We start from the raw sequence: 64,661 nt of genomic DNA on the forward strand, positions 1-64,661 counted from the left end.
CCCGGGCCACTTCCGGGACGCTCTAGGCAGCCCGGAGGACTGACTCGGCCTCTCGGTGGTGCGGGCAGCCGGGCGCCGCGGCGCCGGGGGGCGGGGCCCCTGCGCGCGCACCTGCCGACGGGGCGCACCTGCCCGCGGGGCGCACCGGCCCGGGAGTCGCAGGTCTTGTGCGAGTGGAGCCCCGAGCTGAAGGGCGCGGGCGGGACTCCTGCGGTCCCGGGCCAGGGCTGGCAGGAGCGCGGTGATGCGGCCCCTCGCATTAGTGAGATGCGGTGGCCCGAGCGGTTTCCTTCCCGCTGAGAGAAAACGCACACCCCGAGAGGGAAAAAGGAAAACCGTCGGGTCCCTGTCCGGCAGGGGCCGGGGCCTTGCTCGCTGCACATCTGATGTGCGGGCTTCGGATGCGGACGCGGGGCCCCTGCTCGGACCTGGGCCGTCCTGGGCTGAGCTCGTCGGGGACCTGGGGATGCGATGGATGTGGTCTGCGTGCGGGGCGGGCGGGAGTCTTTGGAGCCCGGAGTCCAGCCCCGGCGCGGAAGGTGCCCGCACGTCCACACCCCTATCCCCAGCAAGCTAGGAGGCGGGGGTGCGGAGCGGCTGTGTGATCACGGCGTCGGGTAGGAGGGAGGGAGGGAGGAGGGCCCGTCGGGGAAGGCGACGTGAGGGGCAGAGTGGGGAGAGGAGATGGGACAAGGGAGGCGGGTCGCAGTGCTGCTCGGCAGCGAGCCCAGGGACGCGCACCTGCCTGGAGCCTCTGCGCCCTGCGCGTTACGGCTCTGCTGCCGAGTGGCTCCTTGTTGCAGCCGGGGACAGGGACGAAGACGGTTCCACAGCCTCCTCCACTGCACTCCCTTTCTTCCCGGACTCCCCCAGAGGCTGCGGCCCCCGACCCTCCTTCCAGCGCTCCGCAGAGGGTTCCTGCGGCCTGGGCTCTCTCCTTGGCTCTCCCCTCTCCAGCACACCCACTCCCCGGGTGACCACCCCTCTCTGCGCAGAAGGAGCGCCGGGCGCCGCTCTGGGGAACCTTCCCAGCATGTCCTGGGCCAGCAGCTCACGCCCAGCCTTCCCAGACCTGAGCTCGGAACACGGCCCAGCCTCGCCCCGCCAGCGCACCCCGGCACTGTCCTCTTCGCCTTCACTCGGCCAAAAATTCAGTCATGCTTAACCCATGCTTAGCCCTGATTGACCAGGAGCTCTGCCCAACTCTGCCCTCCCCATCCGCGCCCCATCTGACCTCCTGGCACCCACAGCTGCTCTCTCCCTGGTCTTAGCCCCCACCCCACCCCACCCCGCCTCCTAGCTTCTGTCTCTGCCCCACAAGAGCCATCTGCTGCTGTGTGATGGAACACCCCAGACTCAGCGGCTTGAAATGAATCATCTTGCTGCACCTGGTTCTGTGGGTCAGGAATCTGGAGGTGCTAGGAGCAGCTGTGCTTGCCGGAGGAGAAAACTGGGGGCACTGAGCACCCTCTCTTGGGGCACTCGGTGGCCCCACAGGAAGGCTGGCTCTGTCCCCGTGAGAGACTCTCTGCTGCCACCTCATGGACACGGGATTACATGCACCTCCCAGAGCCTACATGCAGCCGCAGAGGCTGCCTGGGGTTTGACCTCCCCCGCCCCCAGCTGCACCGAGTTCCCCAGAGGCCCCCATCATGACTCTGGGATTCTTGGGCCGCATCTCCAGGTCCGAGCCCGCGCTGGCGGAGAAGAGAGGGTCAGAAAGAGGATGAGAAGGAAGAACTTGTGTCTCCTGGGAGTGGCCACTGATGAGTCCACCGCCTCACCCCCCATTGCACAGGACCCAGGCCACAGCCGCTCCCCACCACAGCTCCCCATCCCTGTTCACAACCAGAGTGGCCTTGAGGGTGTCAGTCTGAGCCTATCAATGCCCCACTCATCCCTGGAATCCCAGTGGGCTCCGCAGAACGGTCCCCAGCAGGCCACACCACATCTGGCTCGAGCTGTCCCCTCCAGGCCCCACACAGGAGCCCCTTCCGGATGTGCTGTCCCTCAGCCCGCAGGCCTCCACTTGAAGGCAAGACCAGAAGCAGCAGAACCACTCACCCAGATCCTGGAGGCCTCAGGTGGGGAGACGTCACCAGCCAGTCCCCAGAACAGGGGGGGTTTGGCTCCAGCCTGGGGATGCTTGTGAATTCCACAGCCTCTGGCAGAAGGGCCGCATTGCCCACGTGGACCAGGTGTCCTGGGCTCCCTGACCTCACTCCAGGACGGAGGGGAGGCGGCTGGAGATGGGGGACAGCTCTAAAAGGCACCAGCACCGGTAGGGGGCTGGAATGCAAGGCCAGAGACAGGAGGAGGGATGGGTTTGGGGCAGAGACACTGATGGCATGTAGGACACCTTTGTGAGAACCAGGACGAGGGCCCTTCTCTGGGGTGCAAGGCCCTTCCCAGAATTCGAGGTGGACAGGCACCCAGGCTGGCAGTAGGCCGAGGGAGCTCGGCCCTGGGGAACCGGGGGTGAGAAGCAGGCTCCCAGGCCCCGGCGTGGAACTCAGTGCCCGCAGGCCCCACACACGCGCACACACTCACAGAGCTCACAAGACGCCTGAATTTCAAGAGCCCAGAATGGGAGGCCGGGCCCTGAGCGTGCGCTCCCCAGGGGTCCGTGGTCTTGCAGCGTGCGGTTGACCCTCTCGATTTTACCAATGCATTTTTCTCAAGAAAAAGGTCTACAGAAGTAGAAGGTGAAATCAGCTGTGGTTTTGTAATTAACCCACCATCTTTATTTTTTAAATTAATTCTGCCCCAAATATGAGATTCATCCAGCACTGGTGTCCATTCATGTGGCAGCTCCGGGCGGTCGCGGTCTGCTGGCAAAGACCCCGCACAAGGTGGGGTCAGTGATCCCTCTTCCTTCCGGCTTTCTGTCCCGACAAGAAGGGGCATGTGAGCAGGCAGGAGCTCCAGGGGACCCAGCAGGCAGGGCAGGCAGGTGAAGAGGCAAGAGAACAGGAAAATCTGGAGCCCCGAGAGGTGACCGCAGAGCCAAGAAGAGGAAGAAAGCTCAGGGTGAGTCGCAGCGAAGGCCCACCCTGACCCCGTCCGCTGCAGGGAGGGACTCTTAGCGGCAGACCTTCCCAGAAAGTGGGACAGCCAGGGGGTCCAGGCTCAGCTGAGGCCGAGGGGCTTATTCAGTGTGTCCCCAAAGCATGGGTGATGGGACAGAATGCAATCAGTGACCAGAGGCAGGTCGTCCGCGTGAATGGGGTCAGCGTCAGTCTGTGACCCTAGTGAGGACTTAGTTGTAGACTAGGTCAGAGGTCAGCCCGTGCCGGGGCGGGGGCTGTTCATAACCGTGGCTACGGCAGCATAGCCATGGGCTTCAATATTGGAGCTGTGGCTCTTAGGCTGTCCACTCAGTCAACTCGGGCCCCGCCACACAACCCTGCGGGCTGGGCAGCCCACGCAGCCCACGGGTTTCTCGCAGCCCTGGAGGCTGGACGTCCGAGACCAGGGTGCCGGCAGGGCTGGGTTCTGCGAGGACCCACTTCCTGGCCTGCACACGGCCCCCTCCTCGCTGTGTTCTTGAACCTGGCAGTGCGGGGAGCTCTGCTGTCTGATCTTACCGGGGCCCGAACACCTTCATGGGGGCCCGCCCTCATGACCTCATCGGATCCGATCACCTGCCCATGGCCCCACCTTCAAGCACGCCACACCAGGGCTGGCGCTTCAACGTAGGAATCTGGGGGGACACAATTCAGACCATAGCATTTTGGCCCCTGGGTCCCCCAAATTCATGTCCTTCTCACATGCGAGGTACACTCATTCCTTCCCTGTTCGGTCTAACCCCCTGCCTTCTACCCTCAGTGGGACGGCAGCTTCGTCTCCGTGGCTCTGGGCGGGCCTTCTCTCCCGGCGGTTCTGCCCGTATCAGGATGGATGTGTCCCTGGGGTCGGGGGGTGCCCCGTCCAGGATGGTGAGCAGCTTTCTTGGCCCGCACCCCTGGAAGGCAGTAGCACTCGCCTGCTGGGCCAACCACAGCGTCCTCGGACACCGCCAAGCCTCCCCTGGGGCCCGGAAGCCCCCTGCTTGAGAGCCACAGCCCTAGAGTAGTCACGTCGTAGCGAGTCAGGTAGCGAGTCAGGTGAACAAACGCGCGTGCACCTGTCAATATTTGCGGAATGAATGTTCCAGGCTGTGCTAGGTGCTGGGTGCCCGGAGCACGAAGGCAGATAAGAAAGACTCCGGGCCAGGGCACCTCCAGTCCCGGGGGCTGGGCCGACAGGCAGACAGGGAGGTCACAAACATTTTACCGCACGAACCACCTGAGCTGACGGGGCTGTGGGCTGGAGTGGGGGTGTTCAGGGAGAAAGTTCTGAGCGGCCAGAGGAGACCAGGAAGGCAGCTGGTGGAGGGACCACACTCACGGCCACCTTTCCCACCACTGTGGGACCTTGGGCAGCGTCATGCCCCTCCCTGGCCCCAGGCTCCTCATCTGCTAAAGCAGAGATGCCATCTGCGGGAAAGGGCCCAAACTGGTGGGTGTCAGGGAGCCATGCAGGAAAGACCCCAATGCCAGGCAGTTCTGGGACTCAGCCCTGGCCCACGTCACTGTGTTGACTTGATCGAGGTCTCAGGGTGAGAGGGTGGAAGCTGCTCCCCCCAGGGGCGTCGTTCTGCTCCCCCCGCCCCCCGCCAGGAGAGCTGGGAGCTGGAGCTCACTGCCCCAGTGAGGGCCTTGCCGGCTGCACGCACTCGGCCCTGCCCTGTCCCAGGGGTGAGCCCAGGGGGGATGAGGTCAGATGCCAAAGCGAGGACAGACATGTCACCTCAGGGCCAGGCAAGCAGCAGGAAGCGAAACATGCTCTCTCCACCCCTGGGAGGGGCCTGTCACCTCCCCAGACACATGGAGTCAGCAGGCAGTGGGCGTGGCCTGTACCTGCCCACACCCACCTGGACACCCCAAGGGGTCATGGGGAGACTGTTTACAAATGGAGGGTCACGTTTAGAGTGACCACTAACAGGGACCACTAATGGGCCCCTAGGCCAAGAGCAGAAGGAAGCCACTGGGCCCTGAGCTGGAGGGGTGAGGGGATGGTCTGGGTCCCCCAGGCTGGCCAGGTTGGTGGGAAGGGAGGAGGCTGGTCCCCAGGGACACGGCCACCTCGCTGTCGGGGCACGGAGGAGGACATGGCCCGGCCTCTGCACCTCCACACTCAGGTCTCCAGCCATTGGAAGCCCTTTGGGGCCCTTCTGGTATCCTAGCACACAGACAGGGTGGAGAGCGGGTCTGGGGCGCAGCCTGCGTCCAGACCGGTGCCCCCTTCCATGGCCTCCTCAAGAGGCAGCTAATGCTCCATTTCCCAGACTCCCTTGCAGCTAGCGTTCCGTGTCCTGGGGGGATTCAGGAAGGTGGTGAGGGCTAAGCCTGCAGCCCAGCGTGCACACATTTCCATGCACCACGCCGGTGCCCTTGGGCTGTGCCAGCCCCCCTCCAGCCTCAGGGCCCTTCCCAGAACGGTCTCCCCCTTCCCTGTGCCCCTCTTGGGTGTGGCCATTCAAGGCCCCTAGTCCCGGGGGGACCAGGAGCCCTGGGAGCAGAGCAGGGCCTGAGGGAGGCTGGGCCTCAACCTTGGCCTTCCGCACTTACCCCACCCTGGCCTCACTGTGAGCTCCATGCCTCGCCCTGGGGGTGCTGAGAGATGGCAGAGAGTGGGGAGGGCAGCCCTGCCCCGGACAGGCCCCACCTTCCGGAAGCAGAGGGAGAGGACAAGGGGCGTGGTGGGGCGGCCAGAGATTGGGATCTACCTGCGCTGGGGTACTTGCTGGCTGGGGTCCGTGTTGACCGTGGGCGGTGGAGCCTCCCCCTTGCCAGGCGAAGCCTATAAAGCCACCCGGCGTCCAGCCCTGGGCCGCCCGTTGGTGACCATGAAGGCTGTCCTCCTAGCCCTGCTGGCTGTCGGCTTGGCCCTGCAGCCAGGTGAGACCTCTGCCCCCATGGGCCAGAGCGACGGAACGGCGCTGGGGGAAGGGGGACAATCAGGGGAGACCAGAGGGGCACTCAGCGAGGGGACCCACCCAGAAGGACAGAGAGAGGCAGAGGCGGGGAGAGGGGAGGGCGATCAGGTGGAAGATAGGGAGGCAGTGGCAGGAGGAGGGGGCTTTGGTCCTTGCCCGTGTCCCCCTCTGGGGCAGCTCTGAGTACAGCCAGGGGGCAGCAGGGACTCACCCAGAGGCGGGAGGGCATGGCGGGGCCTGGCTTTCAGAGGACCAGCAGCCAGAGGGATGCACGGGGAACATGCAGTGTTGGGGGAGGCACAGGGGCAGAAGAACCTCAAGGCAACAAGTGCCTCAGAGACAAGGAAGGGCCAAATGAACGGAGGGGGTGCTGGGGGGTGTCCCGACAGCATCTGGAGCCCCTCCCCCGGCCCTGCCCTGGGGTCCACCGTGGGCACCAAGGACCGCAGCCACCCAGGCCGAGGAGCGGGCCTCGGCTGCTCTGGTCTGCACTCCAGGCCCTGCGAGGTCCTGCCCATCGTGGGTCATCACGAAGTCTCTTAGGGCCCCAGCTTCCTCTTCGGGAAACTGGGGCTCATGACGATGGCCCCATGGCTGCTGGGGGGTCAGCTGGGATGTGGGGTGACTGAGCACGGGACCGGCAGCTCGGGGCCTCCTTGCCTTGGGTGACTCTACCCTCTCGCGCCATTGTTTCGACTGGAAGGGGCCTTACTGAGCCAGCTGGGGCCACTGCCCCCAGGGACTGAGCAGGACCGGGCCGGGGGCCCACGCAGGGTCTCCCGGCCCTGGCGAGACCTGGGCAGGGCTGGGAGGCTGGGTCGGACTGGCACAGGTTATTGAGACAGTGACGTCGGGTGGCAGGAGCAGTTCTGGGGTCCGGCCCGCCCTGGCCTCCCCTGCTCACCGTGGAGCGCGCCACTCCCCTCCTTCTCAGACCGGGGCATTGGGCAGAGGGGCGGGCTGGGGCGCTCACGGTGGGTTCCAGGTGCCAGGGCAGCCAGGAGGCAGAGCAGCATTCCTGGCGGACTCTGATGAGCGGGTTCCCTCCCTGGGGGCCCCCAGTCTGCAGTGGGCTCTTGCGCTCCCACACACTGCCAGCGGCCTGGAAGCTATGACATGACAGGAGGAGGCTCCTTCCCCTCTCTGAGCTGCCCCCGCCCCCCAGGCTCCGCTCTGCGCTGCTACTCCTGCAAGGCCCAGGCGAGCAACCACGACTGTCAGCAGGTGCGGAACTGCACCAGCTCCGAGACGTACTGCTGGACCGAGCGCATCCGTGAGTGGCCCTGTCGTTCCGCGCCTCCCCGGGACCCTGCCCCGGGGCCCTGCCCAGACTCCCTCAGGGCCGGGTGGGGCTTGGCCCTCCCTTTTGCCATTCCCGTGGACTCCCTGCACCTTCCCACCCCCTGGTAGGGACTCGAAGACCTTCTGCCCATCTGCCCACTTGTTCACCCACCCGCAGATACAGGTGCTCAGCTTCCCGCCCACTGATCCCTCCACCCATCCCTTGTCTGTCTGTCCATCCGTCCCCTCCGTTACTCCTCCACCCTCCCCCTCTGTCACCCACCCACCCACCATCCACCATCCACCCACCACCCACCACCCATCCCTGCGTTCACCCATCAGGCATTTTCAGTTGCAGCAGAAGGTCGGGTTGCCTTGGGCATGTGGATATGGATGAGCCCAGGCGCCTGCCCTGACGCTGCTGGCAGTCTTGAGGTAGTCACCCGGGTGACTCTAAAGTGTTAGAGTGGGGACAGGAAGAGGGCCATGGGATCGAGGACAGGGCCAGGTAGGTGAGCTGAGCAGCCCCTACCCCCAGGTGTTGTTGACATCGTGACCAGGATTAGCAAGGGCTGCATGTCGCACTGCGTGGACGACGCCCAGAACTACTACGTGGGCAAGAAGAACATCACGTGCTGCTCCACTGACCTGTGCAACGCCAGCGGGGCCCATGCCCTGCGGCCAGCGGCTGTCGCCCTGGCGCTGCTCACCACTCTCGGCGGCCTGCTGCTGTGGGGTCCCAGCCGGCTATAGGATCCGGGAGGGCCCCCCTGTGTCCCACACTGGCTATCAGTGCCCAGGGGTCCTGGAGCGCTCTTCACACCCACTGGCCCAGTCGAGACCCCTCCGAGACCCCAGCTCATGTTGGGCCATGCCCCTCTGCCCCCTCCAGCCTTCTGTGGCTCCCTCCAGAAGCCCTGCCCAGCTCCCCCTGCTCAGCAGGCTGGGTCCTGTTGATGTGGCACCGTTCCAAATCCCTAGAACCCAGCCTGCACGTGGTCTGCCCAACGCCCATGTCGCAGCCCCCTCCTCAACCCCTGCTTGGGCATTTCTTCCTCCGGCAAGACTTCTCTGCCCCACCCCCCATCGGCGGAGCCATTCCCACCCATGATGTCCCCCGCAACCAGCAAGGAGCAGGCACTTGGGAGGCCCCATAAAGGCTGAATAGAATTAGGGGCAGGGAGTGAGAGGTCCCATGGGCCCCAAGAGATGAGGTGTGGAGGGGGTCCAGCTCCCCATGGCCATGGGAGTCCTGAGGCAATAAGCCCAACCCACAGGAGGCCCTTAATAAAATCCCCCGACCTAGTGTCAGAGAGCTGTGTCCTTATGTGCCCTGGGTTGGGGTCCAGCGCTTGTGGGACGGCCACCCGGCCCCGTGTCCATGGGCTGTGGCCACAGCACTGACCAGCCACATGGGGTGGAGATCCAGCCTGGGCAGGAGCAAATGACCTGGGCATTGCTGCAGAAGGTGGTGGCCTCCCTAGGGGCTCCCGGCTCTTGCGGTGAGACTCACTTGTGTCTTTCGACCTCTCTGAGCCTCGGATACTTATCTGTGACCCCTGTGCCATGAGGACTGAGCATTCACAGGACACAGAAGCTTCTGTGGGGAGGGGCTGCTACTGTGTGAGGTCCCCACAGTGTCCCTTCCTTGGCCTTCCCTTTTGCTCGAGGAGAGCCCTTCTGTCTCTTTCTTGAATTTTTTGTCTGTTAAAAGGGAAGGCAGCCTATGTGGGTGGGGCGGGCCGTTGGGGATGTGAGCAGGGTGGGGGCCGTGAGCAGGGGGTGTCCTCGGAGCGGGAGCCAGGACAGGGACCTGCACGGGATGGTGCTTCCAAGACACATACCAAGCCTTGGGTGAGGCAGCATTAGAACCCCGGGGTCTGGAGAGCTGGGCTGGGGGTGGGGCAGGATTACACTGACCAACAAGGTTGACCCAGAAGCTCAGAGTCTCCCTGTGTGTGTCCTCAGGCAGGCCACTGGGTCCCAGGGTCGCCACCTCCAGAGGATGGAAATCCCTCCCCATGTTGAGTGGTGATTCTCTCGGCACCCTTCCCAGCCCTGGTGCCCGGCCCCTGGGGAGCAGCTGTGGGCTCCGGCCTCTCCCACAATGCTCCTCTAGGGCCCAGCACACAGACCTGGCTTGGCTCCAGTCCAGGCCCCTGGATTCAAGGCTGGGCCTTTGCTTCCTGGGAGGACACCCCAGAACTGGGGGGACCCTGGGCAGAGCATTAGGCCCATCAGGGTCTGAGCTGTGCTGGAGCTTGGAGACTTAGGACTGGTGGGCACTCAGGACTAGGCTTCTTTGTGCCCTGAAATTGTGGGGCCCAGGCTCATTGACCCTGCCCAGGACACAGCGGACACCTCTGTAGTTACAGAGCACCTGCTAGTTCTAGGCGCTGTTCCAGACACACCAAAAACAGCAGTCGCCTGGGTTTGGCTGGATTCTCCCGGACTCTCTTGATGCCCTGGGACCACCCCAGGTCATGGAGCTTACAGGACAACGGGCTTAGGCGAACAGGATCAATACAGAAATATGTAACATGTCAGCAGGAGAAGCTAGGAAAGGAGTAAAACACAGAGAGAAAATCACAAATACCGGTGGGGCCTGGAAGTCCAGAGGGATGGGCCACAGTCCACTGAACAAGGTGGGGACCCCTTGGGCAGGGGTCCTCCTCCCTGGGGCTGAGGCTCAGGGTGGTGAGGCGGTGCCTGGACCACCATATCCTGTCCCAGGCTCCTGGGTTTGAAACATCTGGGCCAGGGGCAGGGGAAAGGGCAGGTAGTCCCCTGCGACGTGGGAGACCTGGCAGGGTTCTTCATGTCCCAGAACCAGGGGCTCTCCTCCGGCCTCCTGAGCGGTCTCCAAGTTCATGCAACCTCACAGCACAACAGAAGGTGCGGCAGGAGCCCCTCCCGACACACAGCGCGCTGGGGCTCCTCCTCTCGGGGTGGGGACAGCAGGGGGCCACCTGCAGGGGCAGTCCACTGGCCCAGGGCCCCTCAGCAGTGGGCCCTCATCCCCCCGTCCCCTCACCATCTAGTCCTCATGGACTACAGAAAAGCAAGGACTAAGAGAGCACGGGGCTCAGATCCCCACACGCTGGGCTGGCGTGCGTCTCCGTCTGCACTGGCTCCGGGCGCTTCCTGTGTGAGAACACGCAGGTGCACGCCGCGAGTGCACACACCTGGCTCACCAGACACACGCTCCCCAGCAAACTGCTTTCTGAACCTAGATCTTTCCATAGCGAGGAATACAGACCCTCTCGGTTCCGTCCGGAGGCGGAGGCGTTCCCCTGGACAGATGGACTTGGGTTTGTCTTTACGATGCCGTTCCCGAGCACTTTCCGTGCTGGAGACATTGTCTGAGCCTTTCACCTCTGTCCTGATAGGTGACAACCGGGGCTCAGGGGCTCGCCCATGGGTCTCCGTGCAATCCGTCATCAACTCCCCGCCACCCAGCGAAGCCGGCCATACAGGGAAAGAGCCAGGGCACAGAGAGGTGAAGGAACTGCCCCGAGGTCACACAGCTGGCTCGTCACCCTCCTCCCCTGCGTGCTTGTTCACCTTGAGCCAGACCTCCAGTGGCATCCCTAAGTGGGCACCTCTGGCCCTGGCACCGCGCCCAGTCTCAGGCTGGAGGCAGTCTGGTGCTGTCCTCCCCGCTGGGGACTCTGGCTCAGCCCGACCATCAATCCCAGGGCCTGTCTGCCTGGCCCCTCCAGGGCTGGGATCGCTGTGCCCCCGCCCCCGCCCCCGCCAACCCCGCCCATGTTGGTGAGTTCTCCATGTGCGGCCACTTGGGTGTTTGCCCACGTGACCCAGGACTGGACGAGCAAATCCCCGTGTCAGTCAGCAGCCTGGGCCCCGCTCTGTGAAGGGCTGCTCCTGCCTGGCTGGACTCGGGGTGCAGTAGGGAGGGAGCTGGAGTGGGGGCAGGGCGGTTGCCTGAGGGGAGCCAGGTCAGACCCTCTGGAGGCAGCAAAGTCGGGGGGCGGGCGATGTCCATCTTCCTCTGTTTCTCGAAGCTCCATCTTTGTCACGTGCCCCCCAGCCCCTTCTCCCTCTTTGCCTGTCTCTCTGTCTCCCTCATCTCTCCCTGCCCCCAGACTGCGCCCTGCAGCGGGGGTCCACCCACCTCCTCGGGGCTTCTCTCCTTCTTCTCCTGAGCCCATGAACAGGGACTCAGCTGCTTGCCTCACCGGGGCAAGCGAGACAGGAAGGAGTTCTGTCTTGAGGGCAGGGGTGGGGCGGGGCAGGCCCTATGGGAGCCTTAGGGCCTGGAGTGGCTTAGCGCCCCTGCCCAAGTGCCCACAGCTGCAGGGCACAGAGCGGGGACCCCATCTGCCCACTCCACAAAGGTTATGGGTGCAAGGGCTGTCCCTGGGGAGTGGCCCTTCTGGGCCAGGCCCTGCTCTGCGCTGCACACGAACGTCACCCAAACGTCACCATGTGCCCACGGACACACGGCCTGCCTCACTGTGGAGCACTCGTGCCCACGGTCTAGATGAGGGCACACAGCAGGCCGGCGACCCCTCTGGGAGCAAGAGTGCATCTGGGGAAACTGAGGCACGGCATTGCAGCAGAGCCGCCACCAGCTACAGCACACGCTCTTTTATGGACCCGAGGTTCCAGAGGGCTACGGGCTGGCTGCCCCACAGACAGATGGGTCTGGGCCCTCTCAACCCTCCCTCTGCCACGCCCGCAGGCTACTCCTTCACTGTGACAATCGCCACCTCGAGGCTCTGACCCTGGGCAAGACCAGTGGGCCTGGGACAGAGCAGAGGAAGGGGCCCGGGGTGGGGTGGGGGTCCTCCAGTTGCTGGCTCCGAGGCTCCTGTTCCGCGCAGTCCTCTCCCCCGGAGCCCTGTACCAGGCGGCGGCCACTAGAACTTAGGCCGTGGGGCCGCCCATGTTGGTGACGCCAGGCACTACCCAGACAGGACAACTCTTGTGCAATGACGGGGACCCAGGAGTAGCCCTTCCGAAACTCGCCCACCCTGCCCAGCTCCTGGGGCACAGACACTTCAGGCCAGGGCAAGGGAGGGGGTTCCAGGTCCAAGAGTCCCTGTCCTGACTGGGACCCTTCACTGTCTGCCGATGACCCCCCCCCATGCCCCGCGCCTGCTGTGGAAGAGGGTCGCAGGAGTATGGCGGGCAGCTAAGGAGTTTGTTCCTGCAGTGGTGTGGGGCTCCGCATGGATGGCTGGGCAGGGGGAGCCTCCTGGGGTCCCCGACCCCCCATTTTATCATTAACCAACCTTCACTGACGCCTCCAGAGCAGCCTCTAGAGGCGGCCCCTCCCCTGTGGGGATGCGACAGTGTGTTCCCAGACCAGCTGCCCGGGGGGCTCAAGGGACATTGTCATCCTGAGAAGCTGCCCCACCCCAGGGACAGGCGAGCACGACAGGGACAACGGTGAGCAGCGGGGAGAAGGCTTCTTACCTCCAGGGGCTCCTAGGGCAGCGGGGTCAGCCCTGATAGAGAGCGAACTGCCTGTCCCTGGGAGCATCCAAGCAGATCCCCCGACCCAGGAAAACCCGGACCCCGTTCTGTCCAACTACGGGCCCCAGAAGAGCAGCCAGAAAGAGCGAAGACGGAGTCCAGAGAAGGGCCGGGACGCCGGACAGCGGGCTCCAGGCTGCGGGGGCCACAGCCCGTGCTGGCGACGCCTGCGGGGCCTTCGCGCTCCCCCCCGCCCGGCGACCTGCCCCTGTCCGAAAGGCGGAGGCCGGGAGCTGGGGATGGAGGCTGAGACGCCCGGACCTGGCGGTGGGGTAACGAGGTCACTGGCTGGGACTGAGAAAGCCCCCGAAGGGCCCGACGGGGACGCGCCCCGAGTGGCCGCAGCGGCCCCGGGGGCGGTCGCCCTGCCGAGGGGGGTGCCCTGGGCGTTCCGGAGCCTCCAGGGTCGCTTTCCGGCGGAGTCCTGAAGCAGCGCCGCCGGGGCCGGGAAGGGCTGGAGCCCCTGCCCCTGCTCCGCTCCGTGTCCTCCTCTCCGGGGCCCGGCGGAGTGGCTTCAAGGGCCGGGGAGAGAGGCCGGAGAGGCGAGCTCGAGCCCCCAGCCAGGCCGGAGGAGACGCCGCGGAGCAGCACGGCGGCCTCTGCGCCTGCAGCGCGGGGCGCTCCCGCCAGATGGCGCTGTGGCGCGGCGCCCGGCGCGAGCGCAAGCGGGAGGGGCCGCGGGCGGAGGGTGGGGGGGGCGGGGCGGACCACTGAGGGCGCGGGGGGGGCCTCCGGCGCGGGGGGGCGGAGCGGACCACTGAGGGCGCGGTGGGGCGGGGCGGACCAGTAGGGCGCGGGGGGGCCTCCGGCGCGGGGGGGCGGGGCGGACCACTGAGGACGCGGGGGGGGGCGCCGGCGCGCGGGGCCGGGGCCCGGGCCTGCGGCACCTGCGGCCTCCGGCGCGTCCCCCCCGGCCGGCCGCGCGAGGTGGTTCGCTCCGGCAGCGCGGCGCTCCCGGCAGGCGGGGCGCGGGCACCGTTGCCGCCGACACCAGGGCCGTGGCCTCCGCCGCCGCCGCCTCCCCCCGCGCCCCGCGCCCGCCGCCACGATGCTGGGGCTGCTCGTGGCGGCGCTGCTCGTGGCGCTCGCCTACTTCGCGCTGCTGGACGGGTGGTACCTGGTGCGCGTGCCGTGCGCCGTGCTGCGCGCGCGCCTGCTGCAGCCGCGCGTCCGGGACCTGCTGGCCGAGCAGCGCTACGCGGGCCGCGTGCTGCCCTCGGACCTGGACCTGCTGCTGCACATGAACAACGCGCGCTACTTGCGGGAGGCCGACGTGGCGCGCGCCGCGCACCTGGCCCGCTGCGGGGTCTTGGAGGCGCTGCGCGCGCTCGGGGCCCGTGCGGTGCTGGCCGCCTCGTGCACGCGCTATCGCCGCTCGCTGCGCCTCTTCGAGCCCTTCGAGGTGCGCACCCGCCTGCTGGGCTGGGACGACCGCGCCTTTTACCTGGAGGCGCGCTTCATCAGCCTGCGCGACGGCTTCGTGTGCGCGCTGCTGCGCTCCCGCCAGCACGTGCTGGGCACCTCGCCGGAGTGCGTCGTGCAGCGCCTGTGCAAGCGCCGGGTGAGCACCCTCTACCCCGCCCCGGGTGCACGCCCCCCGCAGGGACCAAAGGGCTCCTGGTCTCTGAGCCCGCTCTGGCTGCCAGTGCCTCCTTAGGGGTGCTCCTGTCCCTCCGAGTATCACCCCAGCCCTTGCGGTTGGATGCAGGACCTCGTGCTGGTTCTTAGCAGGGTCCCCCCCCACCCTGCCACGGCTCCGCCTTGCGCCTCCGGACTCCATGCCATAACCTCCACCTTTCTCAGGGCAAGGAACCCTGAACCAGGCCTCTCCCAGGCGTCTGAGTCCTGGTGGTGCTGGGTGCTTGGAGTGTGCAGCCGCCGTCTCGGGTCCTTGGTTCTGAACGTGAGGGATGGTGTCGGTGAGGGGAGGTGACTGGGAATTCCCGAGGACCTGAGGACACCCCACCCCTCCCCGTGCCCTTTTCACACGGCTTGGACAGAGCCCCTGGGTTTGGGGTGGGGGGATTGAGCCCCCGAGAGCCCCAGGTTGTTCTGCCTTTACCGGTTGGAGTGAGTACCCGAGTGCGTGCGTGGGGCTGAAGGGCTCTCCCCAGGGCCTGCTCCTTCCAGCACGGCCGCTACTGCAGCGTGGCGACAGGGGCCCTGGGGACAAGCTAGGGCACCACTACGGTGATGGTTTCCAGGGCACGCTCCTGCCTGAGGCGGGTTCCCAAAAGCTTCTCTGCAGCCTCCATGCCAAAGCCAGGGCCCACCCCAACCCCTAGGTGCCCTAAACCAGGGCGCTGCCCTCTCTGGCTTTGGGCAGGGGCCTCCTGAGCCAGGAGGGACACAAGTGCACCTTAATTGTGAAAGGCCAGCCTTTCCCCGGTATCAGAGGTGGGGAAACTGAGGCTGAGAGGCAGCGGGAACCACCCAAGGCTATACTGTGGGCCATAGGCACAGCTCCCCAGTTTTCTATCTCTGTCTCTGAACACCCCTAAAGGTCCTGGATGTCCCCCACGCCATAGGGACAGAGATGCTCCATGTGTCCTTTTATGTGTAGGGACTGAGCTGGAACTGAAAGGCAGAGGGGAGCCTTTCCTGCAAGAGAGCGTGCCAGGCGGCCGGCGGGGGCTGGAAGGGGCTTCGCGGAGAGCTGGTGGCAAAGCTTAGCGGACATACCCCGAGGATGCCCAGCCAGGGACAGGAGGGCCAGTGTGGGGCCTGCAGGGGCCCGGGAGCCTGGCCTCGCCCATGGGTCAGGGAGTGCCCCAGACAGTCTCGGGTTTAGTGTAGGACAGTCTGAGTCTGGTGCCCAGAGATCCTGCGTGCTGCAACTAGGGGGGCTGTGGGCCGATAGCTGGCCTACAGCCCAGCCACCGCAGCTGGACCCCACAGCTGGCTGGGCAGGCAGTTCTCCTGGAAGCCTGGCCTGGATGCTGAACAGAGCACCCCTGTCTGCAGGGGAGGCTGGGGCTGCACATCTCTGAGCCCTTCTGCCCCGGCTTCTCCTCTTGCCCCTGGGAACGCCCACAGCCCATCTGCAACCTGTGACCTCTCAGGCCTGAGCCTGCACCTTGCCTGCCTCCCCAGCACAGAATGCAGAATGGTGGCCGGGTGTGCCGCAAGGCCGCGGTGTGGCCGGGTGTGCAGGCTGGGGACGCATTAGCCAGGCCCAGAGCTGCAGGTTCAGCTTCTCCTGGTGCACTCGGGAAGGACAGGGGCTTCAGGCAAGCCCCTGTCTGGCACTTTCCCAGCAGAGGGGCTCTGACAGTGGCCCCTCCGCCCCTCCCCCTTCTGCTACCCGCCCCTGCTCTTCCCTCCCTCCCCTGCTTCCACCCCTCCATCCTCCACCCCCAGCTTTAGACTCCTGACGCCCTCTGAGCCCCTCTGTCCTCCGCTTTCCAGCCAGCTGGCCTCAGAGGTTCTTGCCTGGGTTCTGGGGACACACAGAAGGCTCAGATATGGCCCCGTTGGGGAGCCAGGCCTGGTGACTTGGATAGGGTCGTGAGCGCCGGCCAGGGGGAAATGCAGACATTGAGGGCCTCGGGGAGGGGCACCTGGAAGAGGGAACAGCATGAGCAGAGGCGCAGAGGTGTGAAGGCAGCACCCCAGCGGGGGCCCCTCCTGGCAGCCCGGCCGCCGCTGCTGCTGCTGCTGCTGCTGCTGCTGCTGCTGCTGCTGCTGGTAGGAACCTCACCGTCTCCCCCTGCAGGTGGAGCCCCCTGAGCTACCCGAAGACCTGCGGCACTGGGTCGCCTACAACGAGGCCAGCAGCCAGCTGCTCAGGGCAGAGAGTGGACTCAGTGACATCACCAAGGACCAGTGACCGCTGCGCCCTGCCGACCGGCCTCACTCTGGGGGCGGTTGCCCTCCCGTCCGTGCCTGCCAGGGGTGGAGAGTGCAGGATGGACCGGCTGGCCGGGCTGTCCCCGCCGCTGAAGTCTGTCTCAGCCCCGCCCCCTCCCCACGCTCAGGCCCTCCCTCCCCCAGCCAGTAATCGCCGCCCCCTCCCCTACGCCATGCCGGGCACTGGACCCGGGGACAGAGACCCTGACCCAGCTCTGCCCTTGGGGTGGAGGTGATGAGGAAAGTGGGAGGCCCAGGGCCCTCAACGCCCTCATCCCAGGGGATGGAGGTTGGGCCCCACCTGGCAGGTGAAGCCAGTTTCTGTGGGCTCCAGTCGGGAGAGGGCTTGGACCAGAGGGACCAGCTAAAGCCACCCTGAGCACTGGAGCCTGGATTTTGAGCAGGCTGCAGGGGTGAGGCCTGATTCTGGCCTGGTGAGGATCTGCAAAGGGTCAGAACGGCATTTGAGGCAGAGCCCTGTGGCTGCGGGTGGGGGAGGGGCGGGCCCAGGGTGGAGTCTGGGCAATCAGGGCCCAGGCCGGCTGACCAGAGGGCAGAGGGGCTCCCCCAGAGTGCGGGTGGGGCCTGCGGCTGGACGCTGTGCCAGAGCCGGTCAGGTCAGATGGCACAGGGGTGCTGGTGGTGAGCTTCCTGTCCTGGCTGGGGCCTGCTGGAGGAGGGAGCGGTCTCCTGCCTAGGTGCCCTCTGCACCTTGCCCTTGTTCGTCCGCACCCCTGGGTCCTCACAGGGCTGCTCTGGGACTGTGGGTCGGACCCCACCCTCTTCAGGCCTACAGCACCTCACGCGTCTGCTCTCCTCCTGGGGTCGTCCTCAACAGGCATCTTGCTGGCGACTTTTGCCTCCCTTTGCCGAGGGGCTGCCTCGCTTGGTGGGCTGGGGCTGAGGAAGGGTCTTCTAGGGTTTGCCTGTGTGGCTCCCTGGTAGGTCCCGGGGCTGTGGGACACCAGCACAGCTACCTCCTCCTGCCTAATCACTTGCCCTCCAGTCCGGAAGGCCTGGAGAGAAGCAGACGGTGGCCCAGAGCACTGACAGCAAGGCAGGGGTGCGCAGAGCTGGCTGGGGAGTCGGGTCAGGGCCCCGGGGGAGGATGGGCGCGGGCTCATGGGTGTGCTCAGGACGAGGGGCCACCTCGCTGTGGTCCCCTGTGGCGTAAGCCGGAGCCATGGAGCCCCTGGACCGCTTCTCTCGCCCTGTCCGGGCAGCCCGCTGCCCGCTGGAGCGGAGACCACAGCAGTGCCCCAGCCCCTGCCTGCCCCCCCCACGCTGACCTCTGCCTTACAGCTGCAATGGGAAAGCTGCAATGTTTCCGATTTATTTAAAGAAAACCCAAGATTAAAGGGTTTTGATGTCCATGTGCTGGGGAAAGTCGTCGTCCGGTCCTGCCCCCGCCCCCCCCCCGGAAGCAGGGGGCCGCTCGCGGCGGTGTCTTTCTGTGGGGGGTTTGTCTAGGCTTCTTGGGCCCCCCGTCTTGGGCTGAGCGAGATGTGCTCCCGTCTCACAGAACACGGGACCGAGGCCACGAAGGATGGCCCCAAACCCTTGTAGGCCGTGCTGCTTCCCTCGTCCCCAGCCCCTGGACCTGGCTGTCCCAGTCTGTGGGTGGCAGTGCTCCTTTCTCATTTGGTCCCAGATCCCCCGAGGTGTCTGGGAGGTCCGGCCTCGGCGCCTGGGGTTACCGAGGTGAGGCTGTGGGGTGGCAGGTGGGCAGAGGTCAGCGGACCGTGGTGGGTAGAGGGTGCGGCCGGCATAGGGCTCATTCTGCCAGCCCCTCAACGAGGGTAAGAAGTGGGGCTGCTGGAACACAAGGTGGCCGGGGGAGGGGGAGACGGCAGGGGCCACGTCACGCTCTGACCACCTGCTCAGGAGGGCCCGGCTGTGCGGGCCTGGGAGATAATGGGTGATTGGGAAAGTTGGATTAGCAGCCAGCGTTCGGTGATGGGGGAAGCGATGCGGGCTGGCAGGCCAGTGGTCTGTGGCCGAGGAGGTCGCCTGATGCCTCACTCTTCCCACCTCCCAGGCAGGCCAGGGCGCCCTGGGCTGGCCACGCTGGGCCTCGCCCGCGCCCTGAGCAGCAGCCTCCAGCCCACGGGGACCCTTGGGCATCCCCGTGGATATCCGCGTCTCCTTGTCTAACAGGTGTTTGGGCAGGTCCTGTGGGACACATTCCCCAGTGCGAGTGGGGACAGGGGAGGGTGTGCGCACAGTGGGTCTGGGTCCCTGCGGGTCCACATGGTGCGGGCGGCCAGCCGGCACCCTGGAGGGGGCAGGGGCTGGGGGGCAGGATGGGTCTGTGCATCTGCAGGAGGCATTTGGGATGGTCAGGGGCATCTGGGCTGAACGTCACCGAGTCCCACAGGCCACTGCAGTTTCTCTGTCCTCTCAAGGGAGAACCGCCCCAGCGGGTGGGGGCAGGGGGAGGAGAGGCTCGCTCTCGCCCTTGCTGTGTGGAGGAGGTCCAGCCACGGAGCTGGGGAGGGGCTTGCTGACCAGGGCACAGGCCTGGCCCCAGTGGGGTTTAAGCGTCCCGCGTGTGGATGACCTCCCGTCCTGCATTCTCTGTGACCGCATGTGCCCCCTCCTCCAAGGCCCCAAGTTTCCCCTGCTAGTGTGAGCAGCTCCGGGCAGCACCGCGGCCACCCCAGGGCCGGTCCGCCCAGGGCCCCGTGTGCGGCTTCCCCAGCTCCTGAGGCACACCGGGCTGTGCAGGGCTGGGAGCTGTTCTCAGGCCTACAGACCTCAGGGGCTCTCCTCAGGTCAACTTGGCTGAGTTGGCTGGGTGGGGGGGGCGGGGCGGGGAAGTGCGCAGCTCTGGCGGGGGAGGGCCCTGCAGCCTGGCGCTCAGGCGGTGATGGGCAGGGGCGCCCTCTGCTGGTCGTGCCGCTGCAGTGCGGAGGCCCCGCAGGTCCCTGGGGCCACCTGCCTGCTTCCCCCAGGACTGGGGTGGCTGCCGAGCCTCCCACCGGCCCACCCTCCTCATCCTGAAGAAGGATCCTTGTCGACCCCTGGAAGCTGAAGCCAAGAGCTGCGGTGTCCCCATGGGGAGGCCGTGGCCTTGGCCCCTCGCCTCCAAACCCGGGGCCGCTAGAGGCTCTCAGGAACACTGGCCATAATGCAGAACCTGGAAAGGGCCCCGCCCAGAGCGCTGGTGGGCATTTGGGCCTGGAGAGGGGAAGCCGCAGGCTCTGAGGCTGCTGTGTGCGAGGCGTGGCTCCCCCACCTCCCTCCTGGGCTGCCGAGCCTGGTCATGACCAGGGCCAGCTGGGGGTCATCGTGAGGGGAAGGCAGGAGTCTGAGGCCAGCCTGGGGGGCCACGGCTGCCCGTCTCCTGGCTGGGAGGGCTGCTGCCGGACCCACAGGGCGCAGAGCCCAGCGCTGGCCCTTGGGGTCTGGGGCGAGCGGGCAGGCTCCATGCACACTGTTCCTTCCCATTGCAGCTGTGCCCGCGGCAAGGACATGGTGGGTCCCTTGTCAGGGGAGGTGACCGAAGCCCGTGGAGATGTGTGGGTGTCCGCTGGCCCAGAGGCACCCCACCCCACACGCTCCTGGGACGCCCAGGCTGGGCGGGCAGGCACCCCGCTCTCTTCCCAGCTTCCCTGTGCTGGCCCCGTAGAGCTGGGCATGCCCACCCTTGACTCCAGCTTCCTTCCCACCCCGGGAACGGGGGGCGGGGTGGGGGGCGGCTTGATGCCTCCGGGGCTGAGGGGAGACTCTGGGAGTAGGGGCAGACTCCCCTTGGGTTAAGGCACTGGTCCTGCTCTGAGGTGCCGTGGGACTGGTTTGCAGGAAGGCCAGCCCGGGATGCCTGTCTCCCCCGGAGCCTCCGGTTCCCGTTCTGTGAAATGAGTCCAAATGGCCCTGGGTGAGAAGGAAGGCCCGGGGCCCGGAATGTGCCTGACTCAGCCCGTCTCTCCTGAAAGCTGACTCCGTGCGCTGTCGGCGCCCAGGAAGGAGAAGTGGCCTCTGCCTCGTCTTTATTTATCCTCTGCAAGGGTGGGCGACAGAGGGCCCCTGGCAAAACTCGTAGCCCTTGGGGTCCGCGATTCACCTGAGGCTCGGGGAGCTCAAGGAAGCACGTGGGTAGAGACGATCTCCGGTGGCGCTGGGCCCTTCAGGGAAGGAGGCGGCCGAGGACCGGGGCCCCCGGCGGCTGGCCCCCAGCCTGGTGCCCTGCATGGAGTTGCACAAGTCATAGAAGCAGCAGTAGACGGGGTGGGCGATTCCTATGCTGTCGGGGTCGGTGGCTATGCAGGAGTTGGCGCAGGAACGGGTCACCTTGGGGCTCTGGTTGAAGGGATACTCTGCCGGGGGTGGACAGGCATCAGAGCCCGCTCCTCTGCTGCCTAGTGCCCTCCCCACCTGCCCCAAATTTCAGGCACCTGCTCCAGCCCTTTTCAACTCTGCCAGGGACACCCCGTGACACCCCCCGCCCAGGCTGGGCCATGCTGCTCCCTCCAGGTGTCTGTTGGGGCATGCCATGCAGCCTTGGGGGGGCCTGGAGCCCCGAGGCTGATGCAGCCCTTGTGCACCCCAGAGCCAATCCGTGGGACCTCCACCGCTGTCCCCCAACCCTGAGGACCGTTTGGGGAAGGTGACCACTGTGGGCCGGACTCACCCGACTCCACCTGCACCAGCACCGTCTGGCAGGCCGTGGCCTCCGGCTTGCAGCGAGTGACGTTCTTACACAGCGAAATGGTTGTGGGCTGCTCGCATGTGAAGCATTTGAAGGCCTCACCTGGGCGGGGGAGGGGGCAGACCTCATCACCCGGCCTCGGGGGCCATCTGGGAGGCTGGAGCAGAGGCCAAGTGCGGTCTAGCCCCTGGGCATACCCCTCGGATCCACCCCTGCTTGACTGAGACCCTTCCAGGCCCAGGGCTCCGGCCAGCGGACCGAACGCCGCATTCCTCCACTGAGCCTTGGTTTTCCTGCCTAGAAAATGGGGACTTGAAGCCTGACCCGAGCAGAGGCTCTCGGGCCCAGGAGGCTGATGTAGGGCCAGGGAGGTGAGCCTCGGGGGTGCCTATGAAGGCCTGCCCCAGGGCCTGAAGGGCCTCCTGCCCACTGAGGAGGTGGGCTGAGTGAGGCCAATGACAGGTCCCTCCCAGCCGTCCCGCTCACCGCCACGCGCGCTGGACGCTGCAATAAGCAGCAGTGGGAGGGCAGCCCTGCACCAGGCCATCTGCCACGCTTGGAAGCCAGGACAGGCAGCACCAGGGCCGCCTCCGTGGACACTTATACCCTGCCCGCCCTGCAGGGCCTGCCAGGGTGGTGGCGAAAGAGGCATGTGAGTCAGCCGGGCGGCACGGGGTAGCAGTGGGAGGGAGCGGGCGGGACGGTGGGCAGGCGGGCAGCGTCACGCCCAGGCCCTCAAGGCGGGGGACCCCCATGGCTGGAGCCTGTCTGGTGCCGGCCCACGAGGACGCTGCCCAGGCACCAAACGGGGGCCTGGCTCCTTCACACCCAGATGTCCTCCTCCTGAGACAGGAGCCCCCCAGAGCACAGGCCCAGGGGCGGGGAATCGGGCCAGGTGCAGAGGAGGGTGGGCGCCTGGTGGGGTGGGGATGGTGTCACAGGGGCTGGGATGGGCCCCCCAGGCTCCTCTCGGGCTGACGGGTGTGGGCTCCAGGCAGACCCCACAGTCACTGCCAGCCCCTTCCCTACAAATGATCAAGCCTGAGCTTCCCGATTTTAGGCCCCAGACAACAGGGCTCTGCCCAACCCCTGCCTCCTGACCTAACGGCCTTCTCCGGCTGTTCACGGCCCACCTCTCACCGAGGCTTCCCCGCGCCCGCACCTTTGTTCTCTGCCTCTTGGTGGGCGCCCTCCCGGGCCTCCCGTCCTGGCCTCAACTCTTCCCCGTGCTGGAAGGTCCAGGCCAGGCGCCCCTCATCCAGGTATCTTCCTGGTGTTCCAGACCCTCTCGTTTCTCTGTCCCCGGACGGCCTAATGGGGGGTGGACGGGTGAGTGGGTGGGGGCGGGGGGCGGGGGGGCGATGTTTGAGGAAGTGGCTGGGTAGAAGGTGGAGGGTGTGGCTGGGGCCAGCGTGCAGGGGGGAGGGAAGGAGGGGGCGGCGGTAGACGGAGACGAGCCGCTGGCCGGGCAGGTGGCTGAGGACAGATTGTGAGTGTGCTGCAGGCTGGGTGTGTGGACGGCGCCCGCTGTCGGGTGTGGAGTCGCCCCCCAGCCTCCTGGTGGGATGAGTGCGGGGAGGAGCGGGGACCGGCGCTCAGGAGGTCCTGGTTTGGGTCCTGGTTTCGGTCTTGGCTTTGCTGCTGGCTGCACGTGTGGCCTTGAGGTGACTCCTTTGCCCCTCTAGACCGCACTCCTGGGGGAGGATGAGACTAGGGACCCAGGGCGGTTTTGAGGGCAGGTGTGATGGGGCCTTGTGACTGAGGAAACAAAGGGAGGCCCTGCTTGCAAAGGGAGAGACTGTGGTTGCTGCCAAGCCAACAGCCTCACATGGCAGGTGCGGGCGCGGACAGCAGCCGGGCGGCCCTTCCCCAGGGCCTGGTCCCGCGACTGCGCCCCGGATGTTGCAAGAGCAACTGGGGAGTGTCTAGTGTGGAGTCTGACAGATTGAGTGGGCCCTGGCCCCACCTGACCTCCTGTGTGACCAGTCTGCTCACGAACCCTCCTGACCCCCTTTCTTTCACCTGCGAACCAGCCAGAACGTCCTGTGCCTCCAAGGGCAGCTGGGAAGGCAAGGGGCGGACGAGAACCGGGAGCAGTGGTGGGCGAGTGTGCCGAGAAGGCGGCTGGGGTGGGCAGGAAGGGGAGAGGCCCCGTGTGCTGTCAGGGGCTGCCTGGAAGGGCCCTGGCTCTGGCTTCGGAGGGGAGGAAGGCCAGGCAGGAGCAGCGACCAGGAGGGAGGGGGGCACACAGTGTTCCCATGCTTCCCTGGAGGGCTGTGTGTGTGTGTGTGTGTGTGTGTGTGTGTGTGTGTGTGTGTACTGGGTCCCAAACCAGGCTCTAGAGCTCTAGTGACCCTGCCATTCCCTTCACTTTTGTGAGACACACAGGAACCAGGAGAGAGGTGTGCTGAATTACTGGACGGGGCCTCTTCCGTGGTCAAGTCAGAGTTCAGAGCTACAACCCCAAACGAAGGCATCTTGCCAGCACTTGGCCGTGCCTGGCTTCCCAGTTTCCCTGCCATTCCCAGAGTCAGGGGTCTCTGGCAGGTGGTGGCCAGGCTGTGCGACCAGTCTGTGTTAGACACACGGTACAGGGCTCGCTGGGCTGCGGGGGTGTTCTGTCCCCCAGGATCTGGCTCAGGACCACAGAGTCCCTGAGATGGACAGGAGGCAGAGATGTCGGGTTTCTGGGGTCCCAGGGATAGCGGGCCTTCTGGCCATGGGTCTCCTCTCTCAGAGGCATGGGGTGTCCCTTGCCCCAGGAGAGACCTGCTTCAGGTCCTGGCTGCTGCTCTCTACCATCCAAGGGAAGGAAACCCCAGAAGGGGGGCGAGGGCTGACTGTGAGGGCTCTGGACTCAGAGGCCAGTGGGGATGAGCCAGAAAGAGGGCTTCCCAGCCCCAACTCAGGCTGGACCCCAGTGCTGTGCCCCCTTCCCAGGACCGGGCCAACTCACCCAGGGGTCCAGGAGGAGCTGCTGGAGCAGGAGGAGAGGGAGGAGGCGCAGGTCCCAGGGTGACTGGAGGCTCTCTCCTCCCCTCCCCCTCTTGCCTCCCTCAGGTGGTCCTGGGGAGGGGCCAGCACTGGGTGGGAGAGCCGGGGCCTGTCTTCCTCAAGTCCATGGCCCGCACTGTGTGTTTCCAGTACCACGTGTGTACGCGCATACGTGTATATGCATGTGTGTGAGCATCGAGTCTCAACCCAGATGCAGAGCTGGGAGCCCTCCGGGCAAGAGGCCTCCGGGGTAGGTGACTCCTGGGAGGGTGATCTGGAGGATTTGGTGCTGGCCAAGGTGAAGATGGAGCTCTGCATTGGAGCTTGGGCTGCCCTAGGCCCCCAGGGAGTGGGGCTCAGTGAGCCTGGAGAGGGCAGGTGGTGGGTATGCCCAGCAGCAAGCCCCGCCAACCAACAGAAGGGGACCATGTCACCAGGGCCAGGTGAGCAGGCAGTAGGCGCTTCACGGGTCTATGCTGGATCCCGGGCCACTCTGAGCCCGCCTGATCTTCCTTCCACCTGACTTGGCCTGCCCTCCTCTACCCAAACGATCTCCCAGTCATTCAAAGCCTGGCCTTAATGGCCCCCTCCTCTGAGAAGCCACCTGTGATCCGACCCTGGCAGGTGCAGTGCTGCCCTTGCCTGTGGGGTCCCGCTTTCTGTCCCACCACAATCCGCGGGGCCCAGAGAGCAGAGCCCTGCCTGGTTTCCTGCCCTAGTGCCCATCCCTGCTTAGCACATCTTGGGAGTGCAGAGGAGACAGGTGGGGGCAGCCGTGTGGCTGAGGAGAGCCCCAGAGAGAACCCAGAGGCCAGGAGGGGCAGGAAAGGACCAGGAGAGGAGGGGCTGAGAAGGGGTGGGGGGGGGACACAGGGTCGGGTGGAGGGAGCTGGACTCGAGGCTCAAAGCCCTCCCCGCCCTGGTGGGACAGGGCTGCCAAAAAGGAGATTCAGGAGGCCTGGTGCAGGAACAATGCTTCTTCCGGGACACTCAGGACTGGCTCGCAGGGGGTGGGGGTAGGGGTGGGGACAGAGGTGGCGGGGGCTCTAGAGGCTGAGGCTGCCCAGCAGGAGGAGCGCCAGCGCCAAGGCCAGGCCGCAGCCGCAGGCCAGTGCAGGGGCCCCGTCTATGTTGCAGAGGTCCGTGTTGCAGCAGGACACGGGCCGGGTCTGGCCGATGCCGTCCACGTCTGAGGGCACACACTTGACGGCGCAGGACTTGGTCACCGTGGAGTCCCCCACGAAGGGGTACACTGTGGGCCATGTTGGGTGTCCGGTCAGCTCGCGAGCTTCAGGGCCCCCACGTCCAGCCCATGACCCCAGGGTGGCGTGACCCGCTCCCCGCTCCTCTTTCCTTCCGCCTCTGTGGGCCGAGTGCGGGCTCCCAGCTGGCTGCGGGAGGCCATCCCTTTCCAGCGAATCCCCGGGCAAGGGGAGGCTTCCTCTCCGTTTCAGGAAAGAAAGGAGGAGGGAGGGAGGCCTAACTGCTGGGAACCAAAATCCCTTTTGCAAACAAATGGCTAAGGTGGTGGAGGCGCACTGTGCAGGGCCAGGTGAGGGTCCTGGAGGCTCTCTGACCCTGGGACCCCGGCCCCGCCACCGCAGCTCCCGCGGACCTATCGCCCCGCCCACCAGCTCCCGCGGACCTATCGCCCCGCCCACCAGCTCCCGCGGACCTATCGCCCCGCCCACCAGCTCCCACGGACCTATCGCCCCGCCCCCCAGCTCCCGCGGACCTATCTCCAGGGAGTAGAGGGTGGTCTTGCACATGGTCTCGTTGGCATTGCAGGTGGCGACGGTAACGCAGCTGGACACACCAGTAGGCTCATGACAGGTGTAGCATTGCAGGGCCTCCGCTGGGTAAGAAGGGACAAAGGACACATCAGGCTTGCCCTGCCCCTCCCTGAGCCCCCGTCCTGGAGGCCCAGGTTTGAGGGGGCCGCACGGTCCAGGCTGCTGGTGCCCAACGGCCCAGATTCTGGGAGGTGTCAGGAGGTTTGAGCTGTGGTCCTTAGAGACAGAGCGTGCCCCTGATAGGCTCAGCCTGCAGGGCCAAGGGGTGGAGGGGACAGCTCTGGAAGCATCGAGGTGGGGCCTGCAGGGAGCCAGGTGTCCTTGCAGGGTCAGGGAGGGCCTCAGTGTGGCCGGACACCCCCTCAGAATCCTGACCAGCAAAGAGCAGCATGCAATGAGTAACAGTGGGCACCGGGAACAGATAAGGAGGTGTGTGGGGTGCAGGGTGGGTCGGGCTGGGCCTGGGGCACCCACTGGTGCCAGATTAACAAAGGAGGGAAGAGCCACAGCTCGGGGACAGGGGCAGGTTGGGGTGCGGGCCGGCAAGGGCGGGGCCCCAGGGTGTGCTGCTCTGCGTCCCACCCACCGCAGGAGCCTGGCTGGCCTGACCGGGGCCAGCTGGTCCAGCACAGCCAAGGCCACAGGCTCCTCTACCCCCACTGCGTGTCACTGTGCCTCTGGTTGATCTGTTTCCCTTCTGGCTGGGGCCCCCACTGCCCAGCTCCTTTTCTGGCTGAATGTGGGGGCCCTGAGGGGCTGGGGCATCTCTCAGGTGTTCTCTCAGACCCCCGTGTCAGCCCCAGTTCCCAGAGCCTTCCTGGTCTCCCCAAGATGCCCCTGAGCCCTGCCTTCACATGGCCCCAGAATTGGGGAACATGGTTCTGCCCACGACCTCTCCAGCTGCAGCCTTTCCGGGGCGCCCAGGGCCCCTAGTGACATGCAGCTCCCCAGCTGGCTCCCAGAGCCTCTGCAGCCGCCCCAGCCCTGGGGGGGCAGCCCTTGGGGCTATGCCCTCCTCCCCCTCAAACACCTGCACCCTTCCCTGCGGCTCATCCTTGCTCCCCACCCCGCCTCTCCTAGGTCTCCCCGCCTTCCTCCACTCCCTGGGCCCCCTGCCCCGTGCCTCTCACCGAGCTCGCGGCCGCAGGTCACCAGCCCCAGCATCAGTAGCGCCAGCCGTGTCCCCCTCATGGTCTAGTCCTCACCCTGCTCTGCAGCACGCTCGCCTTCGGCCTGCCCGCAGGGACAGTGGACACCCAGTGCAGCCACCCGACCGGTCAGCCAAGCAGATTAGTGGGATTGGGTTTCTTGTGGGCGGCAGAGGTGCAGAGACCCGCCCCCCTCCACCCACTGGGGCCCCTCCCGCCTGCACTGGAAGCCCAATTCCTCTGTGGGGACTCCTCCTGCCTCCCTGTCCTCTTCCTCTTTCCTCTACCTCCTCACAGCCTGGGGTCCCTTCCTGGCCCTGACGGCCCCTCTCTGTGATTCGGGGCCCCCACCTCCCTCTAGGACTCCCTTCCCCAGGCTCCACGCCGTCTCCTTCCCCCTCCACCCCTACCCCCACCCTGGTTTCTGCCTCTGCCAGGCACCCTTCCCACAGGGGTCCCCAGGCCTGCCTCCAGGGCAGAGTCTGAGTCTAGTAATTCTGGGTTTGAATGCTACCAAGGGGGCCTGCAACCCCCCCACCCCCACCCCAGCTCCCTTGAGGGAATCTCACGGGGCACGGAGATACGGGAACAGACGGCTGCCGGGACAACCAGCCGAAGTGTACGGAGAGGCTCATGGGCACAAAGACAGGAAAAGAGCTGGGTCAACAGGAAGGTCCTGGGTGGAGGGTGGAGCTGGGGAGGGGCCAGGGTCACTTTGGGGACACTAGCCCCAGTGCCCACTGGAGGGGCAGGTACACCTTGGTCTCTAAAGAAACCACAGGGGCTGCCCCTTGGGCAGGGCTCTCCTGGACCGTTGTAGGTCAGGCCATCGACAGCAAGGCCCTTGCCCAAGGCCCAGACAGCACCGAAGTGTGGCTTCAGCCGCGGCTGCCCCCCAACACACAGGCGCACACACATCCCCCCCAGAGTGCTTGCACTTCAGCCGCCCCAGGATGTTCTCTACCCGTGACCCAGTCACACCCCTCTAGCAAGCCCACAGCTGCCAGGGTGAACCCCAGGGTAGGGTGGGGAGGGCTGTTGGCAGGTCCCAGGGCCTCTTGCTGGGAAGTCAAGGCCATGGAGTCCAGACTCACTTGGGGCCATGTGGCAACCCCACCCAACTCCTCTGTCTTCTCCCAGAGGGTCCAAATCTTACTCCCCTCCAAGACTCGGCTCCTGCTTTTCCTGTCACCAGGGATGCCCGTTCCTCCCACACCCTCCCGTGGCTGACATTCTGTCTGGGGACTCCCCCCTCCCCACCCCACAGCGTTCATGCGGTCCTTGGCTTTCCTTTGAGATCAGCTCCATGTGGGAGCTGACAGGTCCTGTGCCCGTCTAGACACTGGGTGGGGGCTGTGGGCTGGGTGCGTGGCTTCCCGGAGCGCCCAGCCTGGGGGAGCCACCTGCCCTGCTGGATCATGCTTTCCTCACCACGGCTCTGGAGACACGACACTAGCACACAACACTAACAACTGACTCTGCTTCGGGCATAGGATCGGACGCTCCTGGCAGCTGCTGACTTGAGCAGGTCACCTTGCGCGGGCTGGGGAAACGCAAGCAGCAGCCGGGCTTGTCTGATTTCACACTTGAGCAAGCCGCCACGCTGCTGTTGGCGCTGACGCGGATGCCGTTAACGGGATTAGACACCCACCACACACACCCTAGCTTCCTCCTTCCGTCCAGTCCAGCCCAATTCCATTGCTGCAGCCCGGACCAAGCCCAGCTCCTTGTGCTCAGACCCAAGGGCCCCACCTGTGCTTTCCATGCAGAGCACACCCCTGGCCCCTGGGCGTTCACCCCTCCTATAGTTTCTGTCTGATCCCTGGGCAGCCAGGCTGAAACTTAACTGCAAATTTGCACCTGTCTACTCAGGTCGGGGAGGGATGCGGCTCAGTCAGAGTTTGGGTGGGCTCTGTCTAGGATGCCTCCATGCTGAGAAGCCAGCCATCCCCCCAGTCCTACTAGGAGCCTCGAGAGTGCGACAAAATCAGGGCCCATCATGTGACCAGAGTCAGGGCTCAGAGTGTGAGTAGGTCAAGGGTCAGAGTATGAGTAGGATCATGGCTCAGAGTGTGACCAGGGTGGGGGTCTTGAGGGTGATCAGGGTTAGGACTCAGAGTATGACCAGAGTAAGGGCTCAGAGAGTGACCAGGGTCAGGGTTCAGTGTGTGACCAGGGTCAGGGTTCATCATGTGAACAGGGTCAGGGCTCAGCATGTGACCAGGGTCAGGGCTCAGAGTGTGACAAAGATCAGGACTTGCAGTGTGACCAGGGTTGAGATATAGCATGTGACCAGGGTCAGGACTTAGAATGCCAGGATCAGGGTTCAGGATGTGACCAGGGTTAAGGTGAGAATGTGACCAGGGTCAGGACTCAGAGTATGACCAAGATCAGGGTTCAGTATGTGACCAGGAATCAGGGCTCAGAGTGTGACCAGGATCAGGGATCAGTATGTGACCAGGAATCAGGGCTCAGAGTGTGACCAGGGTCAGGGCTCAGTATATGACCAGGAATCAGGGCTGAGAGTGTGACCAGGATCAGGGCTCAGTATGCGACCAGGAATCAGGGCTCAGAGTGTAACCAGGGTCAGGGCTCATGACCAGGATCAGGGCTCAGAGTATGACCAGGATCAGGGTTCATGACCAGGGTCAGGGCTCAGGTTGTGACCAGGATCAGGGCTCAGAGTGTGACCAGGATCAGGGCTCAGTATGTGACCAGGAATCAGGGCTCAGAGTGTGACCAGGGTCAGGGCTCATGACCAGGATCAGGGCTCAGAGTATGACCAGGATCAGGGTTCATGACCAGGGTCAGGGCTCAGGTTGTGACCAGGATCAGGGCTCAGAGTGTGACCAGGATCAGGGATCAGTATGTGACCAGGAATCAGGGCTCAGAGTGTGACCAGGGTCAGGGTTCATGACCAGGTTCAGGGCTCAGAGTGTGACCAGGGTCAGGGCTCAGAGTGTGACCAGGATCAGGGATCAGTATGTGACCAGGAATCAGGGCTCCGAGTGTGACCAGGGTCAGGGTTCATGACCAGGTTCAGGGCTCAGAGTGTGACCAGGGTCAGGGCTCAGAGTGTGACCAGGATCAGAGCTCAGAGTGTGACCAGGATCAGGGATCAGTATGTGACCAGGAATCAGGGCTCCGAGTGTGACCAGGGTCAGGGTTCATGACCACGGTCAGGGCTCAGAGTGTGACCAGGATCAGGGATCAGTATGTGACCAGGAATCAGGGCTCCGAGTGTGACCAGGGTCAGGGTTCATGACCACGGTCAGGGCTCAGAGTGTGACCAGGATCAGGGATCAGTATGTGACCAGGGTTAAGGTGAGAATGTGACCAGGGTCAGGACTCAGAGTATGACCAAGATCAGGGTTCAGTATGTGACCAGGAATCAGGGCTCCGAGTGTGACCAGGATCAGGGATCAGTATGTGACCAGGAATCAGGGCTCAGAGTGTGACCAGGGTCAGGGCTCAGTATATGACCAGGAATCAGGGCTGAGTGTGACCAGGATCAGGGCTTAGTATGCGACCAGGAATCAGGGCTCAGAGTGTGACCAGGGTCAGGGCTCATGACCAGGATCAGGGCTCAGAGTATGACCAGGATCAGGGTTCATGACCAGGGTCAGGGCTCAGAGTGTGACCAGGATCAGGGCTCAGTATGTGACCAGGAATCAGGGCTCAGAGTGTGACCAGGATCAGGGTTCATGACCAGGGTCAGGGCTCAGGTTGTGACCAGGATCAGGGTTCAGTATGTGACCAGGAATCAGGGCTCAGAGTGTGACCAGGGTCAGGGCTCAGTATATGACCAGGAATCAGGGCTGAGAGTGTGACCAGGATCAGGGCTCAGTATGCGACCAGGAATCAGGGCTCAGAGTGTGACCAGGATCAGGGCTCATGACCAGGATCAGGGCTCAGAGTATGACCAGGATCAGGGTTCATGACCAGGGTCAGGGCTCAGGTTGTGACCAGGATCAGGGCTCAGAGTGTGACCAGGATCAGGGCTCAGTATGTGACCAGGAATCAGGGCTCAGAGTGTGACCAGGGTCAGGGCTCATGACCAGGATCAGGGCTCAGAGTATGACCAGGATCAGGGATCAGTATGTGACCAGGAATCAGGGCTCAGAGTGTGACCAGGATCAGGGATCAGTATGTGACCAGGAATCAGGGCTCTGAGTGTGACCAGGGTCAGGGTTCATGACCAGGTTCAGGGCTCAGAGTGTGACCAGGGTCAGGGCTCAGGTTGTGACCAGGATCAGAGCTCAGAGTGTGACCAGGATCAGGGATCAGTATGTGACCAGGAATCAGGGCTCCGAGTGTGACCAGGGTCAGGGTTCATGACCACGGTCAGGGCTCAGAGTGTGACCAGGATCAGGGATCAGTATGTGACCAGGAATCAGGGCTCCGAGTGTGACCAGGGTCAGGGTTCATGACCAGGTTCAGGGCTCAGAGTGTGACCAGGGTCAGGGCTCAGGTTGTGACCAGGATCAGAGCTCAGAGTGTGACCAGGATCAGGGATCAGTATGTGACCAGGAATCAGGGCTCCGAGTGTGACCAGGGTCAGGGTTCATGACCACGGTCAGGGCTCAGAGTGTGACCAGGATCAGGGATCAGTATGTGACCAGGGTTAAGGTGAGAATGTGACCAGGGTCAGGACTCAGAGTATGACTAAGATCAGGGTTCAGTATGTGACCAGGAATCAGGGCTCAGAGTGTGACCAGGATCAGGGATCAGTATGTGACCAGGAATCAGGGCTCAGAGTGTGACCAGGGTCAGGGCTCAGTATATGACCAGGAATCAGGGCTGAGAGTGTGACCAGGATCAGGGCTCAGTATGCGACCAGGAATCAGGGCTCAGAGTGTGACCAGGATCAGGGCTCATGACCAGGATCAGGGCTCAGAGTATGACCAGGATCAGGGTTCATGACCAGGGTCAGGGCTCAGGTTGTGACCAGGATCAGGGCTCAGAGTGTGACCAGGATCAGGGCTCAGTATGTGACCAGGAATCAGGGCTCAGAGTGTGACCAGGGTCAGGGCTCATGACCAGGATCAGGGCTCAGAGTATGACCAGGATCAGGGATCAGTATGTGACCAGGAATCAGGGCTCAGAGTGTGACCAGGATCAGGGATCAGTATGTGACCAGGAATCAGGGCTCCGAGTGTGACCAGGGTCAGGGTTCATGACCAGGTTCAGGGCTCAGAGTGTGACCAGGGTCAGGGCTCAGGTTGTGACCAGGATCAGAGCTCAGAGTGTGACCAGGATCAGGGATCAGTATGTGACCAGGAATCAGGGCTCCGAGTGTGACCAGGGTCAGGGTTCATGACCACGGTCAGGGCTCAGAGTGTGACCAGGATCAGGGATCAGAGTGTGGCGAGGGTTAGGGTTTAGAGTGTGACCGGGTTAGGGCTCTCTGCTGCTACTCCATCTCCGGACTAGGCTTCCTCCCCAGCCGTCTGTGAGTGGCCTCCTCTGGGCAGTGTCTGCAGGCCCCCAGGAAGGTAGTGGGGTGTCTGGCTCCTGCTCACCCGTTCCCCTGTGCGGGGCATCCCACAGAGTAGCCTGAATGCTCCATGTTTCTACACAGTGAAGAAAATGCGGGGAGTGACATTATCCCCGAGGCAGCCCTTCCGGCGGCACCCTTCTTGAGGGACCCCGATGTGGACGTGCCCTAATACACAGTCACCTGTGTGCCGGCAGACCTGAGGCTGCTCCCATCTGTGCTGGGACACCTGGGAACCCTCGCTGCCCCCCACCCCAACACTGCGCACTCCTTGTCACGTGATAGCGCTTCTGGTCCCTGCGCGCCACGGCCTGACCCTCCCAGGGGGTTTGCAGGAACCCTGTGAAAGACCCATCCGCTCTTGATGGGTCTCACGCCTCAAGACTCAGCACCCCTGCCTCGGGGCCTAAGTTGCTTCACCCGGTGCTTACCCAGGCCTCACCAGGCCTTCACATCGGGAGCCCTGCCTTTCACCAGATTCTCAAGCCTGGAGCAGGGGGGTTGCGGCCGTGTGGGTAGGCACTCCCTGCCGCAGGTGTCTGGTGACGTTTGGGGGCAGGCGTCGGACCTGCCGGTGAGGGCTGCAGCGCCCCACCCTGGGGCACAGAGGGGTGGCTTCCTGCCTGCCCTGAACCCCTCTTCTCTGTGTGCTCGCTCCTAGATGTGAAGGCTACTTTTTGGCTCTGCGTGGGGCTGACGTTCTTCTCGGGGGGAACCTGCTGGTGGGACCGGGCAGCACTCTTCACTGCGCCCAGGAGTGGCACGGCCGTGGGGGCTGCCTGCGTCACCTGCGCAGTCGCCTGCGCTCTGGTTTTGCGCAGCGCATCCTTTCCTGCGTTAGTGTGGTCGCGAACCTTTCTCAGTCTGGATGTGCAGTCCTGTTTTTCTTGCAAACAACGTTTTCTGTTTTTCTCTTTGAAATTTGTATCAGCTTTATTGGACGCGCGTCCCCTTCCGTACAGTTCACGCACGGAGAGCTGGTGTACTCACAGGTCCTGAAGCCCTCCCCAGTCAGGCTCAGGAAGGAGCCCTCCCCGCGCCCCAGTGCCTCCGCGACCCGGCCCCCCCGCGGGCTGCCAGCCCCACACCAGGGCTCTCCCAGCCTGCCCTGGCCGCCTGCCCGCCCCCCACCCCCGGATTGGCCTGTGCTGGGCGCTTCGCAGAAACGGGAGCGGAGCGCAGTTTGCGGTTCTCCGCATGTGGCCTCTCGCTCTCGACGTCTCACTCAGGTCTCAGCTTCGTGCCGCCGCCGTTAGCAGCGCGGGGTGCGCGGGTGGTGGGGACGCACCCCGCGGTCTGGACAGACCGGGCCGTCTATCCACGCTGTCGCTGTTACGAGGGAGGCTGGTGTGAGCGGTCACCGAGAGGCTTCCGTGTGAACTTGGGTTCGTCCGGCGCAGGTATGGGATTGCTGGGGGTCTCAGTTTTCTACGCCAAACACTTTAACACACTGTCTCTCTCTTTTTAACACTTAAATCTGTGATTCAGTTGCAATGCCTTTCGAGTGAGTGGGAGTGAAGGCCCAGAGCCGCTTTGGTTTTCTTCTTGGGGTGGTCAGCTACCCACCGCCTGTGCCGGGTCGCCCCCCGCCCCTGCACCTGCCACACGCCACATTAGCGCCTGCGCAGTCCTGTCCTTCCCGCGTGCCGTCCTCACCCCGCTAGCCCGAAGCCCTGCTTGTGCCTCTCTGTGGGGTCACTCTCTGCTGGGACACTGCCCCCCACACTGGGTGGCTGCACCATCGCACTGGCTTGTCCACGTTTTCTTTCATGGGACCGTGGTCAGGGTAAGGACGAGGCAAGGGCTGGGCGCTGTGCTGGGGGTCATGTGGTGGGGAGGAGCCACGTCCCCTGGCCGGTAGGGTCTTGGACCACTCCGCAGCTGGAGGCCGGCTGGAACCCTGATTAAAAGTTTCTCAGCATGTGGGGGCGGTGTGTGGGGACGTGCGTGGTTGTGGGTGTGGGTGCGGGGATGCGACTGCACCCGTGCGTGGGTGGGGGCCAGCTGCCTCCAGCCTCCCCCCTCACCTGTCTGCTCTGTTCCCTCCAGCTTCCCCTTTCCAGTTCCCCCAAAGGTCCCTTCCTCTGCCGGGGGCCCTCCCCCTTCCTCTGGACCACCCAGTGCCACCTCTAGTTCTTAGGACCTCCCGCTCTGAGCCCTGGGATGCTCGAGCAGCCCCCCCAGCCAGTGCCCCCTCTCAGCTGCCTGAGCAGCCTCAGCCTGAGGCTCCGGGCGTCTCTTAGCCCTGGGCCGGGGCGGGGTGGGGGGTGCTGAGGGTGGGAGGGCGGTCAGTCCGTGTTGCAGAGGCTGAACTGGCAGCAGACGATGGACACGTGGGGGCCAAGGCCAAGGGTAGAGATGTCCGGGCAGCCACTGTAGCACGATTTGGTCACCAGAGGCAGGTCAGCGACACTGAAGGGGACTCCTGGGGTGGACAGAAGGTAAACAGTGCAAGCTCCCTGAGGCCCTGAGCTGCCTGTGCCCCCGCCCTACCTGCCACCAAGCCAAGAGTCAGTGCCCAAACTGGGTGTAACCGGCCCCCTCCCTGGAGTCGTCTCCTGCACTGAGGTCAGTGGGTGCCCCTCCCACCCTGTTCCAGCCTCGTTGGGAGCCTGGACCAGCTCTGCCCCCTCTGAGCCTGGGTCTCCTCTCCTGGGCAGGGAGGGCACAGCTGGGCTTCCCCATGCATCCCTTACTCACGGGTGGCGATGCTGACGCAGTAGTTGGAGCCCCATGGGCATCTGGACGCATGGGTGCACCCTCCAAAGCCCTTGCACTGGTGACAGTTCAAGCCTTGAGCTGCAGCCGTGAGCAGAGGAGGGACAGGCCGGTCAGCCGTGGGCGGAGGGACAGGCGGATGGACGCACAGATCGAGAGGGACACAGGTGTGGGCAATGCCGGCCTGACAGCGCCCTCTCTTCCCACCCAGGACCCCCCCTCATTCTCAGGACCCTAGGCTCTCATCCTGGCGTGCGCAGCCCCTTAAGACCTTCTAGATAAGGGGGTGGGGAGGCCACCCTGTCCCAAGCCTCAGCCCAGGGCTGGCGCTCTGCCCTTCCATCCTGCGGGACCACTCTTCCCAGGGTGCAGGTGGCCAGGCCCGGGGCCACAGCGGGGTCGGCTGCAGCTGGAGGTGGCTCTGCTGAGTCCCCTGGCCCAGGACAGCATTGGGCTGGGGGGCAGGATGGAGTCTTTGCGGACTCTCTGTACGACACCCCCCACCCCAGTGGATGGCGTGAGCAGTGGCTTCACACAGAACGAGCTGGGGGCTGGGAGGTGTTGGAGATGGGGGAAGGTGGTGAGGGCTCCCCACGATGTGGCCGTGCCCATTTCCACGTCAGCAGAACCCTGAGACCCACAGGCTCCTTCGTTCTGGTGGCTGTGGTGGGGGGGGGCTCACTGGCCTCCGTGGGGAGTGGGAAGCCGTGGGGACAGGAGCGCCGGACGACGAAAGGGACCGGAGGGTGGCCGGCGCAGTTTTGTTCAGTGTTTCTTCTCTGAGGACAACCCGGAGGCTTTTGAAATACTAAGTTCATTCCGTAAATGTCTGGCCGATCTGCCCATCAGCACTGTCCTCGCACCGGGGCACGGCAGGGGCCTCTCTGTCCTTCGGCACCCCCTCCCCACCATGCCCCTTGCCTTGAATTTCCTCCCTCCCTGGCTGCCCCTCCTTCTCTGGTTCCTGCGCTCAGTGCCTCTGTCCGGGGTGAGCGCAGTGCACACCCGCAGGGGTCCCTCCCGCTGAGGGCAGGCTCTGAGCCTCAGGGCATCACAGTTCGGGGCGGGATCCTCCCGCCCCATCCATGCCCCAGTCCATCCTTTGGGCCTCTGCTGGCTGCCCCAGCCCCGCCATCACCGTCGCCCTGGATCTGCCCCGGATCAGCACACTTTCCGACCTGGGCCAGGGGGCACCGTGAGGCGCTGCACACTTTCACCAAACCCCAGTGTGCACGGGCACACACACGCACACCTGGCCAAGGCACATACACCTCCTGGCCAGCCCTGAGCCCTCTGCTCAGCCCCCGGGGTTGTGGGCAGCCTCCTCCCAGAGCCCCAGAGCAGTGATGGAGACGCGAAGTCCCCACCATGGGAGTGTGCCCAGTTGGCCCTGACGCATCGGCCAGCCCTGCAGAGCGATCTGAGACCGCGTGACCAGGGAAGGTGACAGCTCCTGTCACAAAGCTCATCACGGCTGCCTGAAGCCACCGGCACATCATGCCCGAGGATGGTGTGGTAAGCTACGTGTGCCACCTAATGGACAGACAGGGGACTGTCACCTGGGAAACGGGTGTCTCTGCCCCAAGGGAGCCCCTTGAGAAGTGCAGTTCCCGCCGCCCGCTCGCCTCTGCTTTCCTCTCTCATTCGCCCAGACGCCTCCCTGCCTCGCCCAGGCTCTTCCCTCTGCCTTCCTGGCAAGACAGGCCCCCCTCAAATGCCACCTCCTCTAAGAAGGCCTTCTGGATTTCCAGGCAGAGTTGATGGCTCCTCCTTTGACATGCCCCCCATGTGGCTGGTACCTCTGCCCCAGCCTGGTGGCAGCGTCCCTGCCCCCATGTGACCTTGCTCAGGGCTCCCTCCCCACCCCACCCCCTCCGACCTGAAGGACATGGGAGGGGTGTTTCACCCACTCTTCTGCGGCCCCAGAGCATCCCCGGCTGTACCTAGTGGAGGCCAGGAGAGCTTCGTGGAAGGGAGGGGGGAGGGGGGAGGGGGGAGGGGGGAGGGGGGAGTGGGAGGGGGAAGTAGGAGGGGGGAGGGGGGAGGGGAAGGAAGGGCCATCTGGGGGCAGGGCTGTGGCAGCAGCCGGCCAGGCTTGCGCCCTGGCCTCTCCCACTCTCCCACTCTGCACCCCGTGCGTTCCCTCTGACAGGGCAGGCGTGGGGACTGGGCGGGAGCAGGGAGAGGGCACCAGCAATGCTGTGGCATGTGCAGCGTCCCTGATCCGCTGGACCCCGGCGGAGCCAGAGGGAGGAGGGGCCTGTGACTTAGCGCTGGGGGTGACGAAGGCTTTCCCCACCCCTGTCCATCCACACTGACGACCCTGGGGCAGTTCTTAGGGTTCGCTGGTGAGACCCTCCCCACCGAACAGAGAGCCCGCAAGTGCCTGGGCCTGGGGTGGGGGGGGTTCCTTAAGGGGGACAGCAGCGGATCCCAGACGGCCCTGGGTGGAGCCGAGGCCCAGGGGCAGTCCAGACACTCCCCGTGCCCATCTCGTTTAGGGCCACGAGCCGTGAGGAAGATGCCTTCCCAGGCATGGAGGCAGGGGCCTTGTCAGGTGAGGGCTGGGCAAGTGGGGCCGGCTGTGGTTGGATCGGGCGTCTGGCTGGTTTCTTTTGGGGCTGTGGGTGGGTGGGCGGAGACGCCGTCCCCCATCTGGTGCGCTAGGAAGATGAGGCCAGGTGGGGCAGCCCCATTTGAGGCAGAGTTCCCCGAGAAGCCCTTAGACAGGCATTTGGTCCGCTGGGCCTGGAGCTGGACCAGACCTGGCCAGCAAGGGCAGACGTGGGCGCAGCCAAACACGGAAATAAATGGCCGGAGTGGGGAACTGGTGCCAGAAGGAAGCCCGAGCAAAAGGAGGAGAGGCCCGTGTCCCAGTCAGAAGAGAACCACTAGGGTCCAGAAGAGGGTGTCCTAGGAAACGGGCAGACCACGGAGAGCTGGAAGAGGCCCTCACTCAGTGTGGGGGTCACTGTTGCGTGGAGAAGCCTGTGGGGGAGCGGGCTGTCAAGCTCGGGGCAGGGCGCTGGGAGGCTGACGGCACTGTGGGCTCCGCTGACGGGTCTGCGGGTCCAGGAGGGGGTGGGGGAGAGCACTGAGTGCTATCCACACGCGGAAGGTAGGAGATGGCAGGTGGGGAGGGTCTAGAGCCCAGAAAAGGGGGTGGGGGGCAGGAATCGGGCTTCCCTGAGGTGACAAGCCCCAGCCCAGGGCTCGGTAGTGGCTGGGGTTGGGGGACTGGCTTAGAGCAGTGGGGACGGAGGTGGCCCTTGGACTCACCCAGCTCCAGGCTCAAGGCAGCGGCCAGCAAGAGCCCAGGGAGCAGCCGCATGGTTTCCTGGGTCAAGGCTGGCTCGCAGGTACCAGGCCACCGTCTTATATCGGCGGCTCCCGCCAGCTCTGACTCACCTGGCCGCTGACTCAGCGGAGGAGCCAGGCTGGGACCTGCCCAGCCCTCGGGCCCCAGACCCAGCCCTGTTTATCTCACAGACCTCTTTGTCCATCAGATGGCAGCGTGGGGACCAGGTAAGACCCCCTGGCACGGGGTGGACCCTCAGCTCAGTGTCTGGGTTTCCTGTGAGGACCTGGACCGAGGGTCCAGCACGGGCCTGAGCTTGCCCGTCCCGCTCAACGCGTCTGCGAAGCTTAGGGGTAGCCACAAGTGCCCCCCAGGGTGTCCGATGACCAGCTCCCCTCCTCAGAGCAGAACAGGTGCGTCCTCCGCGGTCCCGGCGGGGGAGAGCTGCCGGCCTTGCTAGGAGCGAGGAGGGCTAGTGGCCATCGCCGAGCTCACACGGCAGGGCCCAAGACCTGCGGCAGTGTGCCCGTGTGCCCTGTGGCTGGGAGGCGGGGGGAGGTGCGGGGAGCAGAGAGATATTTCAAGGGGTCCCGTGATGGGTGAGAGCCCAAAAGGGTGCATGTGAGAGCAGAAGCCGGACGTGCAGAGCGACCCGCCAGCCCCACCATTCTGCCAAAAGCCGTGGGGGCGGCGCAGAAGCTTATCCCCGCACAGATCCTTGTGTCTGCTCTGGACGCCGAGTGGCTTCGGTCCACCGCTCTATCGGGTGGGCTCCTTCCGGCTGGGAGCTGGGTGGATTCAGACCCTGCTCCCAGGGGAAGAGCTTTAAAAGCAGGGGTGGTAGGTGGGTTCCTGGGGTGCCGCCTGCCTCTCCCAGGCCCCCCTAGGGACTCCTCTCAGAGGGAGGCCGGGCGAGTCGGTGGGCCTGTCACTTTTCCCTGGAGCCCGGGGTCCTCGGCTTCTCGTGCCCGCCCCCCTCCCCTGGGTCACCCCCTTGTCCCATGCCAGCCCTGGCTCCAAGGACGACAGGACGAGCCAGGGCGAACTGGAGCCTGGGACCCACAGAGCCGGCACGACCAGCTGTGCGAGGCCAGGGAGGGAGCTGGCGCAGGCCGCGGCGGCTGCTGAGAACAGAGAGAAGGGTGGACAAGCGTATTCGCCCATTTATTCACACTCGAGACACCATGCGCCTCCCCGAGGTGCATGGTGTGAGCAAAGGAGGGCGCCCTGGCCGGAAGGCGGGTTCTCATGCCGATCAAGGTCGGGGCCAGGGCTACGGGGCTTAGTATGAGCTGCCAGGGTGCGGCACAGCCCTGGAAGGGCCCAGCCCTCGCACGTGGCACCAAGGGAAGAGGGGCCACCCGTCCATCCGTCCACCCATCTGTCCGTCCGTCTGAGGCCTCCTGTGTGCTGGGCCCGAGGCTGGGCACGTTCACCCACAGCCTCGGCCATGCTCCCGAGGCTCGGCTTGTGGGGACCGACCATTCCCATCTTACCAATGAGACAGCTGAGGCTCAGAGACGTGGGTGAGGACCTGCAGGCACCCCGAGTTGTGGGACCCAACAAAACTCATGGGAGGGGGTAGAAGACAGAAGGAGGCGTCCCCATTTCTTTGTACCCTTTCCAGCGGTAAGATGGGTGTTTAACAAATCAGCTGCTGCAGAGGGAGGTGGGGTGGTGGATGCCCCCCTCCCCTCCCAGCAGTGGGGCGGACACTTTGGAGGGTGCCCCTAAGGTCAGCGCCCGCAGTTCCGGCTGCTCAGCTGTGCCCCGAGGGGACCCATGGCAGGCGGCACCGAGACTGGGCTGCTTCCAGACTTGAGACGCCCCAGGGAGCTTCGAGGAGCACCTCTATTCCCGTCCGGGGGGTACTCGCTTCTGTTGGAGGGACCCGTCCCCACAGAGGACATGTCCACTGCCTGCGGGCAGCCTGGCAACCCCAGCCAGACCGGGACACAGACACAGGGCTGGACACCTGCCTGGGGGCCTCGTGGCTTCTCAAGTCTCTGGTTGCACTCTTCTCCTTCTAGAGCTCTCCTGACCCTAAGCTCTTGTATTTCCGAGGCACAGTTTGTTTTCAGTTTATAAAACCCCTCCTTGGTTTCCCCACCCCAGGCTCGGGGGTGCAGCCTCCTAGCCGGCGGGAGAAGACTGCTCAGTGGGGCAGGGGTATGGTGGCCAGGCACCCCGTCCCGATTTGTGCCTCACCTGTGAAGGGGCCGTGAGAATGGCTCACTCCTCGCAGGGTGGTCATGGTGTGCCAGTGGCCGGGGCACAGGGAAGCCAGACAGAGGTCAGCTCCTGTCCTCGTCAGTGTGGTCCCCACCGGCACTGCCCTTCGAGTTCAGTGTCACAGGTTTCCCACTATGGTCTGGGTCCCGTATCAGCTGAGGGCCTGCCAAGGGCTCTGTGCTGGGGTCTGGGGACAGCCCAGCCAGCCAGGGGGCTGTGGGAGCATGGGGGAGGGGTGTGGCATGGTCCTGCAGGCCGGGTGCAATGTTCTGGGTCTTGGCCTTGGGTCGGGTCACAGCGGAGGATGGGCAGATGGGGACAGAAGGCAGGTATAAGCACCCCCATACTGCGGCAAGCCCGGCTCCCTGCTCTCGGGGACCCCAGAACCCCAACGTGGCCAGGCAGGTCTCTAAGATCATCACCCACCGGGGCAAGGGGGGACTGACCCTGTGCTCCTCCCAGCTGTGGCCTAGGACGCCGCTGACCCGGGACAAGTCTTACACAAGCTAACAACTGCTTCCAAGCCTCTCCCACTGAGTCAGGAGGCCAAGGGCGGCTGGTGCTGCAGGCTCACGTCCACCCTTCCTCCTAGCAGGCTTCTGCAGCCAGAGGCCTGGGCCCGCCTTCCAGCCAGCTCTGTGGGCGAGCTGGGTCACTTCCCCGAGGCTGATCACTCCTGGGGGCTCCTGCTGGACCTTTGGGAACCGCGGCTGGGGTCCGGCTTGCTCCCAGCCTCCCCCAGGGAGCGCTCACACCGGACTGGGCTGCGGAGGACAGAGACGCCCAGGTCTCCGTGGGGACTGAGCTGGTGACCAGGTGGTCCTCGAGTGCAGCGCCTTCCGGCCCAGGATGAGGCCCATCTTCCAGGACGTTCTGGGAGGTCCAGGCAGCCAGTCAAGCCTGAGGACCCCGCCCGAGGGTCTCCCAGTCCCTTGAGTTCCAGAAGGGCCTGGGTGAAACTCTCCGGGCACACTGTCCAGCTCCACCCCCCCCCCCCCACCATGAGAGCCACGCTCTCGGGCCATGGGCTCCTGAGTCCCAGGGACAATCCCACCATAGAAGCATTTGCCACTGTCCTGCCAACTTAGGCCTAGAGAGCTTGAAGGGGCTCCTAGGCTCCTCTACGGACGCCGGAGCTGGGGACACTGGTCAGGTAAGGCCTCAAGCCCTGTGTGCCCTGGGGCATGAGGACATGTGCGCAGCCCGGCCCCACTGGCAGGAAGACGTGTTTCCCAGGCCACCCTTACCCAGCACGGTCCATGCTGGGCAGACTCTTGTTACCCAAACCAGGACAGGGATGGGGTTCACCTAGGCTGGGCACCCTTTAAATAATGCCAATTCTTGGGCTCTTGGGGGTCCCAATGCCCCGCCGGCTTGGGGGCACCAGCACGCCGCTCTTCACATCAAGGAGGGAGCTCTTCAGCCCCGGGGGGACCTCTCTCTCCCGGCTCAGGCAGAGTCAGAGGCCCCCCCGCACCCCCCCCCCCCCCCAGCTTGCTTCCCTCCCTGCCGAAAATAGTCCTGGTGTCAGCTCTGGGCTTCACCAAATATAGCTGCCCGCCCCCCCCCCCACAAGTGCCTGCCAGCCTCAGGCCAGGGTGGGGAAGGGGAGAGTCAAAAACGGAAGACTCCCTTACCAGGTTTCTGGGGGCGGGGGAGGCGCTCAGGGTGCTCTTTAGGTTGAGTCCACCCCCAAACCCCAGCCAAGGGGGGTTCCTGGCACTTCTACCTGGGACAGCAGATGGGGACAAAGGCCGGCTTCCCTCAGGCCTCTAAGCCACAGCTCCCCCGGGGCAGCTCCCTCAGTCAGAGGCACAAAGACAGCCCTCCTGGTGCCCCAGAAAGCCCTGCTTCCCAGGATGGCCCCTCACCCATCCTGGGTCCCCACTTGTCCCCCCGCGGCTCCCCACACTTCCTGGGTGGACTGGGGCGGAGCCTGGCTCCCAGAGCTGCCAGGAAGGTGGGCCAAGTCTCTCTTCAAATCAGTGTTCCTCAGCCAGCAGAGGACCCCAGCTAAGCAGCACACTTCACCAGGCTCCTCTGGGAGGGCTGGGCCCACATCGACCTTTCAAGAACAGAAGGTCGTGGTCTGGGAGCGAGGCCCAGCGAGGCCCAGGGTGGCAGGCAGGCGAGGGAGTCCCTCTAGCAGGCAGTGCTGGGGGTAGCTGGGTGGGGGTGAGGGGGGTGCAGCTGGTGGGGGGCGTGTGCGGGGTGAAAGGGAAAGGCTGAACCTCTCAGGACTTTGTCCTGGAGTGGCTCCTGGGGGGCGGGGTTTAGAGCAGACCCCAGAGGGTAGCCAGGAGAACGGGCGCCAGGGCCAGGGTCCCGGGCACGGCGAGGCCAGCGCTGTTACAGAGGTCGTACTGGCAGCAGGCGGTGGTGGAGGCGTGTTTGGAGTAACCGTCATACACGGTCTCAAAGCAGCTGGTCACGCAGGACTTGCTGACCTTCATCCTGGTCGGGGTGTAGTCTGCAGAGGGGAGGCAGGCGAGGGGCCAGGGTTGGTCCACCCTGGCCGGGTCTCCCCCAGCCGGGTGCTCCCACAATCCGAGGGCAGCAGGGAGCCTCCCTCCTCCCGGTCCCACACTGTCCGGGGCAGGGGAGGACAGCCCTCACACCCCCTCCCCAGGAAGGGCAGCAGGGGGCGCCCGCGGACTCACACGTGCGCGTGGTCATGCAGTAGGAGACCATGGCTGGGCAACGCATGGGGTTGAAGCAGTTCTCTCCATTGTAGGCGCAAACATGGCAGTCCAGAGCCTGGGCTGGGGGTCAGGGCATGGGGTGGGAGCTGGATTGGAGAGGCCCCTCCTCCAGCCCGTCAGACCCCAGGCCCTGTCACCTTCCTCAGGGCAGAACAGCTGGACGGAGGTGGTCAGGCCTTCTGGTCTCCCTCCCCATTTCTGGCCCACGTGTTCTCTCCCCCACCCCCCAAACAGGGGTCTGTGCATCGCTCTGTTCTCCAACTGTCTTACCTAGAGGGAGGCCCACCAGGGCTGCCAGGAACAGGGTGAGGAGGGCCGCCATGGCTGGAGGTAAGAGGACAGAGTGGAGTGGTGGGCTGGGCAGGGCACAGGGGGTCAGACGACCCCTGCCATCCGGGAGCTCCTGGTTGCCTCAAAGCACTGCAGCGCTGCACAGAGGCAGACAAAGACAGGTGGTCACCAGGAGGACTGAGGGACCCCAGGGGACCTGCGCAGAAGGGCCACCCTACCCAGAGTGTCAGGCTTCCTGAAGAAAGGAACATGAAAAGAGATGAGAAGGGACCAGGGTGGGGACATTCCAAGGGGAGAGGCATCCGCGAGACAGGAGACCTGTGGCGCAGACTCTCGGGGGTGGTCCATGCAGGGCCCCCGTGGGAGCCTGACACGCTGCCACCCCCATCACCTAGGGCCCTGAGTGCAGGACTGGGCCCCAGGGCTGGGTCTCTCCTCTCGGCTCCCCCCCCACCTTGCTCCCGGTGATGAGGGAGCAGAAGGCTAGCTGAAGAAGCAGAAGGTGACACCCTACAATCCCCCAACCCACTGCCGCCCACTCCTGGGGGGACATGTGATGTTCTTCCCAGAAGCTCCCAACTGTCTTAATGTTACTGTGCTTTGCTACGGGGAAATAACCTGGACAATGGCGAGGCCTCCAGTACCCTGCAGGTCCTCTTGAGCATATAAAAGTTCTTTTGAAAAACTCCCTTTCTCCATACCTCCCCCAACCCCATGGTACATAGTCATTTGCTCCTCAGGACCCCAGTGCAGCTCTTTCTGCCCGCAGCAGGTCCCATCCCTGGGCTTTAATAAAACCAACAATTTGCACCAAAGACCTCTCAAGAATTCTCTCTTGGGCACCGGCTCCAGACCCCACTCCACCAAACCTCATCTATATTACAAAGTCATGTCACTGGGGTATCCCTGAGTGGGTCCCCACTTCTGCTCCTTTCAGGGCCCAGGCGGGGGCCGCGCGTCCATGAAGACCTCCAGAGCCCCGCCCTACTTGGGCCTTCCAGGTCTGCGTCCCTGGCCGCAGCCGCAGCTCCGCGCAGTGCTGAGCTCGGGCCAGGCGGAGGGGCACTGGGCGAACAGCAGGAGAATAACTTCCCAGTTCCCCTACGGTGTCTGGGATGGAGACATCCAGTCTGCGGGGAGAGGCGGGGTGGGGGTGGGGTGCGGAATTTGGACTAGGACTCCCCTCCGCCCTGCGGGGACATTCGGGGCTGGTCGGGGTGCGCGTCCCCACCCCAGCGGACTAAATTAGACTCCGCCCTCCCCAGCACGTCAAACCCGCACTTCTTCAGGCCCCGTTTCCCAACAGCCGACTTCAGGGCGCCCGAGGCCTGAGCGAGGCCGAGCTGCGGCTCCAGCGCTTCCCGCCCCTCCCGGAGAGCTCCGCCCCGAAGATTGCGGTCCCCAGCCGAGGGGGAAGGTTTCGGGTGACCTCAACCGTCACCTTCAGCACACCGTACCTCCGCTGAGCCCGGGACTCCCCCGCGGCCGCTCGCCGAGCCCCCGGTCTGACAGCAGGATGGTCCGAGCGCCCCGCGATGACCACGCGGCAGTGCCCCTCGGCGGCCTGTGCGGCTGGAAGCCACCCGCCGCGCGTGGGCTCTCCGCCGGGGGCCCCGCCCCGGCCCGCCCCCGGCCGGCTTTGGGCCCGCCCCTGCCCGGCCCCGGCCCGCCCCGGCCCGCCCCGGGCCCGCCCCTCCCCAGCTCTTCCCAGTCTCCGCCCCGGGCTCCAGTCAGTCTCAGCCCCGCCCCTGCCCCGCCCCCTCTCCAGCTCCGTCCCTGGCACTATTTAGCCTCGGCCCCGCCCCCCCGCCCAGTCTCGGTCCTGCTCCGGCTCCACCCCCTTCCCAGCTCGGCCCAATCCTCGCCCCGGCTCCGCCCCCGACGCGCGTTCATTTTGGCCACTCCCCCAGCTCCGCCCACTCCCCGCCTCGTCCCAGGTCCGCCCCCGGCTCCGTTTCTTCTCGGTCACGCCCCAGCTCCGCCCAGTCTCAGCCCCGCGCCGGCTCCGCTGTCTCCGCCCCCGCCCCAGGTCGGCCCAGGCTCCACCCCAACGCCCCTCCCATCTCGCTTCAGCCGGCCCGCCGCCCACGGGGATTCAAGCCTCAGCCCCGGCGTCCGCGGCGTCCGCACCGGAGTGCGGCCAGACAGGGATCCCCACGCGATCCTCAGATGCGCGCGCGCCGTTCAGGAGCTGCCTCCACGGGGTCTGGCCGCAGCGACTCCGCTGGAGCTTCGGGCTCTCCCAGTCTCCTCCTGCTGCTGCCAGGTGCACTTGGACCCCTCCTCCAGGCCACCACGCAGGCCCTAGTCCTCGAGCCCAGTTCAGCGGAGGTGCTGCATGGAGCTGTCCCAGGGCGCAGTGACCCCTGGACCCGGCTCCCTGTTCAGCCTGCCTGGGTCCCTGCCTGGCCCTGCCTTAGCTGCTGAGTGACTTCTGTATTTTACCGAGCATTTCCGGCCTTCAGTCCCCGCAACGGTCCCTGGTCCCGTCTAGCAAAACGTAACGGCAAGACTTGACCTTGAATCCCATAACTTCAGGGCCCCTCCAACCATAGTATCAATATTAAATACCTGGTTTTTACTTACATAACTTCACCTCAACATTTAGCTTTTGTTCTGATTTAGGTGAAATTTAAGATTTTCATGGGCCCTAAGTTTTTCATTTTTTTTTTCTGATGCAAAAACACAACATTCCATTTGACTACATATAAGGGTTTTTTTTTCTGTGTGTGTGTGTGTGTGTGTGTGTGTGTGTGTGTGTTTTGGTTTTTTTTGTTTTGTTTTGTCTTGAAAGGAGATGAATTTGGGGGGGGGGGGCCCTAAGCACTGAGCCTCCAGACCCATGGAGGCGATCTCTGTGGGCAGACTGGAATGGTTGGTCACCCTGTTTGCCAGTGGTCACTGAGATGTCCGTCCCACGTACCCCAAATATCTCATCCTCATGAAGCTCACACTCTAACAGGGCAGAGAATAAACACATGGGTCAAAACCAGAGCACACCACTGGCTTCAGCATCAGGCTATGCGCATTAATGAGAACTGGGTTTACCGCCTTGCCTTAAGCAACCAAAAAAGGGAGAATAAATGAAGCAGCGTTTTTTGGACATTGCATGACAGGCCAGCAGAGTCCGGGACTCTGGAGGAAGGACTTCGCAGAAGGGACTGCAGGCTTTACCTCGGGGGGACCGAACAGAGCCTGCGTGCTCTCCCTGAGGGAGGAGACGAGTGCCAGGGCAGCTGGGATTCACAGGGCAGAGCTCAGGGAGGAGGGCTGCTCAAGAGAGAGGAGGTGAGCAGAGGGGGCTGTTGACAAGGGGCAGCAAAACAGTCCCCAGAGTCACACGGGGCTGGGGGTTCACCTATGTGAGCTGGGACCAGAAACCTTAAAATATGGGGTCACCAGGCGGAGTGCTCAGAAGGAAATCGTCTTAATCGTGGGCACTACTCGCCTGGATCACAGATCACATCTAGTCCCACCTAACAAAGCCTTGAAAGGGTCCATTTGTCTCCAAGTAACTTCATTGCATCCTAAGACAAAGCTCGAAAGAGAAAATAAGCCAGCATTCCACAATGTAACATCTAATTAAGTGCCTGGCATCCGAGGGAAAACACCATCAGGCATGGGAAGAAGCAGGAAAAATGAGACCCATGGTGGGGAGAAAAAAATCATTAGAAACAGACCCACAAATGACACAGCCAGTAGTGTTATTGAGCATGCACATTAAAACAGACACCATAGTTGTTAAGTGTCTGCCTTTGGCTCGGGTCATGATCCCTGGGGTCCCAGGATGAAGCCCCACGTAGGGCTCTGTGCTCATTGGTGAGCCTGCTTCTCCCTCACCCACTACTTGTGTTCCTTCCCTGTGTCTCTCTCTGTCAAATAAATAAAATCTTTAAAAACAAACAAACAAACAAACAAACAAAAAACCAGCCAGACACCATATTTCCCATACTCAAGCAGGCAGAGGGGAGCATGACTGTGTCGGGGAGCTGTGGGAAGTAAAAAAGTACAAGCTGAATTTCTAAAGATAAAAAATGGGTCTGTGATGAAAAACGTGCTGGGGGGTAATTAACGGTCCACTGGAGTCTGCGGGTCAAGATCAGAGGCTTGAGGGTAAAGCACCAGGCAGAGGCTGCCAGGAAACAGTGAGCAGGCACAGCCTGGCCGCAGCTTCCAGTGGCCCCCGTGTGCGTCACCGGAGTCCCAGAAGGAGAGGCGAGAAAAAATGCTTCCAAGAAATAATGGCCACATTTTCCCGAATTTGTTGAGAACTATAAATCCATGGAACCTAGAAACTCAATGAATACAAAGTACAAGAAATATGAAGAAAACCAGGCCAGAGCACGTCTGGAGGCAGGTGTGGAGAAGCAGCGACAGTGAGGGAACCCCGGGGACCGCTCCGGAGAGCGCGGGGACACAGCTGCCCGGTGAACTAGTGGCAGAGACAGAGGGAATGTCACGGACCGCAGAACCCAGCGGTGGAGTCTGAAAGCGCAGGGGGCAGTGCCGGCGAAGCCCTCGCCCAGGGCAGCGTGGAGGGGGTGGGGGGGCGTGGAGGGGCCTGGAGGGGCCGCGGAAGGGCGTGGAGGGGGCGCGGAGGGGTGTGGAGGGGGCGTGGGACGCCCCCACCCCCTGTCCTTTTTTTCTTACTTTGGAATTCGGAGGTAAGAGGCCGCTCGGAGCAGACGCGGTTCTGCTCCGTGAGGAGCTGCTCGGCAAGTGCAGGAGTCGCGCGAGGGTCGCGGCCACGCGGGGCGGACAGAAGGGAAGCGCAGCGCCGCGTGCGCTCCGGAGCCCGACGGTGTCCGCTGAAGACGGACAAACGCCAGAGCAAGCGCGCGCAGGCGAGGAGCGGAAAGCCGAGTCGGAGAGCTCCGCCGGAGAACGCAGCAAAGGGGATTCGACGGAATCAGAAAAAATTAATCTGCGAGTCACAGAGAAGGCTGGGGGGCAGCTCGGGCGCCAAGGAGAAGACAAGGGCCGGACAACGGACTCTGCACCCGAAACCCCGCTGGGCGGCCCGGACGCCCGGAGAGAAGCAGGGACAGAGCCTCGCGGTGCCGTCCTCAGGCGCCCTCCGTTCCCGCTGAGCGCGCAGGACAGAGATCCACGTCGACGCGGCGGACGGGAAAGCACGGTCGGGCGCAGTCCCAGCAGACACAGAGCGGCCGGAGCCGAGGATTCAGCCAGCGAGGACGGGGGACACTGTAAGTGCGAAGGGATCGGCTTCGAAAGGCACAGAACGACCCTAAATGTTCCCGTCCCTGACAGCGGCGCTTTGGAACACACCGGCGCGGGGGCCTGGCAGAAGGGAAGAGAGAAGAAGAAACTCACACGCACAGTCCGAGGGTGATTGCTCCTTCCTCCACCCTCAGGATCTGAGAGCAGAAATGCGCAAACCCAGGGAGGGCAGAGAGGACCTGAGCAGCACAGCCGCCCGCTGCGTGGGCAGGGAGCCCTGTGCACGGCTGGCTGGGGACAGAGCATTTCCCGGGACAGCCTGTGCTCTGGGGCCATAGGACAAATCCCGGTACACTCACAGGGACTGGAATCGGATGAGGGGTTTCCTCGGACAGCTTGGAATCAGAAACAAGCAACAGACAAGTATGTGTGGGAGCGCCCAGGTATTTCGACCTGAGCCCCGCGTTCTAGGTAACTGCCAGGCCAGAGGAGAAGTTTGCCAGGAAATAAGAAAGAATTTCCAGGCCACGGAAAGTGAACGCAACCCAGGGAGGTCCGTGAGCACCGTGGAAGCAGGGTTGGGACGGGGAGCACCCTTGCAGCTCATGGTAGAAAACCAGAAAGTTCTCAACACAGTGAGACTAGAACAAGAGCATAGCAAAGCCCAAGGAAGCAAGATAAAAGGAATAATACAAATAAGAGCCAAAAAAAAGAGAAAAACCTGTGGAAAAGCAGAAGAAAAACAACAATGAAATCGGCCAAACCGAAAGCTGACTCTTGGAGAACATCGGTATGATTCTTGAACCTCTGTGTAGACGGATCAAACAGAGACCAACGCAAAGCAGGGATGAGAAAGGGGACATGGGGACAGGTTGTGACAACATGACGCTGGTACGTCCCACAGGTGAGAGGAATTGGGCCAGGCCCTACACGTGTACAGGCCGGCTTCGTTCTCGGGCCAGGAAACGCATAATGGAGACCCCTCTGTCTTTGGAAGAAAAGTGTGGAAGGGCTGGGAGGCCACCATCCCTCTGAGACCCAGAACCAGACTCACACATTGCTGGGCACCACAGTGGGCCTGCGCCCCGCCCGGACTTAGCTGTAGAAGTTAGGAACGAAAGCATAGTAAACGCATCTGAAAATAGAGAAAAAGAAATGTAACGTGACTAGGCCCACGGCGGCGTTGACATCGAAGACCAAGTGTGACTCGCCGTGTCCACAAGACGACCGTCTGCATAGATTTGGGAAAAATGTTTCACAAAATCTCACGTCCGTTTCTGATTAAACCAACCCACCCATCCACCAAGCAACCAAGGTCTCCGCAAACCAGGAACAGGGGGAGCTGTCTTAGCCCGATGAAGGCTCCTGCAGAAGCCCTGCGGCTCCTCCCTCTGGTCTGGAAGGACCGGACACGGGCCTCCGACGGCGCGTGCGCAGCCACGTGCAGCAAGCCTGGCTGTGCAGCGGGGCAGGACAGAGACATAAACGACGCAGAGATTGGAAGGGAAGTGAAACCGCCCCCGGTTTTCGGATGACAGCACTGTTCACATAGAAAATTTGGGGGAATTTAAAAAAAAAAAAAAAAAAAGCCAACTCAAGAAAGCTGCCCTAGACCTATGTTGCTTTAGCAAGGTTGTGTGGTCGAAGGTCAGCAGCAGACACTGACTGTATGTCCGTATTCCTACAACCAAAAGCTGATCACTGGACATTGAAAAGATGCTTTATAAATAGCATCCCAGGGGCGCCTGGGTGGCTCAGTCTGTCTTCGGCTCAGGTCATGATCCCGGGGTCCAGGAATCGAGTCCCACATTGGGATCCCTGCTCAGCAAGGAGCCTGCTTCTCCGTCTGCCTGCTGCTCCCCCTCCCCTCACCCTGCTTGTACTCTCGTGCTCTCTCTCGCTCTCTCTCGCTTGCTCTCTGGTAAATAAATAAATAAAATCTTAAAAAAAAAAAAAAGGATTACGAAGGGCGCCCCATGCAGTATCTAGGGACGACACTGAGGAAGGCTGGGAAGACCCGCCCCCTTTGAAAGCCACGCAACAGCGCAGACACATTTCCAAGGGCTCCACCAGATGGAGAGGCTCGTCCCGCTGTGTGACACTCACACTCGCAGTCAGAATTCACAACGAGACCTAACTTCTCCCTGAGACCCTCTGTGGACTCGGCCCATTCCCAGCCCAAAGCCCAAGGGCATTTTTCTTGAAGAAATGAGCAGACTAACTCAGAAATTTGTATGGGAATGCAAAGGATCTGAAACAGCTAAAACCTTTTGAGAAAGAAGATAAAGGGTAGAGGTCTCGCAAGACTTGATTTTAAGTCTTAAGATACTCACGGTAGTATGGTAGGGGTCAGGACAGATGTACAGACCCAGTGGACAGAGCTAGTGCCTAGGACAGACCCCATGTGTATGACTGACTTTTGACAAAGGTACTAAGTCATGTCAACGGAGAGAGGACGAGCGTTGCCACCAGCGAGGCCAGGTGATGTCTGTGTGTCCCGTCTGTGGGCTCGCAGTGGGTCACAGGCCTTACGTAAGAGCGATACCACTGGAAATCTTAGTGACCTCGGGTATGGCAGACACTTCCTTAAAAACACAGACCTAAGAGAAGAAACCCATAAACGGGGCTTGATCAAAACGGAACTTTTACTCTTCACAGAACGATGTTATGAAAATGACAAGACCAGCCGGGTCGGGAGAACATATTTGCAAGTTGTTGTGTCCGAGGAGTTGTATCTACAATGGGTGAACGGCTTTTACACATAATCATCAGCCAAATGACCCAAAAGAGACAAGGGAGTAAAAGGAGTCGAACAATTTATCAGAGAAGGTACCCAGACGCAAACACACACGACATGCTCTGTCGATCGAGGAGAGGTGTGCAAACGGGACCCGCAGGGAGACCCCACAGCCCCCGAATCAGGTCGAAGACTGACCACAGCAAGGCGCGGATGTGCAGTGACCGGAACCTTCTTCCTCTGCCAGAAAGAACATGGGGAGAACAGCCACTTTGGAGAACAGTTTGGTGGCCTCTCAACCCAGAGGCCTCCCCCTGTCCTCAGCCCCTGGCACCCCCTCCTGGCCTTCACCCAAGTGAGAGGAAGCCTGTCCCCATGAAGACCTGCATGTGGGTGTCCACAGCAGCGTCACTCTGAGCGCTCGGGCCCGGGGACACGCCAGCTGCCGGCCGGCAGATGCACGGAGGGACGGGCCACAGCCCACGGAGGCTGGGCCGCACGGTGGCCGCACAGCCGAGCTCCAGCAGGGCCAGGAGCGAAGACCGGGACGCCCCAGAGCAGGGCTGCGCCTCTGAATCCTGTCAGCTCCGTTTTACCGAGTTCTGGACAACGTGGGCTGCTGTGCAGTGTGGGGCCTGCTGTGCAGTGTGCCCGGGGTGGGGTGCGCAGGGAAGGATGGAGGGGGCACGGGCAGGGGTGCGGGCGGCTTTGGGGGAAATGGCTGTGCTCATTGTCTTGATGATAGTGACGACCTCGTGCACACGACATGTCCAAGCCCATCACTGTGCACACTTGAGGGCGCTGCGCGCTGTACCTCGAGGGCGCCTTGATGAAACAGCACCGTGGGTCAGGTGGTGAGGAAAGAGCTGTGGGGAGACGGGGATGGGGGTGGGGCTGGGGCGGCCTCCGCGCATGGGCCACACAGGGACACGGGTGCGTCAGACGGTGGCACCCGAGCGAGGCTCCTGGGACGGCAGCACAGGCGTGGTCGGGGGAGACGGCACCAGGCCCCGCGGCTCAGGCCGCGTGGCACTGCTCCTGGGGGCCCCACAGCTTCGCCTTCTCCCTGCCCTGCACCCTGCTGGGGCCCCCAGCAGCCAGGACTCCCACTTGCCGGCACTGGACTTGGGCCTCTGTCTGACCCACAGTGAGGCCTGAGAGCGTGGTGACTGTCTGAGGGGTGGAGGAAGCCCCCAGAAGCCTCTGGTCCCCCGAGGAGCGGGGAGGCTGCTGGCTTGGACACCTGCCAGGTTCTGGGAACTCCCAGATGCAATGGTTCAGATTGTCCGGATCCAGACAGCAAACCCCTAACCCAGGCAGTGGGGCCCTGAAGCCATGCAGCCGGGCCAGGGTAAGTTTACCTGCCTTGGATTGATCCTCATCCCTGGTGAGCTCAGCAGCCCCCTTGGCCAACCTCCCCACGGTGGATTTGGGGTGTGTGTGTGTCTGTGTGTGTCTGAGCACTTGGGCTGGGTGCCTGAAAGAGCACTCGAGCCTTCTGCCCTGCGCTCCTGCTCAGCCTCCCCCCACCCCCCACCCCGAGCATTCCCCCTTCTAGGGCTGGCAGAGGGCGCCTGGGGAGAGTTATGTCTCCTCTGAAGATGAGGAGTGATGGTGGCATTTCAGGCCTCGTGCACGATGCCAAGACTGGGCCCGGGTGACAAGCCCCAGGAGCTGGGGGCCTGTGTGCCCGGATGGCCCCCTCCCCACCCCCTGCAGCCCCTGGGTAGCACAGACACAGCCACGGTGATTTTCAGGCATTTATTCCTCTGCAAATAGAAAAATAAACAAAACCCGAACAGAATGAGTGTCCAGTCAGAAGGGGTCCAGATGCCTTCCTGCCGCTCGGGGACGTACCTCACCGTCCTGTCTGGGAGAGGGGGCCCCAGACCCTGGCAGGCCAGCCCAGCCAGGGGCTTCCCAAGCTCCCCTCCCCGCAGGCCAGTGGGAGGGGCTGTGGAGCAGGAAGGGCCCGGGAAAGGGATGGGGTTCCCCGCCGTGGGGAGGTCACAGGCTGGGGCCCGCGAGGAGGGCGAGGAGGCCGAGGGCCAGGGCCAGGCCGAGGCCAGCGCCGGGGGGCAGGGTGCGGGCGGGCGCGCTGCTCTGCAGGCTCCGGTTGCACAAGTCGTCCTGACAGCACAGGGTGGCGGCCGCCCCGCTGCTCACCTGGCCGGGCAGGCTGTGCGTGGGCGTGCACGCCTCCACGCAGTCCTTCTCCACCAGGTTCCCCAGCAGGGGCTCCACTGCGGACAGGTGGTTCGGTCAGCCGGCACCGCGGCTTCGGGCCCCCCAGCCCAGGCAGCCGGCCCCTGTAGCCCCCAAGTCCCAGTCCCCCGCCCCTGGGGCCCCGGGACCCACCGACACGGACATCCTCCTGCCAGCCTTCCGGCCATGGTCCCGCGAGCCCTGGGGCACCCGCACAGAGCCCCGCCCCAGCCCGCACTCACCCTTGGTCCTGGTCCTGCAGTAGCGCGAGCCGGCCGCACAGGTCTGGGGTCTCTCGCAGTTGGAGGAGCTGGAGCAAACATGGCAGCGGAGGGCACGGGCTGGGGGGGGAGGGACACAGGGGGGCCTGGAGCACGGGCGGGGGGGGACACGGGGGCCTGGAGCACGGGCTGGGGGGGGACACGGGGGGCCTGGGGTCGCTGCCTGGCCACAGCCCTCTGCCAGCCTTGCCTGAGACCCACCGGCCCCTCTGAGGGGACCCCGCTGGTGCTCCTGCACACACCCCCCGGGGCCAGGAGGTGACGGTCCTCCATGGCTGGGACAGTGGAAGGAGGCTCCTGTGCCGGGCGTGTCTAGAGAACGGGTGTCAAGGTGGCTGGTGCAGGCTGGGGACCTCGCCACGGGAGCGTCCCGGAGCTCTGATGCTTCCAGAGAGCAGCCCACCATGGCTGGCCCCGCCCCAGAGCCTGTCCCCAGTGGTCCCCACCACGGTCATGAGGACCTGAGGCTAAGTCAGGGCCAGGGGGTTTCACCTCTACCATGCTGAGCTTGCGGGAGTCGGGTTGCCTTGGGGACAGAGTCAGGGGCTGGATGACTGGCCGCTGGTCATCCTCGGAGGTGGGGGAGTCTCAGGACAGCTCCCCGCCCTGCTCTCCCTCTCTGCGTTGGATCCTGGGGGCCGATTCTCAGAGTCTCCGACTCTGTGATATGTTACATCTGATTCCACTAAGCTAAGACCTGGGTTCGTTTTGTTTTAAATTCTGAGTCTGGCATCCCGGGAGCCCAGAATGCCCGGAGCCTAATGGGGGGTACTGCAGGCTTCCCACGCGTGTCCCGCAGGTCCCTGCTGCCTGCCCCCCGCCCCCCGCCCAGCCCCTCACCCACCTGGCCCAGCAGCCACGGCCAGCACAGCAAGGAGCAGGAGAGCTGTCTTCATCTCGGGGCGTCTCTGGGAGCAGTGGGGGCCCCTCCTCTCTGGAGACCTTATAGCCCAGGACCGGTGCTGGTGGGAGGGGTGAAGGTGGGGACCCAGCCAGGCAGTGGCGTTCCAGCGGCCCCACCCTGGCTGGCCCACGCCCACCAGCCCGGTGCATGGCTGCCCCTGCCCCTGCCGCCTGGAGGGATCGCTCGCTGTGCCTTGGCTGCCTGTCCCCACGGGGCAGGGGTCTGCCGTCCCCCATCTCCAGCTCTGACGAGGCCTCAGCAGGCTCTGCAGCTCACCGACGGCTCCTCTCTCCGACTCTCCGTCCGTCCCTAGATTGCTTCGTCTCGGACTTTCTACTCCCTCCCTTGCACCCTGACCCTAGATAAGGTCGACGGAGTCACAAGCCTAGGCAGGTGCCCTGTGGGGAGCCAGAGTTGTGCCCGGGGACAAGCGAGGCAGGTGTAGGCTCTGGCCCTGGCTTCCTGGGCTTGGGGCTCAAGACTGCTCCGTGGGCCCACGGGGTGTCGGGAGAAGGACCCCTAGGCGAGCAAGGCATCTTGCTGAGAGGTCAGGACCTCAGGGTAGTGAGGAGGGAGGAGGCCGTCCTGGGGCGGGGTTGGCGGCTGGACAAGCCTGTGGATGAACCCGCAGGGACGTGAGCCCCGGACCAGGAGCATCAGGGGGAGGCGCAGGGGCAGAGCTGATGGGGGTGGGGGTGGAGGCAGAGACTCAAGGGTTCACTGACCCAGAGACCCCAAGGGCCCCTGAGTGTGCAGCGGCCCTGCCTTGGACGCCACCCCTCCGGTACTCTGCACTTGCTCTGGACACGGTGGAGGACCAGCAGCCTTTATCCGGCCTTGGGACCAGGCCTCTCCATCTCCTGCTCTGGTCCCCAAGGGCAGTGAGCTCTTCCAGGTCTGGGGTGCAGGGCGCTGGGTAGATCCCCCAGCGTCACGGTCTCAGAGCGCTCGTGGGGGGGAAGACCCCGCCCCTACGCGCAGGCGCTGTCCTCCCTTCCCTGAAGCTTTCCTTGTCTGCCGGCTGGCCACGGCCCCTCCGGCCGGGCGGCTGTGCCTGGCAGACCCTGCTGGGTTCTGGGGGGTCCCCTATGGAGGCCTCCCCTGACCCTGTCCTGGCAGGCCACGCTGACTGTGACGGGGAGTCAGGCCAGAGCACAGAACTTGGCCCTGGGCCTGCGCCAGCCCCCTCCCTGCAAGTACTGGAGGGCAGGGCCTGCGGCAGGGACGGCGGCCCTGGGCTGGGGGAGGGCAGGGGCAGGGCCAGCCTACAGCTCTTGGGAGCCCTGTGGGCTCAGGCCGGGGAGATCTGGGAGCCCTTGGCCGTTCCTCCCACGTGCCCTGCACAAGCCAGCTCCTGAGCGGGGCCCCACCTGGGCGAGGCCGGCTGCCTCGTGGTGCCAAGGGGCCGGGAACGTGCGGCCTGACCCTCTGGGCCGCCCTCCCTAAAGATGCTGCTGGCCCTGGTGGGACGTGGCCAGAGGCGCAAGGCCGGCAGAGCGTTTCCTCCCAGGACCCCGGCGGCGCAGGGAGGGATGCCGGCACGGCCCCCGGGGCAGGCCCACACCAGCAGGCAGAGCCTGTCCCCGGGCTGGTCCCAGGCTCCCTGGGCCTTATGCAGGGTAGCCGGGGCCTCTTTGGACGAGGCAGGTAATATGGGGGAACTGTGCACTCAGCCAGAGAGAGGAGGTCACCCCAAGCTCTGAGGCCTGGAATTCATCAGGCACAGCCCGTCATGGACAGATGGAAGGAAGCCTCAGGAAGCAGGATGTGGGGCTCAGTGACAGGGTGGTGACTGGCATGGGGGTGGGGTGGGAATGACAGGCGCGGAGGGATGACTCACTGAGGCCAGGGGCAGAGAAGCTACTAGAACAACGGGTTCGGGGGACTGGGTTTCCTGTAGGGCCTGGTAGAGCTAGGGGTCCAGACCAGGAGTGGAAGTTTGAGCACGAGGCTGCCGGGCTGCCGGTTCCCCCCACTGCACCCCTGTCCCATCCTCATGGGCACCTGAGGCTTCACTGGCCATGTGCCCGTCAGGCAGGGACAGACACCTGCCAGAAAAGAGGGGGATCCGTGGGAAGACAGCCGTCGTCTCTGACAGGGCTGCCAGTGAGGGCATGGGCTGCCCACTAAGATGAGAGCTGCCTGTCCAGGGGCTTCCCAGCAGGACCGTCATCAGCAGCCTCAGACACAGTTTACTTGAGCAAGAAAGCAGGCGATTTCCATGGCAGGAGCTCTCGGAGTCATTGGAACAGTACAGTCAGGGAGGGCTGCCTGGAGGTGGTGGCCTGGCTGCCCTGATCTTGGAGGCAGATCTCAGGGGAGAGAGGAGCCGTCATGGCCCCTTAGGTTGGCCCCCTTCCAACATCCTTTCACTGGTGAGGAGACGAGGTCCTGCGGGGACCCCGCTGGTGTCAGCCCCACAGTCCCAGGTGATGTGGCCTCCCCTCCTGTCCTCGCTAGTCCTCCGGAGAAAGCCGCCACTCTCCGGAATGCAAGCCCTCTCACCCAGTCCCCGGGGCCGCTGGGTCGCTGGGCCCGATGGCGCCAGGGAATTGTTGGCAGCAGAAACAAGGCCTCGAAGAGGTCTTGGAGGGGCCAGGAGTGCTCACGCCCTCACCCCTCAGCCCTGCCTGCTTCCTGAACTCAGCGGCGCCAGGACAAGCCCAGACCTCTGCTGCCTCGTGCCTTTCCTGCTCACGCCCCCGCCCCCCCTTCCCCCTGTTCCCCAGGGTCTCAGCCTTGGAGTGGGAGAGGGAAATCAAGGCCTCGATCACCGGACTCTGGGGGTCCCTGGGGTCCCACAAAGGGGGCGAGTGGCTCGAAGAGAGAAGAGCCTGGCTCAGGGCAGACAGTGGCCACTCCAGACTTTCTGAAAAGGCAGCCTAAGGGGTCCCGGGGCCCTGCCTAGGGTGAGGGTGGGCATTAGGATGGGCAGGTCGGGCTCCCTCCCTGGAGGCGCCCCCCACGTTGGGGTCTGCAGACAAGGCTTCTTTCGTTTCCGGATGCATCCTGCATGAGGGCTGGCCGGCCGCACACAGGGACGCACGGCGCCGGGCCGCCACTCACTCGTCATTGAGCGGTACCCGACATGGACCACGCGCTCAGGGCCCAACAGAGACAGACAGGAGGGACGGGGCCAGCCCGCAGGACCCCAGGTGAGCTGGGGAGATGGGGCACAGACAAGTGGGCCCCATGTGTGTGGGATGATCGGGGGAAGGGTTGGGGCCTCCTGAAGAGCGGAGCAGGGACAGGCCGTTGGGGCCTTGGTCTGGGCTGGGGGGGCCTCGGGCTTGGCACATCCCTTCTTCCCCACAGGGCTGAGGTGACTACCCAGTGAGTCAGGCCGTGCAGGGGTACAGGGTCACACTGCCCTGGGGGGGCCTGCCTTGTGCCTCCACTCACGGACCCGCACATGCCGACAGGGCCTCCCTCGGACGATGCAGAGAGGGCAGGGCCTTGCCCAGGATCACCCAGCCAGCCGGTGGGAGCCAGAGCTGGGCCTGCCCTCCTCCCCCAATTCAGTCCCTGGCTGGCCTGGGGCTCTTACCCCATGCCCAGGCCTCCCTACTCCTCCCTCCTGTGCGGGAGACTCGCCCTCACACACAGGGCCACAGGCCTAGACACGGGTCTCTCTCACCTGCTTCCCAGGGCTTGGCATGGCCCACCTGTCTAGATCATCCCCTGGGACCCTGGCCACCAGTGCGGGGCCTCCCTTTCCTGCTGTGCCAGAGTGCACACACTGGGAGTGACACACCGGTTCTCAGGTCTGGCAGCCAACTCCCCTGAGAGAGGCCCCACAGGATCTCTGCCCACATCAGCACCTAGCGCCAGCACTTAGGACTAGCACCTTAAGACCAGCACCTAGGACGAGCAGAGGTCTGGCATGCACCCTGCTTATCAGTTTCTCTGGCTGTGTCCCTTTGTGAAGAGGGCCTGCCAAAGGCCGTGGGCACAAGCCATAGAACCCAGCAACCCTGGGGACCTTGGAGTTCCAAGGGCACAGGCTCTTAGCACTGTGGGCTTGTAGAGCCTGGGATCCCAGAGCTGAAGAACCCAAAGAACCTGAGAATCATGAATCCAAACCACGTGACTCCAGTTAGAATGGCCAAAATCAACAGGACAGGAAACAACAAGCGTTGGAGAGGATGTGGAGAAAGGGTGACCCTCTCACACTGTTGGTGGGAATGCAAGTTGTTGCAGCCACTTTGGAGAACAGTGTGGAGATTCCTCAAGAAATTAAAAATAGAGCTTCCCTATGGCCCTGCCATTGCACTACTGGGTATTTACCCCAAAGACACAGATGTAGTGAAAAGAAGGGCCCTCTGCATCCCAATGTTTATAGCAGCAATGGCCACGGTCGCCAAACTGTGGAAAGAGCCAAGATGCCCTTCAACGGACGAATGGATAAGGAAGATGTGGTCCATATACACTACGGAGTATTATGCCTCCATCAGAAAGGACGAATACCCAACTTGTAGCAACATGGACGGGACTGGAGGAGATTATGCTGAGTGAAATCAGTCAAGCAGAGAGTCAATGATCCTATGGTTTCCCTTACTTGTGGAGCATAAGGAGTAACACGGAGGACATGGGGAGATGGAGAGGAGAAGGGAGGTGGGGGAAGTCGGAGGGGAGACGAACCACGGGAGACCGTGGACTCAGAAACAAGCTGAGGGGTTTGGAGGGGAGGGAGGTGGGGGGATTGGGAGGTGGTGGGTATTCAGGAGGGCACAGATCGCATGGAGCACTGGGTGTGGTGCATAAACACTGAGTCTTGGAACACTGGAAAAATAAAATTAAAAAAAAAAAAAAGAAGAAGAACCTGGGAATCAGGTATCCTGTAGGGAGTTTATTCTCCCCATGTGAGGAAAGCTCCCTCTAGGGTTCTAGAAAAAGACAGAGTGTTCACGTTCTATCTCTAGGTTCACCGCTCTGCTGTGCCGCTGCTCAGTGCTCCTCCTATTGTAGCCTGAGCCTGTGGCTCTAAACCCTTGAGCTCCATGATGGCATTGGGTGTAAATTCCAGGGTAGCGAACACCAACAACCTATGTAATCCACCATCTCTGTTACTTGTCCACTCATTCTTCCATCTGCCCATCCACAGGCTGCCAGCCAGCCTGTATCCATTGATAGATCCCTTCATGCACCCATAGACCCACCATAGACCCACCATAGACCCACCGTAGACCCACCGTAGACCCACCGTAGACCCACCGTAGACCCACCGTAGACCCACCGTAGACCCACCGTAGACCCACCATAGACCCACCATAGACCCACCGTAGACCCACCGTAGACCCACCATAGACCCACCGTAGACCCACCGTAGACCCACCGTAGACCCACCGTAGACCCACCGTAGACCCACCGTAGACCCACCGTAGACCCACCATAGACCCACCATAGACCCACCCGTCCATCCATCCATCCGTCCGTCCACCCATCCGTCATCCATCCATCCACCCATGCGTCCTGTAGGAGAGAGTTTCCGTGATGTCGCTCTCCCATCCTCTCTTCCCTTTCTCAGGTACCTGCACACCTGTCCTTGACAAGAGAACACAGGAATTCTCAAAGACTGTGGAGTGAACCCAGGTGGGGGCTCTCAGAGCCTTACCTCTGCGAGTGGTTGGCGGGCAGCTCTGGGTCTTGCGACACCCAACATGCAGAAATGCTCTTTTTATTTAAGACTGTATGATCAGGTGGGGGTGGCTTTGAGAGGGTGTCATTGGTCCTAACCCTTAAGAGTTGGTCTGTCTGTCTCTGGCCACTAGTACCTCTTACACAGAGCACGACAATCCTGAGCCCTCTCATTGGTCCCTTGTCCCTTGAGAATAGCAAATGGCCCCTTGTTGGGTCCTGCCAGCGTTTTAAGTTCCACTAAAACACTACCAGGACAACCAGATTTTTTAAAAGGTTTTTTTCTTTTAAAATATCAACATCATTTTCTTTTTTAAAAAGATTTTATTTATTTATTTGACAGCGAAAGAGGGATCACAAGCAGGCAGAGAGGCAGGCAGAGGGAGAGGGGGAAGCAGGCTCCCCACCGAGCAGAGAGCCCGATGTGGAGCTCAACCCCAGGACCCTGAGATCATGACCCGAGCCGAAGGCAGAGGCTTAACCCACTGAGCCCCCCAGGTGCCCCAACCAGACTTTTAAAAATAGATTTTTTTGGAAATAACTGGTGACGTTCTTGGATGGGGACTACTGTCCTCCCAAGTACGTGTGGGGGAGGGCTTCAGTCTCGCACTGAGACCCACATTCCAGGCGTAAGCAGCCTTTTCCCAGCCCTGTACTTTACAGACGAGGTTCCTGGAGCTCGTCAGGGCACAGGGTGAGGCACGGGAGCCAGCAGGGCCAGGTGGCCTGGGTGCTGTCCTTACTCAGCCTGACGCTTAGGAGATGCAGCCCCTGCCCCCTGGGGCTCCCGCAGTTGCTGAGTTTGGAATCTGCAGCAGCCCAGCTCAGCCACTCCCTGCTCAGCCTGGTGGCCTCAGGGGCCTGCTTTGGCACTGGGCCCTGGTCTAGGGGGGTTCATGCTGTTGCAACCTGCTCTGGGTGTGGGGCCGGGCTCTTCAGGGCAGGGAGTGGGTCCTAAGCTGGGCCCGGCAGAGAGCTCATTGCCTACAGAGCTTATCAAGGGCTTATGTCATCTCACCCTGGGAATATTATGTAAGGACAGAGCAGGGCTGCTCCTTGGGGAGCAGGAGATGTTGGGGGGAGGCCCAGAAACCCCCAGAGCGGAGCACAGCCTCAGGGTCAGCCCCGGCGGTGACCCCCGGGGCACACAGAGCCAGGACCAAAGCCGCCAGGCCGGCCACTCTGGGCTGCAAGGAGCATGTTGACCAAGCTCTCCGCTCTGGTTGCCACCCGGCCTTCCCGCCTGTGTCCTCAGCAGCTTCGGGAGGGACAGGTCAAAGCCCGAGTCCCTGGCTGCGGCCCCACACCCATGTCACCCCGCAATGTTCCTCCCTGAGGCTCCAGCCCTGCTGCCCCCTCAGGGTTCCTGCCCCGGGGTCTCCCTACACACCCTCCAGCCCTTTCTCACCCTGGGCCTTTATACCTGTTGTCCTCACAGGTTCGCAGGGTCCGGATCACAGCTGTCACCTGCCCCTCAAAGAGGCTGGCGTTCCCTCCAGCACCGCCCTCCACCCCCTCCCCCCCCCCACCCCCCCGCCCCAGTCCTGGGGAGGACAGGCCTGCGCTGGTCTGTAGGCTTGCTGGCTGTGGCCCCATGTGTGTGCTGCTGCACTGGTCCCAGCGCCAGCACGACCCTGGTGTGTGGTGGGCGCTCTCTGAGTGTCTGTTAATTTAATGACTGTGGTGCCGCCGTGGGGGGTGGGGGAGAAAATTCTGGCTCTGGGCAGACCACTCTGCCAGCCCAGAGTTGAATTTGAAAAGCTGTTTGTGTCTCAGTGTCCTCTAATGTCCTCACGTGGAACAGTCTCCGGGCCCCGCCCCGACTTCTGAACGCAGAAGCTCCCGGAGGAAGAGGCGGTGGGTCATGAAGCAGCACCCATTGCGGCTTTCCGTTGTGACTTGTAGGGGTGGGACGTGCCCTGGAGGGAGGGCTGGTCGGACAGGAGTCAAGAGAGGGACTTTCCACTCTGCTTAAGAAAACCGACTTTCCAAGGCTGCGTGGGGCCACCGTACCCCAAATGCCTGAGATGTGGACACTTCACATGGGCCCCAAACCAACCTCCTCCTGGGTCCCTGGAGCCCCGCAGGCCTGGCCACGAAGGGAAATCGTACTGGAGGCTCGGAGGGGCCCCAGGGGAAGGCTGGCATCCTTGCTTCCAAGCCGGGCCCCCTCCGCTGCCGTGTCTTCCAGGGTCTTCCTGGGCACAGAAGGAGCCACAGCAAGTCTGCCAGCACCAGGCACCCTCCCACCGGCCTGAGTCCCCACACGCCTCCGGAGCACCGAGCTTCTGCCAGAACGGCCGGCCCCGGGCAGGAGCAGGCACCGGGTGCCCGCAGCAGGCCGAGCTCACAGGCGCCGGGGGGCAGGGGCGCTGCCGGGCCAGAGAGGCGGCTGCTGGGAACGGGAAGGAGCGCCAGGCTGGGCTGTGGAGGCTGGAGGCTGAGAGAAGGGTGGTGGGGAGGCTGGGCGGGTTAGCGGCACATCTGCGGCCGCTTCCCAGACCTGCGGCCCAAGCCCAACCAGGGAAGCGGCTGCCTTTACCACGCCCCGTGGCCGTGGCCTTGAGCTGTGGGAGCCCACCTCCGCCAGGCAGCCCCCCGGGAGGGAGGTGAGGGTCAGTGACGTCAGGGAAGGGAAAGGACTCGGGGCCTGCGTGGGGAGAGGCAGGCGGACCGGGCTAGGCCCCATAGGCTGGGACAGGGAGACCCCGCAGGAGCCGTGGGCAAGGGCACCCGTGTGGGGCTCTGCGGAGAGGCCCTGCGCAGAGGCTAGGGAGGGCCTTGCCGGCCAAGGAGAGCCTCGCGTGCCTGGCTGGGCCCCGACCGGGGGTGCAGGACGGTGGGGGTTGTGGGGCACACGGTGGGGCTACCACGGATGTCAGGGGACCCCATGTGAGCCCCCAGGTCGAGGGGGTGGGAGGGGTGCTGGCTCCTTGGGTTCCGAGGGGAGCGTGCTTGTCCCCGCTGAGCTTGTGCGTGAGAGTGCGCCCACCCTCTGTAGAGAGCTCCCCGCCTCGTCGGAGGCACAGCCCGCCACCCCCCAGTTCAGAGTCTCAGAGAATGGGACAGGACAGGGTATGTGGCTTTATTCCCTCTCACGGGCTCCCAGGGGTGGGCTTGCCATGGGCACCCCGGCCGGAGGCGGTGACAGCCGGCAGCCGAGGGATCGGCACAAGCCTGCCTTCACCTGGCAGGGACTGGGCGGGGACGTGGCGATCCCTGAAAGCCTCATCCCTTCTCCAAGCTTCCCGCAGTGAGCCAAGGGCCCCGGAGGGGCCTGGCAGATCCCACAGGGCGCCTGGCTCCCAGGAGGCCCTGGTGGGCCAGGAGGAGTGAGCGTGCCCACTGGGGTGTGAGTCAGCCGTGGAAGGAATGGGCGGGGGACGCACGTGGGAGCCCAGGGGTGGCTGGTGCCGGGGTGGGGGGAATGCCCCGACCTCTGAACCCCCCCTCCATGCACAGTGGCTCTGGGCACACGAAGCTGGTTGGGAAGGAACCCCCAGTGGAAGCCCCTGAAAGCGGATGGAGGGAGCCAGGGGGATGGAGGTGCCCTTCCCACTGCTGGGTGGCTGGGACCCCAGGACAGGGCTGAGGGTCCCTCGGAGGGGGCTTCCTGAGCAGGGGGGAGCCTCCCTCCCAGGGACAGGAGCCTGGGGTCTGGGTGTGGCCCAGGGGAAGCCAGGAGGAGCCCCACAAGAGACAGAAGCTCTTCTTGCCGGCTTGGCAGTGTGCGGGGAGTGGCACGGCTGCAAAGGACCACAGGGTCCAGGCGACAGCCAG

At 63.8% G+C, this 64,661-nt stretch overlaps 8 protein-coding genes across 20 annotated transcripts in view; 3 read left to right on the forward strand and 5 right to left on the reverse strand.

Moving 5' to 3' along the window:
• Window positions 1-16, reverse strand: part of JRK (Jrk helix-turn-helix protein) — a 4,919-nt gene extending 4,903 nt beyond the window's left edge. For both annotated transcript variants that reach the window (XM_032316294.1, XM_032316291.1), the window contains exon 1: window positions 1-16. This exon is cut by the window's left edge and continues 66 nt beyond it. The gene's annotated coding sequence lies outside the window, so the exon portion shown is untranslated.
• PSCA (prostate stem cell antigen) overlaps window positions 1-8,567 on the forward strand; it is an 8,972-nt gene extending 405 nt beyond the window's left edge. The window contains exons 1-5 of one of the 7 annotated variants that reach the window (XM_032316299.1): window positions 1-539; window positions 996-1,121; window positions 1,971-2,084; window positions 7,146-7,253; window positions 7,800-8,567. The exon at window positions 1-539 is cut by the window's left edge and continues 405 nt beyond it. In XM_032316299.1, the coding sequence (XP_032172190.1) occupies window positions 245-539; window positions 996-1,121; window positions 1,971-2,084; window positions 7,146-7,253; window positions 7,800-8,014 (858 nt within the window). In that variant the 5' untranslated portion in view covers window positions 1-244 and the 3' untranslated portion in view covers window positions 8,015-8,567. The other 6 variants (XM_032316298.1, XM_032316296.1, XM_032316295.1 and 3 more) reach the window with 6 other exon arrangements.
• Window positions 8,568-13,678: 5,111 nt separating this feature from the next.
• Window positions 13,679-17,985, forward strand: THEM6 (thioesterase superfamily member 6). The gene is made up of 2 exons (XM_032316527.1): window positions 13,679-14,324; window positions 16,479-17,985. Exons 1-2 carry the CDS (start codon window positions 13,812-13,814, stop codon window positions 16,590-16,592), a joined length of 627 nt encoding a protein of 208 aa, XP_032172418.1. The 5' UTR covers window positions 13,679-13,811; the 3' UTR covers window positions 16,593-17,985.
• A 2,490-nt stretch (window positions 17,986-20,475) lies between these two features.
• On the reverse strand, window positions 20,476-27,319 carry LOC116575238 (ly6/PLAUR domain-containing protein 2-like). 4 transcript variants are annotated; one of them, XM_032316506.1, is made up of 4 exons: window positions 27,181-27,319; window positions 25,993-26,112; window positions 21,246-21,365; window positions 20,563-20,931 (listed from the first exon to the last, which is right to left on the reverse strand). In XM_032316506.1, exons 1-4 carry the CDS (start codon window positions 27,239-27,241, stop codon window positions 20,675-20,677), a joined length of 558 nt encoding a protein of 185 aa, XP_032172397.1. In that variant the 5' UTR covers window positions 27,242-27,319; the 3' UTR covers window positions 20,563-20,674. The 4 variants fall into 4 exon arrangements, with proteins under 4 accessions (XP_032172398.1, XP_032172397.1, XP_032172400.1 ...); XM_032316509.1 differs by having other exon boundaries at window positions 20,712-20,800; XM_032316507.1 differs by lacking the exons at window positions 25,993-26,112; window positions 27,181-27,319 and adding an exon at window positions 21,750-25,307 and having other exon boundaries at window positions 20,476-20,931.
• LOC116575237 lies at window positions 26,112-34,250 on the forward strand. The gene is made up of 2 exons (XM_032316505.1): window positions 26,112-26,479; window positions 33,357-34,250. The coding sequence occupies exons 1-2, from the start codon at window positions 26,445-26,447 to the stop codon at window positions 33,949-33,951; spliced, it is 630 nt and encodes a 209-aa protein (XP_032172396.1). The 5' UTR covers window positions 26,112-26,444; the 3' UTR covers window positions 33,952-34,250.
• A 707-nt stretch (window positions 34,251-34,957) lies between these two features.
• SLURP2 (secreted LY6/PLAUR domain containing 2) lies at window positions 34,958-38,761 on the reverse strand. The gene is made up of 3 exons (XM_032316469.1): window positions 38,681-38,761; window positions 35,396-35,488; window positions 34,958-35,120 (listed from the first exon to the last, which is right to left on the reverse strand). Exons 1-3 carry the CDS (start codon window positions 38,742-38,744, stop codon window positions 34,984-34,986), a joined length of 294 nt encoding a protein of 97 aa, XP_032172360.1. The 5' UTR covers window positions 38,745-38,761; the 3' UTR covers window positions 34,958-34,983.
• Window positions 38,762-39,854: 1,093 nt separating this feature from the next.
• Window positions 39,855-45,560, reverse strand: LOC116575208 (ly-6/neurotoxin-like protein 1). Of its 3 annotated transcripts, none has more exons than XM_032316466.1 (4): window positions 45,394-45,560; window positions 43,916-44,073; window positions 43,604-43,705; window positions 39,855-43,413 (listed from the first exon to the last, which is right to left on the reverse strand). In XM_032316466.1, the coding sequence occupies exons 2-4, from the start codon at window positions 43,965-43,967 to the stop codon at window positions 43,217-43,219; spliced, it is 351 nt and encodes a 116-aa protein (XP_032172357.1). In that variant the 5' UTR covers window positions 43,968-44,073; window positions 45,394-45,560; the 3' UTR covers window positions 39,855-43,216. The 3 variants fall into 3 exon arrangements, with proteins under 3 accessions (XP_032172357.1, XP_032172358.1, XP_032172359.1); XM_032316467.1 differs by lacking the exon at window positions 45,394-45,560 and adding an exon at window positions 44,925-45,030; XM_032316468.1 differs by lacking the exon at window positions 45,394-45,560 and adding an exon at window positions 44,806-44,895.
• An 8,040-nt stretch (window positions 45,561-53,600) lies between these two features.
• LY6D (lymphocyte antigen 6 family member D) lies at window positions 53,601-55,287 on the reverse strand. The gene is made up of 3 exons (XM_032316442.1): window positions 55,185-55,287; window positions 54,302-54,400; window positions 53,601-54,097 (listed from the first exon to the last, which is right to left on the reverse strand). Exons 1-3 carry the CDS (start codon window positions 55,234-55,236, stop codon window positions 53,862-53,864), a joined length of 387 nt encoding a protein of 128 aa, XP_032172333.1. The 5' UTR covers window positions 55,237-55,287; the 3' UTR covers window positions 53,601-53,861.
• Between the last annotated feature and the right edge of the window lie 9,374 nt (window positions 55,288-64,661).

This window comes from Mustela erminea, chromosome 16 (genome assembly GCF_009829155.1).
Source record: "Mustela erminea isolate mMusErm1 chromosome 16, mMusErm1.Pri, whole genome shotgun sequence".
In the NCBI taxonomy this organism is placed as follows: Eukaryota; Metazoa; Chordata; class Mammalia; order Carnivora; family Mustelidae; genus Mustela; species Mustela erminea.

What these genes read in the sequence shown, in the direction of transcription:
- LOC116575238 (XM_032316506.1), bottom strand. Translation starts at nt 27,241, where the DNA reads ATGAGGGGGACACGGCTGGCGCTACTGATGCTGGGGCTGGTGACCTGC. An exon ending in GACCTGCGGCCGCGAGCTCG is followed by an intron (nt 26,113 to 27,180) that starts GTGAGAGGCACG and finishes CTTCTTACCCAG; the next exon opens with CGGAGGCCCTGCAATGCTAC. An exon ending in CCTCTACTCCCTGGAGATAG is followed by an intron (nt 21,366 to 25,992) that starts GTCCGCGGGAGC and finishes TCCCCCGCCCAG; the next exon opens with GTGAGGCCTTCAAATGCTTC.
- SLURP2 (XM_032316469.1), bottom strand. Translation starts at nt 38,744, where the DNA reads ATGCGGCTGCTCCCTGGGCTCTTGCTGGCCGCTGCCTTGAGCCTGGAG. An exon ending in GGAGCTGGGTGAGTCCAAGG is followed by an intron (nt 35,489 to 38,680) that starts GCCACCTCCGTC and finishes CTGCAGCTCAAG; the next exon opens with GCTTGAACTGTCACCAGTGC. An exon ending in CTGCGTCAGCATCGCCACCC is followed by an intron (nt 35,121 to 35,395) that starts GTGAGTAAGGGA and finishes TGTCCACCCCAG; the next exon opens with GAGTCCCCTTCAGTGTCGCT.
- LY6D (XM_032316442.1), bottom strand. Translation starts at nt 55,236, where the DNA reads ATGAAGACAGCTCTCCTGCTCCTTGCTGTGCTGGCCGTGGCTGCTGGG. An exon ending in GGCCGTGGCTGCTGGGCCAG is followed by an intron (nt 54,401 to 55,184) that starts GTGGGTGAGGGG and finishes CTCCCCCCCCAG; the next exon opens with CCCGTGCCCTCCGCTGCCAT. An exon ending in CTGCAGGACCAGGACCAAGG is followed by an intron (nt 54,098 to 54,301) that starts GTGAGTGCGGGC and finishes ACCTGTCCGCAG; the next exon opens with TGGAGCCCCTGCTGGGGAAC.
- LOC116575237 (XM_032316505.1), top strand. Translation starts at nt 26,445, where the DNA reads ATGAGTAACAGTGGGCACCGGGAACAGATAAGGAG. An exon ending in CACCGGGAACAGATAAGGAG is followed by an intron (nt 26,480 to 33,356) that starts GTGTGTGGGGTG and finishes GCTCGCTCCTAG; the next exon opens with ATGTGAAGGCTACTTTTTGG.
- THEM6 (XM_032316527.1), top strand. Translation starts at nt 13,812, where the DNA reads ATGCTGGGGCTGCTCGTGGCGGCGCTGCTCGTGGCGCTCGCCTACTTC. An exon ending in AGCGCCTGTGCAAGCGCCGG is followed by an intron (nt 14,325 to 16,478) that starts GTGAGCACCCTC and finishes CTCCCCCTGCAG; the next exon opens with GTGGAGCCCCCTGAGCTACC.
- LOC116575208 (XM_032316466.1), bottom strand. Translation starts at nt 43,967, where the DNA reads ATGGCGGCCCTCCTCACCCTGTTCCTGGCAGCCCTGGTGGGCCTCCCT. An exon ending in CCTGGTGGGCCTCCCTCTAG is followed by an intron (nt 43,706 to 43,915) that starts GTAAGACAGTTG and finishes CCTGACCCCCAG; the next exon opens with CCCAGGCTCTGGACTGCCAT. An exon ending in CTGCATGACCACGCGCACGT is followed by an intron (nt 43,414 to 43,603) that starts GTGAGTCCGCGG and finishes TCCCCTCTGCAG; the next exon opens with ACTACACCCCGACCAGGATG.